Source organism: Pinus tabuliformis, chromosome 9 (assembly GCF_031772625.1).
Source record: "Pinus tabuliformis cultivar Carrire ecotype Pingquan chromosome 9, CPIR1, whole genome shotgun sequence".
In the NCBI taxonomy this organism is placed as follows: domain Eukaryota; kingdom Viridiplantae; phylum Streptophyta; class Pinopsida; order Pinales; family Pinaceae; genus Pinus; species Pinus tabuliformis.
Genome location: NC_142307.1, coordinates 237,073,397 through 237,145,485, shown reverse-complemented (window position 1 = coordinate 237,145,485; position 72,089 = coordinate 237,073,397). Strand labels below are relative to the sequence as shown.

Genomic DNA, 72,089 nt, shown 5'->3' with positions numbered 1-72,089 from the left:
TCCAGATCACAGTTATGAGCATTAAGGCCACTCTACAGCAACAGAACCGCCTAGAGGGGCAATTCAAGTGTTTAAAGCCCATTTGTTGCCAGAACAGTGTATAAAGACACCTGAGAGCAGCGTTGCAAGTTCCCAAGGCGCAGTTATGATAAATTGGCCAGCGCAGAGCTCAAAGGACACCATATTTACTCATGTTGAATGCTGCTGCCTCCAGCGCAGCTTAGATAGATATTTTGTGCATTTATTTCAGTACATATTAGGTTAGAAGCAATTATTTCATCAGATCTATCTGAGATCTGTATATTGTAGATATTTTGCCTATATAAACCACCCTCTGCACTGTTTTAAGGGTTTTTTGGTTGTATTTCTCATTCCAGACTTGCACTATAAGCTTAAGAACTTCTGTAATCAAAGATTGCTGGAATATTTGCATCTAAACTGGCTGGTTGTGCTTTCAATGGCCGAAGAGCTTGATGTGGAATTCATGTGCTTGCTCATGGTTCAATAAGTCTTTCCTCCCTCTGTTTATCAGTTTATATGTATCTGTATCATCTGTATATCATAATCTAAGTTGCAGGAAGAAGGAATAGTTCAGAGCTGCCCTCTATGCTCAATTCTTGTAACTTTTCTATGTTTTCCTCTGAATTAGTGACAAATATGTATACTTAATTGATCATTTAAGCTATTTCCTTCATTATATGAATGATGTTTAGGAATCCTTCATTGCTCCTATATAGTCTTCATCCACTTTCCCTCTCTGGCTGGATGAGAGATCCTTAATTGCCTCTCATCCCCTAACCTCCATTTCATCCTTGTTCCAGCATTTAATCATTGTGCCATGCGTAGCTATCCTGCTCCATATTCCCCTCTTCTGCCAAGGAAAACGCACCCTTCAGTTCACATTCATTGACTCCATGCCCAATGGTTTGAACTTCTTACACTTTGTATGCCAACTCTGCTTGAATAGATCAACCATCCCACCAAACTCAAACAAAACCCATGTGCATCATATCTAGCCTAAAATCATCCCTTAAACAAAGCTAAATCCTAAAGAGAGAGCCCTCTCTGACTGCAGGTAGGCTAGGACCTGCAGTCCAAAGATTGGTTTGTGGTTACCTCGGTCGTATCCCTTTGGGAGTCAAAAGGGACAACCTGAGTGATAACAGTAACTACTATGATACCTGCAGCGTCTAGTCTTCATTTTCAGCTAATGCAAGCTTCTTTTGTTGTTAATTGCTCACTTCCCACTTCTTCTTCTTTGTTCCAGGTTGTGCCTGTTATGCATTGTTCATGTGCTCTTGATGTTTAGCATTAGAGGGGCTGTCATCCCACCTCTGTGTTAGAATCTAGTTAGTATTATTGAATGTGTATGCAGGTTTCTGTTGTTTTAATGCCAGAGAGCTGTCATCGTGTCTGTGCATTAGAAAATAGATTTATAGACCTTTTAACTAGTTGCAGCCGGCCATCACAGGGTCCTGTGCATCTGCTGGTGTGGTCAATCTTCTCTATCCTCACATTTTCTTTAAACTGTGAGTAATTGGTGGTTAAAAGCCTTGTAGTTTGGGGTATTCACCCATGTCTAGGGTTAAGCATAGTAGAAGTGGTTATCTGGCTTGAATATGCAACATTTCTTTCATTCATCCACCATTTTTCCAACATTTTGTTGAATTTGTAATGTTCCCAAGCATCTCTGAGATAAAACCTAGGAGAGTTTCTTGGGGTGATAACAGGACCTAAATTGGGAAATGCTTCTAAGTATCGTCAAATCATAGGAGCACTGATGTTCTTGGTGAACTCTCGTCCGAACATATGTTTTGCAGTTAACACATTGATCCAATACATGGTTGAGCCTCATCATATACATTGGATTGCCAACAAAAATATTCTGAGATATTTTTGGGGCACATTCACTAATGGACTGAGAGACACTGTGAGAAATGTAAAGCTACATGGTTATCCTAATGGTTATTGGCCTAGCAGTGTGGTGGATCGTAAGAGCACTTTTTCATGTTGTTTTTCTTTGGGTTCTACTTCAATATCCTAGATGAGTAGGAAGCAGAAATCGATTGCCTTGAGCACCGCCGAGGCCGAATACATAGTTACTAGTATGGCCTCTTGTGAAGTTGTCTGGTTGATGAAGCTCTTCATTGAGTTGTTTGGACATGTGCTGGATACAACCGTGATTCTCTGCGACAACCAAACTGGGATTCGATTATTAGATAATCTTGTGTTTCATGATCAGGTACCACTTTATCTGGGATATGGTAAAACGAGGATAAATAAGGCTCCATCACATTGGGATTGATAAGCAGGTCGTCAATATTCTCACAAAGCCCCTGGGGAAGGTCAAATTCTTGGCCTTCCGAGAACGACTTGGAGTCGTGGAGAGACCCTTTTATGAAGGTCATGTATGAGATGGACATTGAGGTTTGGGAGCTTCGGGGGGCTTGGGGTAATTTTTAGAGCGATGAGAAACCATAGGGTGAGTGGTTCAGCCTTCCCCTAGTGGTTTGTTGTGTACAGGGTGAGCAGTTCATCCTTCCCCTATGATACCCCTTGGTGACATGTGAGCAAGACGAGTGGTTCATCCTTCTCCTACCGAGACATCCTAACCATGCAGTTTGGGACTCATGTGAAGTACCTCTCATCTGGCTAATGAGTAGGGAAATGAGGATAGGTACCATAGTATTATTGATGGATGCATTGTGTACTACCGTACTCCCTATGCTACGATGTCTTATATGGATCTGGGATCAATGGGAAATGATGTCAGATCAGTAAGAGTGGTATTAGACACTCTCTTTTGATTGGAACTGACTTTGGGTCAGTAAGAGTGGTATGTGACACTCTCTTTTGATTGGAACTGACTTCGGGTCAGTAAGAGTGGTATGAGACACTCTTTTGATTGGGACTAACTTCGGGTCAGTAGAGAATGGCATGATACAATCTCAATCACTTATTCTTCTTCATAGTTCAGCATAGCAGAGCAGAGTAGTGCATGGATGGCAGAGATAGTACAGATTGGTAGATGGATTAGCAGGTGGAGTTCTCCGTAGTTGAGAGGGAGTGTTAAAATTGGAAACTAGGGCCAAAATCCACATGGGTCATCTTATTTATGATAGCTGATATTTTTCTTGGATTACTTTCTTTGAGAGGTGTAGAATTGATCTAAATATCATCTGATTCTGACATGTACGAATGAAGTTATGTTGTGGGGAAAAGTATCCGACACAGAATGACCCTATCCCTACTCTAAGGGTGATAGTACCTCAGCAACAACAGAAAGCAAAGCTATCTAAGATTTCTTCTTTATGAAAGTACAGAGAGGAGAAAGAGATCCACCAACCGATGTCTTTCGCTAATGTTGATCCAGTCTTCTCTCCTTGCTGCTTCCTCCCAGCTCCTTGCTCTTTCACTGGCCCAGCTACACAAAGATCCTGCAAAAAGGCAAGAGAGGGAAACTACAAGAAGCATACATTCATAACTGATTCAAGGATTAGAATAAATCAAATACACAAGTACAACAATACATCATTGAAACACATGTATATAGAAGAACCTCAAATGCTTTATTAATGGAAGAAGTAAAGTTCTGAGAGTGTTACAACCATAGAGGCCCAATCCAGCAACACCTCCCAGCAGCAAGAAATCTCCTCTTCACCTCCTTCAAAGCAATCACCCAATAGCTCTAAACTCAAACCAACAGCACTTCCTTGCTTTGCACAAAATTCCAGCCTCCTTAGACCTCATGAGAGAGCTCTATATATAGGATATTTGGAGAAAGGATGAGTCAGCTTGAGACTGACATGAAGCTGACTTGTGTCCTCTCCCTCTTCAGTTATACTTCAGTTCTTGAGTCCACTTGGAGATCCTAGCTTCCACTTGGAGTTTAAGGACCTCTTACTCATCATAGGGCGAATTTGCTGAACCAAGTGTCAGTTTAGAAGCTTCCTGGGCACCTGACACCTTGCAGAATGACTGTGCCACTTGGCCAATCTCGCCCAGCGCAGGTAGCCTTCCTTACAGTTGACATTCAGCGCAGGTACAGAGTGGAGCAGTTGACATTCAGTGCAGATGCTCAATGGAGCAGTTGACATGACCCTGAAATTGCCTGTTTTTGAGTGTTTTCAGGTGGAGAACTGATCTGAAGTGTTGTGGTTTGCTGACCTTGTTCCTCTAGGGGTAAGAACAACATGTTTAGGGACTTTGGATCCCTGTAATTATGGACATTTCATGCTTCATGCTGTAAGGCACAAAAATGTCTATAACAGTTGCCCCCTAAAGTATGAGGTCATTTATCGGGTGAAATGCTTTATCCAGAGGATCCGAAGTTCATTCAACCGCTGAGAGGTGTCCTGTAATAAAATACAATACAATACATTATTTTCATTCTGTTTTCATGATCTAGCTGAGGCGGGCATTCCCATGCTCAGCTTTATAAATACATTTTGGTACATAGAACAGACGATCGTCTGATGGTAGACTGATAATTCTCTGCTGAAATTATCATCCTTTGAATAGGATGATCATCTGTTGCAATGATGTACATGACAAATGCTTTTATATTTCCTGAATATATATCGCAACCCGGATGGATGAAACTAGATCCGGCGTCTTCAATCTCGTTCGATCTTCACTCTAAGTACAAGTCGATCCATGTGAGAATTGCGCTGAAGTCGAACATGGAAAGACATCGCTTGATTACCGATCAATAATGAAAACCGTTAACAAGCGCGAGAGGAATCACCGATAATGATAATGACCCTCAAGGTACTGCAGTACAATTCACGTGGCGTGAATAAAGGACTTGGCGTCGAACGCCACGCAAAATCTTCTGGTCGAAGGTCATTGATGTATACCTGTCGCCGGAAGTGAGAAACTTGCCATTGAGGCATGCAAGCTTCAAAGTACTGAAGGGGTTGTTCCTAGATCAACTTCTTGGATAATGAGCTGAAGTCGACAAGAAGCGATCCGTCAAAGGAGGGCCTTAATGAATCCCACATCAATGACACGGAACGGAGCTAATGATTTTAGTGGAGGTGAAAACAAACTGTGACATATGATTCAGGGTGGCGATCATGGACGGATGAAGGATAATGTATGGTAGTGGATGGGACACGGTTGACACTTTCTGAATGACCTCTCTTGAACATATAACGACACTGATGCGATGGATCGGTAGCATTACCCCAAATGTGGATGGTTTGGCGAGGACCATGGTGATGAGACCGGTGAATGAAACAACCCAACCCGATGTGGTACGGAGGAAAAGTGTCATGTTCAAGAGCGACTTGCTACCATTAAAGCTTTGAGGTTCTCCCAATTTTTCCCCAGTCATTTCTGACCAGTACCTCTTTATTTTTGTCAAGCTTGAGGAGGATAACATATGCTTGTTCTATAACCTGCCCTTCGGGCAAGCCTATCGCTATGTTTTAACGAGCCTAGCGATAGGGAAACTCGTTCTCGTCTAAAGACAAGTTTGTCGCTATTTAATCATTTTAACGAGTCTAACGACAAGGAAAACTCGGTCCTTTTCATTTTTAGAGAGTCTGAAAAGGTACAGAAAGTTAACTCCAAAATTCCTTTTTCGTCATCTAATCCCTTAAGTCCGAAAAAGTATAAAACAATACGAAATGGATGAGTTTTCGGTACTTTTAACGAGCCGAACAAAACAAGCGCTCGATCTTTTTGTGCAATGATCCCTCAGGTCCAAAAAGATTAAAATCTAAAGGAGGGATAGCTCTTCCGGTCACTTTAACGAGCTGGAAGGCCAAAACTCGGCAAACTTTTCATATTTTACGAGTCAGAAAAGAGCTCAAAGAAGACTCGTCTTTTGAGGAACGAGTGATAAACAGGGATAGCAACTGATTCCAGGTACAGGTTGGAATTTTCCAATCACGGCAGTGTCACAAGGATGGCTAGGTGAAATCACTCTTCGCAGCTGTTCCTCAAAATGGGTAAACAATCATATGGGGGTGAACGATCGGCCAAATGACGGTGGAGGTGGTGGGAAAACACGACCAAGGCTTTTATGGCTGATAAAATTACGATCACAGAGGTTATTTACCGGGATAGGTTCTTTTTTTAGATAAAAATGAGCTTAAACTCTGGAGGGAACATTGCTCACTGCTTTTATTTATTTTTTAACGAGCATGAAGACCGCGTTAAAACTGCTCGGATCTTGCGTTTATTTTTTAACGAGCATGAACTTTATGCTAAAACTGCTCGATATACCAGTCATAAAATAAGAATGTCTCCTGAAAGATTCCATTTTTTATAGAGCTTGCGCCTTACCAAAGCTATGCTCCTACTCATCCTTTCTTTATGCAAGTTCGGAAACGGCTAATCCTAAAACCGGATAAATAACCGCCCTTAGCTTGCACTCCAAAAGGTTTGCATGCCCCCAGGTATAAAATAGAATTTCAAGGCTGCCCCTCCTCTCCCCTACCTCTGCTTTTCTTTGGGTGTTCCCAGCTACTTGTCATCTTGCCAATCTAATGTTAACGATACTTGTCTTCTCGTTATTTTAAGGGGTCTTACGCGGTACTTGTCTTCCCGTCGGCCCAACTTTTAACGAACAGCTATTTGTGACAAGAGAAGAACACTACTCAAAGACAAAACATTGGTGTTATTGAGGGAGGCTTGCCTCTTTCTTATTACCCAAAGACGGTTCTATTTGCTGCCGCAAATCAATCTCTTTCTTCGGCGATGTCTATCATTAGGTTACTCAAAGATGGTTACAATTTGTCGCAACAAAGGAATCTCTTTCTTTGGAGGCTGCCCCTACTTATCCTTCAAAACATTTGTTTTAACGGGTGAGGCTTGCCTTTTACCCAAAGATGGTTACAATTTGTTGCCACAAAGGAATCTCTTTCTTTGGTATTGCCTACCTATTTAGACAAAGGTGAATGACTAGAAATCGTCAAACACTTAACTTTGACAAAAGAATCTTGTTCTAGAACAACCCCTCTTCCATCCACGGACGGGGTACGGACTAGTCATATTCTTCCGCGGAAATTCTACCTTATACCCAGAGTTTCTTTTGCCCGAAGCAGACCAGGATGCATGCCCCCTGGGTTCCAGTCCCATCTTTCTGAATCACTCGCACTCATCGGGAAGGAGGACTGGGGGTGGAGACATTTCTTGAGTGAATAGACCATTCAGGGTTGGTATTTGACTATTTGTGATGCGTGATCCCGGAAATGAAAGTTGGTCTACGAGCTTGACCACCCTTCCTTCGTGTGGAAAACACATTACTCTAAAGAGTGAGGAGACTATCGCTCCCATGCAATATATATAGTCTCGTCCAAGGAGTAGGTTATAATCCAAGGGTCCTTGAACGACCATCACGTTCATTTGAACGGTCTTCCCTTTCAATGTAACAGGCACATTGGGGAGGATCCCTAATGGTCGACTGGTTCCTTTATCAAAACCCGAGAGATTCCTTATCTCAGGTAAAAGCGCCGGGGAACCCAGTGCTTTCCAAGCAACAGAGGAAAGGATACTCACAGATGCCCCTTCATCAATGATAGTGCCAGCCATAATCATTCTGTAGATCTGGACAATGATCCTGAATGGTATACTGGTTGGCAACCGGGGTCTGCCTAGTTGATTCCAATCAAAGGATACAACCAGGTTGCTTGGTGGTGGGACCGAATATACGGCCAGATATGACCCTGATGATGTTCCTTCCTGCGATAAAGGAATGGGCGCATTTCCCTGACGCTCATCAGAGTCGGTGCTGATGAAAAGAATCTGGATGGTGTCATCCTTATTCCCTTCAGTGAGGATGTCACTTGAAGATGACTCTTCGGTGACGGTGTCATTTGAAGATGAAACTCCTGAAGGTAGAACCGGGTCAACTGCCGTATCGACCCTTGGACTTTCGTCCGGTCTGGATTCAGTAGGTTCATTTTCAGTGACTGACGCTTCAGCTGACCACTTGAGCGGGCCAGCTGTATTTTCAACCAACGAAGGACTTGGCACGAGTTTTTTGTATCCAGGAGGAAGTCTTACCGGTGAAACCGGACGATCTTCCAAAACTCTCTTCGCTTCGTCTAAGAAGGGACAACGGTGGATGGCGTGATCGCCTTCACACAATCTGCAGGGGGATCTTACTCCTCCTCTTTGTCTTGATCCTTCACTTTCGCTGGTTGACGGTAAGCATTCAACCTGACTGTCAGAGGTTGATGCTCCCGAATTGTGCAAACGAGGGGACCAGTCCCTTAGTATCCGGGGAATACAGGGACAATCTCTATGGAAATGGTCTCCTCTACATATGACACATGGCGATTTAGGCCCGGTATGTGTTGTGTGTGGATTTTTGTCAGATGTCTTTTGCTTGCCCCCAGTCGCCTTAGGCTCCTTCTTCTTCTTCTCTCTCTTCTTCTTCTCCTTCTTCTCCATGGGAGCTTGGCTTTTGCCGGCTCTACCTTGTGAAGAGGAAGGATTGGAGGAAGATTTATTGGAAGTAGAAGGCTGGTGGGCAGCTCTAGACTGATCTAACTGTTGACTCGACTGATCAGGAACCATGGTGGCTTGAACTACATTGGTTGAGAAAATCCAAACTGGCAGGCCAATTGTCAGTCCTGGAAGCGACAATGTGGCCATATGGGGCGCACCAACTTCTCCCCAAGAGGAGAAAGGACTAGGATTTCCATCTTGTGGACTTCCTTGGTTGGGGCGTTCCATGTTCTCAACCTACAGATCAACGCGGGAATAAGAGGTGATTATGTTCCGTTTAAAATGAATTTTATAACGACGCTTTTAGACACAACTTGCTTTTTCACTTTTTAAGAGTCGAGAAAAAGCTAAAGATGACTCTAGTCTCCTTCGATGTTTTAACGAGCCCGAAGTGACAAATGCTCGGTTGGACTTTTTCAGTTATAGAGTTTGAAAAAGGCCAAAAGAAACTGCTCTGGAGATCTAGGCAGAGGGTGTGCCAAACCTTTCGCGAAACCACAGAATACGTTTTACGGTACGGGTGGTCGATCTTCGTGAATGCTGTGTTCACTGCATCGCGATCAGTAGGGCGGTCGACACGGCTTCCTAAGGATAAAGGCTTTGTTCCTATAGGGGTCTCCCAATATACGCGACGGTACGCGGAAGCACAAGTCTGTATTGATACTTATCGCTTCACCGTGGAGGAATCACCCAACCACTCAACGCTAAGATATCACGTTTAACGACGCCGGAACACGTCTCTAGCTTAGACCTCTATGTGTTTGCGTTATGTTTCAATGCGTTGTTATGTAAATTCAATTCATTTTAAGTTGATCTTGCTTAGCAGTTTGCCTTTAAGGATCACCACGAGATGTATATACAACTTCCTAGATGCAATCTAAGATGAGAAGCAAGCTTTTCAATCTTTCAACTTTGAAAATCTTAACTACTGAGGGAAAAGAAAGACATCATCTTTTCACACAGATCATAGAGCACACACTAATGCACTTTTCCCTAAATCAACATGCAAGCTGTCAAAATGCACATGCACAATGCAGGTATTTCTTTTCTCTTTCTTAATGTTGATGTATTACAAAAAGAAAGCTGTTGTATAACTTTGAATCTAATTTCAAGTGAAAGCAAACAAGCTTGTCCAAAATCAAAAGACACCTTAAGATTTACTTGTTTCGACACTAGAAATATATGAATTCAAACCATATGACGAAAGAAAAAGCTCAATCAGCTATGAACAGCAATCAAACTAACTCTTAAGATCACTACGACACTTATCACAGTTCTGGATCTAAGAGGTCACAGCAAGACTAGTTTGCTTTTCGTTATGGGAAACTGTAAATGAAACAAGAAATACACAAAGAACCATCACAGTTTCTTTATACAACCGAGGCGGAATAGTGGCAAGGACAGTTGGTTTCAGATAGGTACAATGACAAGCAACAGACAGCAAAAACAAGAGTGAAAACAGGGCAAAGACACAGTGGGAAACCCCAGTAGGACACTGCCACACTGGTTCAGCGCAGGCTCTGGACTGTCAGATTGACATTCAGCGCAGTTCCCGAAGGGGCTACCTGCGCTGAAATGCAGACTGCCTTTGTACAGCCTGCACTGAAGAACGAGACTTGCGTTTTCACAGTTTCTGGGTCACAATTTGCTCAAAAATTCACAGTTTTTGGCCAAATCAGAAGCTATCAGTCAAGTACACACTAAGGGATGATTAGGAGGATGAAAAGCTATCACTAAGAGCTTCAGAGTCCTTGTGGATCAGCTCTTCAAATCATAAACATGCCCAGAAACTGAGCTAGAGTAGCTGCCCTCTACTTTGCATTTGAAAGATTCAAGTGCAGTTCGATTCGGTACTCCCTTTGTTTATGAAATGAATAGCAAGAAACACAAACAACCAACAAGATACGCTCCCCAGCGGAGTCGCCAATTTGTTGTGGGGAAAAGTATCCGACACGGAATGACCCTATCCCTACTCTAAGGGTGATAGTACCTCAGCAACAACAGAAAGCAAAGCTATCTAAGATTTCTTCTTTATGAAAGTACAGAGAGGAGAAAGAGATCCACCAACTGATGTCTTTCGCTAATGTTGATCCAGTCTTCTCTCCTTGCTGCTTGCTCCCAGCTCCTTGCTCTTTCACTGGCCCAGCTACACAAAGATCTTGCAAAAAGGCAAGAGAGGGAAACTACAAGAAGCATACATTCATAACTGATTCAAGGATTAGAATAAATCAAATACACAAGTACAACAATACATCATTGAAACACATGTATATAGAAGAACCTCAAATGCTTTATTAATGGAAGAAGTAAAGTTCTGAGAGTGTTACAACCATAGAAGCCCAATCCAGCAGCAAGAAATCTCCTCTTCACCTCCTTCAAAGAAATCACCCAATAGCTCTAAACTCAAACCAACAGCACTTCCTTGCTTTGCACAAAATTCCAGCCTCCTTAGACCTCATGAGAGAGCTCTATATATAGGATATTTGGAGAAAGGATGAGTCAGCTTGAGACTGACATGAAGCTGACTTGTGTCCTCTCCCTCTTCAGTTATACTTCAGTTCTTGAGTCCACTTGGAGATCCTAGCTTCCACTTGGAGTTTAAGGACCTCTTACTCATCATAGGGCGAATTTGCTGAACCAAGTGTCAGTTTAGAAGCTTCCTGGGCACCTGACACCTTGCAGAATGACTGTGCCACTTGGCCAATCTCGCCCAGCGCAGGTAGCCTTCCTTACAGTTGACATTCAGCGCAGGTACAGAGTGGAGCAGTTGACATTCAGCGCAGATGCTCAATGGAGCAGTTGACATGACCTTAAAATTGCCTGTTTTTGAGTGTTTTCAGGTGGAGAACTGATCTGAAGTGTTGTGGTTTGCTGACCTTGTTCCTCTAGGGGTAAGAACAACATGTTTAGGGACTTTGGATCCCTGTAATTATGGACATTTCATGCTTCATGCTGTAAGGCACAAAAATGTCTATAACAAGTTATGAATTTATTTTGATTATGGACAAATTGCCAAGGTTGTCCATCAAACTCATGTAGGCTCAGAAGCCCAACAGTCACGTCTATTCATCCTCAATGCTTGCTTATAAATACATGATGCCTCATCCTAATTTGGACATCACTCATATTCACACATCTCTCTCTCCTTATTTGATTGAGTACATATTTCTGGGTAGCTTCTCTCTCCACACATGTGAAGGAAAGGACAATCATTTTTTGTTTTGGGCGTTGACCGAATTTCAGGAAGTGTTTTGACCAGCGTTGACCAGCCAGCATTAACATGTTTGATTGTGTTTTTCTGAGGGTTATTTCTGTTTGGGCAGGCTGCATTTCTGGGCATAGAAATTGAGGTTATCTATATTGCTTGACTAGCATTGATTGTGGTTAGGACTGACAGCAGGGTGACTATTTGACCAGAATTTGATTGGGTTGAATTTGATTGTTTTGAGGGTTGTTTCATCTTGTTGTTTGGAGGCCGAAGTTGACTAAAGTTGACCGAATATTTGAGGGTCAAATATTCCCTATTGACCAATGTTGAATTTTCTGGTTAGGGCTCTTTTGTTGGTGTCATAAATTATCAGAATTTGTAAATTGTAATCTCTCTCTACTGAACTATTGAAGACTAAAAGAAGATTTGATAAAGGGTTTCCCCACATTAGGGTTTGTCTCTGGATGGTGCCACATCTTGTGTCCTCTTGTCTTGGCTTGTCTTCTATTGTTTATGTTTATGTATCAATATTTTACTTACATGTTTCTGTGATTGCTAAACTGAAACTGATATTGGGCTCATAAATAAATTGAAGTAAAATTTCTCCAAAATACAAGCAAAAGAAGTTGGACTCTACAAGCATAAAAGGAATCTTTGTTAGATATAGCCTTTCGTCAAAGGTTTATAGAATCTACATCAAGGAAGGAAGGCAAATTGAAGTTAGCAGGAATGCTATATTTGATGAAAACCATGCCTACAAAAGATCCAAGGATATACCAATCGAATCTAATGAAAAAGATGTACCGCTATTTGAAGAAGAAGAGAATCATGGCAATGCAGCTACAAACCAAGAAAAAGAATAAGAAGGACCACGTGAGCCAATTCAACCTATAAGAATTCCCGAAACAAACAAGAGGCCAAATTGGTTAAAAGCTACACTTGATGATGTGGAAGGACAAGGAGCAACTAAAGGATCTTTTAGAGAAAGAAAAAGACCGAAGAGATATGCAGGATATGCAACATACATGAAAAAATTAATAGAAGCATAACCAACTACCTTTGAAGAAGTTGTTCATCAAGAAGAATGGAAGAAGGCCATGCAGGAAGAATATCAATCCATCATGAAGAATGGGGTTTGGGAAATCATTCCAAGACCAAGTGAAAAATCAATTGTCACCTCCAAATGGATTTACAAAATCAAACATGTCGTTGATGGAAGTAGACAAATACAAAGCTAGATTTGTCGCAAGAGGTTTCTCACAAAAGGAAGGAATAGACTATGAACAAACCTTTGCCCCTACTACTAGGTATACTACTATAAGATATTTGATTTCACTAGCTACTACTATGGCATGGAATATCCATCAAATGGATGTCAAAACGACTTTTCTAAATGGAACCATTGATGAAGAAGTATATATTGAAAAACAGAAGGATTTGAAATAAATAGTAGATATACACATGTTTGCAGACTTAAGAAAGCCCTATATGGCTTGAAGAAAGCTCCTAGGGCATTGTATGCAAGGATGGATTCATATCTCTTAAGAATTGGGTTCGTCAAAAGTTCTATCGATGCAAACCTCTACATCAAGGTGGTGAAGAATGAACCAGTCATTATACTACTATATGTGGATGATTTTTTTATTACAAGTGTGGAGCACAGAATGCAAGAATGAAAGAAAATGTTGGCAACAGAATTCGAAATGAAATATTTGGGACTCATGCACTATTACTTGGGCTTGGAAGTTTGGCAGAAACTCAGTGAGGTTTATCTTGGTCAAGATAGATACATAATCAAGAAGTTACAAAAGTTTGGTATGATGGATTCCAAGCCTATGACTACTCCCATGGTCACAAATCTCAAGAAGTTGAGAAGCTCCAACTCAAGTCTCGTCGATCCTACTAGCTATTGTAAGTTAGTGGGATTTTTGATGTACATGGTGAATACAAGACCTGATATATGTTTTATTGTAAAAGCATTTAGTCAATTTAGTTGGAGTCTCGTCATGACCATTAGATAGTTGCCAAGCATATCCTGAGATACCTACATGGCACAATATATCACTGCCTAAAGTATGACAGAAAGGAAGTCAAGTTAACAAGTTTTACCGATTCTGATTGGGGTGGTAGTGAGACTGATGGAAGGAGCACTACTGGTGGATGTTTTAGTTTTGGATCTGCAATGGTTTCATGGATGAGTAGAAAACAAGATCTTGTTGCGTTAAGTATTGTCGAAGAAGAATATGTTGTTGCATGTGAAGTAGGAAAGGAAGTTGTTTGGTTAAGAAAACTCTAGTCAGATTTGTTTGAAAAGCCTCTGGATCCTACAGTGATAAATTGTGATAATAAAAGTAGCATCAAGATGTCTGAAGACCCTATATTCCATGCAAGGACGAAGCATATCAACAACCAATACCACTACATTAGGAGTTTTGTACAAGATGGGGTCATAAAGCTACAATATACTCTGACAGATGAACACATAGCTAATGTGCTAACGAAATCTCTTCCGAATAAGAAGTTTGAATATTTTAGAAGCATGCTTAGATTGGTTGATGTTACAAATTTATTTGATAGGGAGAGATGAAGCATCTTATGGCAAGATGCTTGGGAGGACATTTAGTCGACCTATGCGTTGATGTCTAGATTGTGAAGTAGGGAGGGTGGCATTGGTCATGGAGCTCTGACCTTGGATACGCACTTAGATCCATGGGTTATTGGTAGAGTTTAAAATCTTGATGATACCTAGAGTGGATAAAGCTTGAGTCCACCTTAGTCCCACCCAATTAGAATACTTTGGTCAGGTATCTAATATGTAGCACTAAGTGTCCTAGAACTCTTCGTAGTTCATATCATTTTGAGATCTTCCATGTAATTTTATATGTATGTAATTATGAATACCTCCCTAGTTAAGGAGTGTTGAAAAATGTAACTAGTGTCAATATTCATAATTTTACTTATCAAAAGAAATTTTATTATTAAATAAAATGACTTATTAAAGCATGGGTTTCATGCTTGGATCAATGTTTTCTAGGTCAAAGCCTCCATTGAAGGCTTCTAGGATTTATATTGAGTCAGTAGAGTCATTGCCATTTTATTAGACCCTTCTTGGGCTTTTGTATCATGTAAAAGAATTATTTTTGAGTCAAAAATGTCATTTGTCACCTCCACACCAAGTTGTCCCTATCCTCATGAAGTCGACCTACATTAAGGCAATTCGACCCAACAAAACGGCGATATAGAGAGGCAGTTTGACCTATTTGTCTCACTCATTCAACAAGTTCGATCTTCGAGGAAGAGAAGCAGAAAAGAGAGGAAAGTAGCTAGAGAAAGACGAAAGAATCTGGGAAGACCTAATTCAAGTTTATGGGATATCTATCTCTCACGCGTGTGAAGTTTCTGGGTAGTTGCTGGGGCCAAAATTTTGAGTCTACTGTGTCAGGCCAGGCAATAACTCCACCAAATCAATTTGCATTTTATTCCTTCATGTTGGTCTTTATTATATACATGAGGGAGAACCTGTTCACTTCATCTCCCGATGACTGTTCATATTTCTTATTATTTATTTACATTAATTACATTCACCCAATCCTAATGATTAGGTGTCAACATTCCCCCCCTTAATCTGAAGGGATGTTAGTGAGTCCAAGCATCATTCTGAATCGTTCAAGCTTTTCTCTTCCAAGCGCTTTGATGAATATGTCTGCAATTTGCTCATTAGTGGAACAATGATGAAGATGGATTGTTTTGGCCTCAACATGATGTCGAATCAGATGATATTTAGTATTGATGTGCTTCGTTCGATCATGGAAATTTGGGTTCTTGGCCAACTTTATTGCAGAAGTATTGCCAATCATGAGTGGAGTTGATTGTACTTGTTTTACCTGCAAATCTTCAAGAATTTTCCTAAGCCACATAATTTCTTTTGTTGCTTCAGCTGCTGCCACGTATTCTGCTTCTATTGTGGAATCCGTTGGAACTGATTTTTTGCGTGATCTCCAGGAGACAACTCCTGATCCAAGACTCATAACATATCCTGAAGTAGATACCCCAATTTCTTTGTCTCCATCGAACTCTGAATCAGAGTATCCAATCAAGCTGAATTCGTCCACCTATGTATACTTGATTCCAAAGTCTTGAGTTACCTTCAAGTACCTTAGAACTCTTTTTCCAGCAGACCAATGTCCCTCACAAGGCTTTTGCATAAACCTAGAGAGGATTCCAACAACAAACGAAATGTATGGTCTAGTAATAGTTAGGTAGTTGAGACTTCCTACAAGTTGTCTATACTTTGTTGCATCCTCAAATTATTTTCCTTCAATAGATGTGAGCTTTAAGTTTTGTTCCATTGGAGTAGTAAGAAGATTGCATTCTTTCATGCCAAATTTTTTCAACAAATCTCCAATGTACTTTTGAGAAAGAAATATGGACTTTGGATGTTGAGTTACTTCAATACCAAGATAGTAATGAACATAGCTCAAATTAGTCATTTCAAAACTTTTCCCCAATTCCTTCTTTATGGATGCAATGTAGCATTCATTGTTCCCTGTCATCAAAAGATCATCTACATATACTACAAGATATACAACTGTTTTGCCAACTTTCTTGACAAATAAAGTTACATCATCAAGATCATAATGTTTGAAATTGAGTTTCAGAAGATGCTCAGTTATTTTTTCATACCAAGCTCATGGTGCTTGTTAGAGGCCATACAAGGACTTCAAAAGTTTGCATACTTTATGTCCTTTCACAGCAAATCCTTCGGGATGGGACATAAAAACATTATCTTTTAGATCTCCATTCAAGAAAGCAGTTTTTACATCCATTTGATGGACTTTCTAACCGTTCTGAGCTGCTAGGGCAAAGAGTGTCTGGATGGTAGCCCATTTTGTTGTGGGGGCAAAAGTCTCCTCATAATCGACTCCTTCCTTCTGTGCAAAACATTTTGCCACAAGTCTGGCTTTGTGCTTGTCAAGTGAGCCATCAGCTTTATACTTGTTCTTGTAGACCCACTTGCAACCAATTGGTTTAGTTCCTAATGGAGGATCAACCAGCTTCCAAGTGCCATTCTTTATGAGGGCATCATACTCCTTTTTCATTTCTTCTTTCCATTCATCATGAGAAGCAGCTTCTTTGAAGAAAGTTGGTTCAAAATCTGTAGACAAATTCAATTCACAATCATAAGAAACATCCATATCAACAGATGAATTAGAGGCATTTACATCACCTCCATTTTGTCGATTTGAATTTCTAGTTCCTGTCTTTCCAACCTCATCAGGATGAACACTTTCAAGTGTCTTTATCAGCGACTTTGGAGGACCTTTCTCAGATGGTCCAGGCTGCTCCGTTGATTGAGTTGGGACTGAATCAAGATTGAGTCTCCCAATTCTATCAATCACATCACTTAAAGCATCATCCGTTGTTGGAGTTTCATGCGGGGGAGAGGGTTCTTCATAAGAAGATTCCACATGCTGATCTAGTATAGGAATCTCCCCTTCAAGATGTTGAATCTGATTATCAAATTCTTGAAATGATTTTGCATTTGCGAATCTATCCAAGCGATCAAGTTGCCGCTCAACAACATTGTCAGTTTTGGATGATTCAAGAAAAATTACATCTCTAGATACAACAAACTTTTTATTGACTTCATCATAGAGACGGTATGCTTTGGAGGTGTTTGAATACCCCGGGAAGATACACTTACGAGTTCTTGCACTAAGTTTATTTCTATGTACCTTTGATATCAAGGCATAACAGGTGGAACCAAAGACCCTAAGATGCTCTACCGAAGGAATGTGCCCATACCACATTTCATATGGAGTCTTGTTTCTAATAGCATTAGATGGACATCTATTCTTTATATACACAACACATAGAACAGCATCATACCAAAACATTATTTTTATATTTTTGAAGAAGAGCATGGAGCGTACCATATTTAAGATTTTCCTATTCATTCTTTCAACTACACCATTCTGTTGGGGATTATAAGGCACAGTTGTTTGATGTTTGATCCCATGTCGGCAAAAATAGTTTTCAAATTCATTTAATGTGTATTCATTTCCATTATTAGTGCGAATAGACCCAATATGAGATTGTGAATCATTTTCAATCCATTTATGAAAGTTCTTGAATGTTTGAAAAGCATCAAATTTGTTCTTCAATAAATAAACCCAACACATTCTGGTGTAGTCATCAATAAATGTCATCATATATTTATTTCCATTTGCAGAAGGAATAGGCATTGGACTACATAAATCTGAATGAATGAGTTCAAGTTTTCTATGTGCTCTTGAATGTGAATCATGAAAAGATTGTTTGCTATGCTTTCCTAGAATGCAAGCATCACATTGCTTAAATTTCCTAGGAATTGTAGGCAAACCAGCAACACCATTTTTCTTCAACAAGCGGAGGTTGTCATAGTTCAAATGTTCAAATCTAGCATGCCATAATAAACTTGATGGAAGAGTACCTTCTTCATAATGAGAATTGTATGAGAAATGTTGTGCACGAGCAGAGGTGCCTTGCAGCTTGAGAAGCCTTTCTTCTTTTATTCCCCTCATGACAAGTGAGTGGTCAGATGCTTTTCTCACCTCAAGCTTGCCATCAAACATATGAATGGAGTGACCTTGCTGGCAGATGTGGACCAAGGACAGCAAGTTTCTCTTCATTTGTGGGAGATATAGAACATGATGCAGAAGAAAGTCTAGAAAACCAGGCAATTTAACCCTGATTGTGCCAAGCCCTGATGGCTTGATTTTTGATTGGTCTACAAAGTATACTGCTCCATCAACATTGTCAATAAATTCTTCAAAAAATCTTTTCTATGATTCATGTAGCAAGTTGCTCTTGAATCAAGCAACCAATCATTTTTCCAAGAAGCAAGTGAAGCATTAAATAAATCTTCATTTACTCCAATATTACATTGTGCCACCACATAATGAGCAGATTCAAGTGCTTTACCTTTTTGTGTCATTAGTTTTACCTTTGGTTTGATTTCTTTGCTGCTCAATTTTGTCCCAAGGTATTTTGCATGTAAAGGCATCATGTGATCCATTTATTTTGCAGCGTATGCAGTGCAAATATGCCTTTTCTCCTCGAGATTGTCTGCCCCCCTGCCTCTGAAATATCTTCCTCTTCCTCTTCGACCACCTCTTCCTCTAGAAGAATCTTGAGCAGGATTCTTTTCTTTATGAGCAAGGCACACAGCCTCTTCAGAAGATACAGGGGTTGTCTTTTTTCCAAAATCTTTCTCTCTTTCAGCGAATTTTTTCACAAGAGAGTCAAAGGTAATATCATTGAGATTTCCATTTGCTTGCAATGACTCAAGATAATTAGAGTAAGTAGGATAAAGTGCCTTGAGAAAAGCGATAAGAGGAATATCCAATTCAACCTTAGTGGATTTGATATCATGCATTATAGATTTTACTTCGGATGCAAGAGCAAGAGGATCATTATTTTGCAATTCAAGAGTGAAGAGTTTAATCATGAGTTGAACAACTTCAAGTGCAGAATGTGAGTCATAGAGTTCTTTCAGCTTTTGTAAGGCTTCGAAAGCAGTTGAAAATGGTGAAATATGGCGACTCACCTCTTCATTTACAAATGTTGCGATTAATGCATAGGCTTTGTTGTTCTTATTTTCCCAAATAGCGAGTTCTTTGTCTGAGTTAAGTTGTTCTGGCCCTTTGTCTCCGTCTCCAATGCACACTCCTTTCCACAACTCATTGAAAATGTGGATGTGTTTTATCATCCTGGACCATTCAGGATAGTTCTCCTTGCCAGTGAGAACTATTCCCACAATGGATATGATTGAATGCATTGTAAAATCTGAGTGTTATAAAAATACTTCTACTAGCAAAAATGTGCTTTTGTGGAGAAAAAAACTTATGTTGCTAAAAATTGATTCTGATATATGATATATGGAGATAGAGGTATGCAGAATAATTTATCTTCAAAGCTATCTCAACCCAAACTCACAAAAAATATCAAAGATATATGTAAACAAATTATTTTCATCTTCATGGAATCTTCACAATTATTGTCTATGTTGTTAAAGGAATCTACAGAAAACTAATGAGACTTGTATAAGCAATTCCACAAATGAGTCAGTCTACAAAAGTCAATTGGAAGTCTTCAGCATAACCTTAACTTCTCCGAAATTGCTCCTGTGCAAGATAGCGTTCAAGAAAGTCTTACACGGAATTCCATGCTTAAGAACCAACATAAATGTATAGAATCTCTCCTATTGTGATTAACAGCATAAACCCATCATTTCTTCTTCTACAACAGCGTTAACCAACAGCATGATATATCAGCAAAAGTATACTGATCAGAGTCGACTACGGCTTTTGGTACAAAAGATATTTCAGGGGTTTTCACTTCTGTAACCCACGAGATATGGGATCTATCAACAGACATGCTGCTAGTGTCGAACTCAAAGGAATTATACCTTTTTCGTTTATGTATGATTTTCATCGGTTCAAAACTCGCAGGCTGGGGTACCAGATTATTGACCTCGAAATCATCGAAATCAGAAAACTCAATGGGAGTATGCAAGCGATGCGGAACTTAACTGTGTCAGGCCGAGGTATGGAGGAGGGCCGTATCGGAGCAGTGCCACCATGTTTCCGTTGCGCCACTATGGCCTTCTTCAAGCACGGGGTTGTCCTTCACGCAGGAGTTATACACATTGTGACTATTCCAACGCATATGACAAAGTTTCACATACCAGACCCTGAGAAAATGAAAATGATACCAAAAGCATCAGCATATAAGACAACGTTTCACACACCAGACCCAGCGTTCATTTGAAAATGATACCATACACTTCAGCGTTCAGCATTCACTTGAAAAAACGCATATGACAGAGGGCACAGACTTAAAAATGCATACAATATCAGAAAAACATATATGACACTGCCTGGAGCAGGTTTCAGGCAACCAGGCAGAATATAGGCAGAAAACTGACACTCAGACACTAGGAGTTACATAAAGACTAATTTCGGGAGCTAGCTCTGATACCATGTCAGGCCAGGCAGTAACTCCACCAAATCAATTCGTATTTTATTCCTTCAGGTTGGTCTTTATTATATACATGAGGGAGAGACTGTTCACTTCATCTCCCGATGACTGTTCATATTTCTTATTATTTATTTACATTAATTACATTCACCCGATCCTGATGATTAGGTGTCAACATACTGCAGGTCCGAAATTTTGTAATTGGGGGGCCGAATTTTGGATTGTTGTTGCTACTGGGAAGCTATCACTTGGAGACTTTGACATGGATCATCTATTGGAAGGAATGGTTGGTTTGGTTACTGGAGGAGGTATTTGTCTAGGTCAAAAGAGTATTGGGTTGTCTCATCTTGCTTTGAATCTACTAGTGGAAGAGTTGGACTAGGTTTTCCCCTTAGAGGGGTTTTGCCCTAGCTACGTGCCTACATCTTTTGTCTCTTGTTCTTGGGGTCTTTATATACATTTAATTTGGTAATTTCTTGAAGAAAGATAATCTAATAAAGAAGTAAAAAAGCCAATATAACTCACAAGTAATTATAAAGAAAGAGGAATCAAATCCTAATTCCTATAAGCATTGATTTCTCAACGCTATGGATTTGATCTATAACCTTCTCACTAAATTTGTCTGATCAGAATAATGATTAAAAATATGAAGAACGTTTCACAGTGAACAAATCATGTTAATATAAACAATACACGTCAATGTTAACAAAGAATAATTTCAAAGGTCAACCAGTGGATAATGAAAAATAATTTTTTGATTTATTTTTACTCAAATGTCAAGCCTATGACTACTCCCATGGTCACAAATCTCAAGAAGTTGAGAAGCTCTGACTCTAGTCTCGTCGATCCTACTAGCTAGTGTAAGTTGGTTGGCTCTCTGATGTACTTGGTGAATACGAGAACCGTTATATGTTTTGTTGTAAAAAAAAATTAGTCAATATCAGTTGGAGCCTCATCATGACCATTGGATAGTTGCCAAGCATATCTTGAGATACCTACATGGCACAATATATCACTGCCTAAAGTATGATGGAAAGGAAGTTAAGTTAACAAGTTTTACCGATTTTTATTAGGGTGCCAGTGACACTGGTGGAAGGAGCACTATCGTGGATGTTTCAGTTTTGGATCTACAATGATTTCATGGATGAGTAGAAAACAAGATATCGTTGGGTTAAGTATTGTTGAAGCAGAATATGTTGTTGCATGTGAAGTAGAAAAGGAAGTTGTTTGGTTAAGAAAACTCTTGTCATATTTGTTTGAAAAGCCTTTGGATCCTACGGTGATAATTTGTGATAATAAAAGCAGCATCAAGATGTCTGAAGACCTTGTATTCCATGCAAGGACGAAGCTATCAACAACCAGTACCACTACATTAGGAGTTTGGTACAAGATAGGATCATAAAGCTACAATATATTCTGAAAAATGAACACATAGTTGATGTGCTAATGAAATCTCTTCTGAATAAGAAGTTTGAATATTTTAGAAGCATGCTTAGATTAGTTAATGTTACAGAGTCAGTTGACAGGGAGAGATGAAGCATCTTATGGCAAGATACTTGGGAGGACATATGGTCAGCCTATGCGTTGATGTCTACATCTCGAAGTAGGGAGGGTGGCGTTGGTCACGGAGCTTTGACCTTGGATATGCACCTAGATCCCTAGGTTGGTGGTAGAGCTTAAAATCCTAATGATACCTAGAGTGGCTAAAGCTTGAGTCCACCTTAGTCCCACCCAATTAGAATACTTTGGTCAGGTATCTAATATGTAGCACCAAGTGTGCTAGAACTCTTCGTAGTTCATATCATTTTGAGATCTTCCATGTACTTTTATATATATGTAATTAAAAATACCTCCCTAGTTAACAAGTGTTGAAGAATGTAACTAGTGTCTGTCTTCATAACTTTACTTATCATGAGAAATTTTATTATTAAAGAAAATGACTTATTAAAGCATGGGTTTCATGCTTGGATCAATGTTTTCTAGGTCAAAGCCTCCATTGAAGGCTTCTAGGATTTATATTGAGTTAGTAGAGTCATTGCCATTTTTATTAGACCCTTCTTGGGCTTTATGTAAAAATAATTATTTTTGAGTCAAAAAGGTCATTTGTCACCTCCACACCAAGTCGGCCCTGTCCCCATGAAGTCGGCCTACATTAAGGCAATTCGACCCAACAAAAAGGGATATAGAGAGGTAGTTCGACCTATTTGTCTCACTCATTCAACAAGTTTGATCTTCAAGGAAGAGACGCAGAAAGAGAGCGAAGTAGCTAGAGAAAGACGAAAGAAGCTAGGAAGACCTAATTCGAGTTTTTGGGCTATCTATCTCTCACACGTGCGAAGTTTCTAGGCAGTTGTTGGGGTCGACATTTTGAGTCTACTGCAAGTCCAAAATTTTGTAGCTAGGGGGACAAAAATCTATTCCTGGGGGGGCGAAATTCTAGATTGTTATTGCTACTAGGAAGTTGTCACTTGGGGACTTTGACAGGGATCATCTATTAGAAGGAAGGGTTGGCTTGGTGATTGGAGGAGGTCTTTGTCTAGGTCAAAAGAGCCTTGGATTGTCTCATCTTGAATTGAATCTACTAGTGGAAGAGTTGGACTGGGTTTTCCCCTTGGAGGGCTTTTGCCCTGGCTGCATGTTTACATCTTGTGTCTCTTGTTCTTGTGGTCTTCATATACATTTAATTTGGTAATTGTTTGATGAAAAATAATCTAATAAAGAAGTAAAAAAAGCCAATATAACTCACAAGTAATTATCAAGAAAGAAGAATCAAACCCTAATTCCTATAAGCATTGATTTCTCAACACTATGGATTTGATCTGAACATTCTCACTAATTTTATCTAATCAAAATAATGACTAAAATATGAAAAATGTTTCATAGTAAATAAATCATATTAATATAAACAATACCCATAAATATTGACAAAGAATACTTTCAAAGTTCAATGGATAATGGAAAATGATGTTTTGATTTATTTTTGCTCAAATCTCAATCATTGTGTACTAATTCTTAATGATTTAGGGAATGTCGTTTTGATTTATTTTTCCTCAAAGGTACAATTACAATTACTACATACGCCAAATAATCTATAATGGATTTTGGAGTACTATATGTAAACTAAAACCATAACAAGTGTTCTAATTTATTAATTTTATTGTTTTAAGTATTGGATTCAAATTATACTATTTAAACTCGAAACTTCAAATTTAAAAATCTCTAGTTAATTTTGAACAAAATTCACATGCTAACAAAAAGACATAATAATTAAATTAAGATTAATATTAAGAAAAGTAAACTTTAATATAATTTAATTTTTAAAAATTAATAAAATATATTTTAATTAATTATTAATTAATAATAAAGATAGCTAATTTTAGCTAGTATTATTTATCAATGGAGTTGTCTTTAGTGCGACTTTTTGGACTTTCCAATGCTAGAATCAAGCGAAAAAAATTGAGATGAAATCTTGATTTGTGTTATTTAAACTGGTTTTTTGACCGCATATATGGATTCAGCACCATGAAAAACCCCTAAGGCACTTCGATTCTGTAGGAGTTGCTCATCAAGCTTGTGATTTCAATAAATTCCTACCCGGATTTTAGAGAAATTAAAGTGGAAAAACCCACCTAAAAAGCTTCCAAAAAGTTGCACTAAAGACAACTCGTTTCTCAATATAAGTTGATTTATCATACTTAATTTTTTTAAATATAAACTTTTATTTTTACAATTTTTGAATTGTGAATCTTTTTTATGGTTAAGAAATATGATTTTTTAGCCAATTAAATTTAGTTTTTATAGGAGCTATCACTAAAACTACTTCTAATTCACATGTTTATGGTATAGAGTCTAATGCAAATTCTTGGGTAGGTTGAATACCAATTAGTGATGTCCATGGTAAAGTTCCCATAAATGGAATCAGAAATCAAGATGTATAACCTCCTAGTCCACTTAATGATCTTTGTGACCATAATTTTGATTTTCATCACTAATAGACAGAGTTCATTATCTATCTAGTATACCCATATCCAATATGAGCAATAAAAGTATACCAATTTGTTGCTAGCATCATCATTAGAAGATCCAATATGATCAATAAAAGTATACCACATCGCTACTAGCATCACCAATAACAACATGAGAAGATAGGGTTGATTGTATAGTGGTTTAACTAGTAGGAAAAGCACATGTAACAATGTTCTTGATTGTGATCCAATTCTTTATGGAATTCCTACTAAAGCATAATAAACTAAAGATAAATACCTATAAGCAAAGGCAAGCACAAGGGAAAAGGTAAGATTCTAGATCCAAATAGAGAGATTATGACTTTGTTAATTCAAATGAACAACCAATCTAAGTGACAACATTAGTAGCAAAACAAGCAAGCATACAATGGTATGCATGGCAATGGCAATGAAGGTCATAAACATCAATTTTTACAATTGTTTCCTCTCTTCCTGTCTTATCATGTGATGGTTTGCTTTAGCTAGTGCAGTGTGCCGTCAAATCTTTATGTCTTGTTGTAGCAGTTGCAACACCCTCCAAAATTTTGGCCTGCATCCAATTTCGGAGCCTTCCTTGGGTTTTTCCTTGATGTTTGCAAGCACTCAGGCTCATCCCATGAGCTCATTGAATCTTTGCACCCTCCTCGCTTGACCATTCACCGAACATCTTTTAGCATGTTGGTCACAAAGTCATGCTTGTAGTCGTGTTCTAGTTATGTTCACGACTGTCTTCGTGTGTATAAGTTGTATTCACTATGTAAGCATCTGTCGCTCACACACTTAGTCATTTTGTTGAAACTTTATCGATCGGACCACCCCCAAACAGCAAGACCTCCGTTGAGCTGCACTGCGCAATCTCAACCCTTAGTGATCATGTACTACTGCCCAGAATTGCATAGAGCTTGAGGCTTCCTCCCAGGTTCTCTGCACTACGCAATCCTGGAGTCGACCCGACTAACTGTCACCCAGAACAGCGCAAAATTTGCTCAGCAAGCCATCTCAATTTGTGATGCCTGCAAGCAAATCTATCAAGCTTCCCACTGGTCAACTGGAGAGTTTGACCAAGCAGTGACCCCAGACTTCACTCCTCCAAAAAATTGCTTAGAAGCTGCTAGCATGCCCGCCTCCGTTGACTGAAGAAATTTCGCAGACATGAAGGACAAGCACTCGTTGTCTATCACTGCATTGTCCTCGAAATTTGCACAGTTCTGTCAGCCAACCTACTTCTCCTAAAAATTGCGCAATTTTCATGAGTTGTCTGACACCCCGCTCAGCCCAAAAACTGCGCAGATATGTCTTGCAGGCCAGCCTCCCAACTCTGCACAGTTTTGGCCAGCAAGCGCCCGCAGCTCGCTGCCAGCCTCCCCAGAGAATCCGCGCAGTTTTCACTGCTTGTGTCCTCCTTGTTGCCTGCATTGCTTCCCTGGAAAAATTGAGCAGATCTGCGCTTCAACCGAGCCAGAGCCCATAGACAGTCATTGTTGATCCAGACTGCCCATCTCAGCCTCCCAATGACCTCTACGCAATTTTCCTTGACAATGCTTGGAGCCCGCATCCCAACCTAAAATGTTCTCTGCACAGTTTCAAAGCCTTGTCCTCTCTCCCGATCACTTGCACCTGAAAACGAAATATAATGCATCATGGTAGACTAGGAGATTTTTGAATTTGATGTCGTCTCATCATGAGTGATTGCATATACAGGTACATGGATGAGACATGGCGCAACAACGAACGGGATGAACAAGGAGCGCATGCTAGAAGACTTGTTCGTGAACAGATGAACACATGGAGCATGCCAAGTACAAGCGAAGGAGAAGACTCTGCACACCTTGCCATGCGGAGGTGAAGCTATGATACACTAAAAGCACATGTATCACTCAACAGCACTGCAGCTCGACATGGACACCACCACTAGCATGAACATACCAGCTCTGTCGTGTCAAGTCATGTCATGAGTCATCTCGGCCACATCACTATTGTGGGCCATACTGTTGTAATCAATGTAATGTAACGTGGAAGTCTAAGAGACTCACATGTAAAGTTGAAGAGTCATGTAAGTCAAACAATCATGAGGGAAGTCAAACAGTCACAAGGGTCGGTTTCACCCTTGGGTATATATACCCCTCATTTGTACATGCAAAACACTTTTCGCTTTGGCTCCTCTCATATAGCCTTGAGAGTCTATAGTCTTTTCTTTGAGGAGCAAGCAGTGGCTCGAACGCCCTGCTATCGAGGTTAGTGATGTAATGGTCTACCGATGTGTCTTGTTACTTTTGCTTAATTCAAAAGCCTGATAATAGGCTAGCACGTTTTCACACATGGATTGTATTCGTTTGTAAGACTATTCTTTGGACACTCGTAATGCATGTTGTTTCAATCTGTATTAAGACAATTGAACTATTTCAATTGTTCTAATACATACAATTTTGAAAATGTGTTGTATAAGTTGTTAACGTTGTCTCGCCCATGTGGACTATTCCCCGAGACACTCGACAAAACCATTCTCATAAACTTTTTATAACGACCATTGCACTCATGCGGACTATTCCACTAAGTGTTGTACATGTTATCTGTTCACTGTGTGTTTGTAACTGTCGCATCCATGTGGACTACTCTACTGGAAGCTACACATGTCCTGTTGTGTTGTGTGTCTCTAACAGATTTGGGACTATTCCCTTTCGACTTGAGACTCACTCCCACCCTCTCCCTCTGTGCTGAAAGAAGCTTAACACAAGTAACACTAAGCACTCACCAAGCACATGAACCTCGTTGTTCGAAGACAAAGTAAACCACTTTCATGTGCTGACAAGCAAGAGCTAAGGGAAACCTTTAAGATAATGACAACCAGACCATCATACTAGACGAGACTCCTACACCAAACAGTGTGAAGTCTAGTTGGGACTTCATACCGGGAGATCCCCCAAATGTTGGCAAGTCCAACACCATCAACATGTCTATTGTTTTTTACTTTCATTTAGCTATATTTATACTAAGCGACAAGTACTAGCTACTATGTAGCTCACTTTCCACCAGTTGTACTTTTGTTATGGTATACTGGTGCTTGGTTATTACTTCGACTCATTCTGGAGAACTAACCTTTTCATGTCATAAATTGGATGCTCATAGATTATCATTTGATAGTGGATGGTTTTGTTAATATATTAACTATTTAATATCAAAACAAAGGGTAAAGGAGTAATTACAACACCGTCAGAAAAGGTGTGATTATCAATTGTCTTGCAAGGTGTAAATATAGGGTATAAAATTAATAAATTAGAAAAAAGCCTGCAAATGACAAGTGACTAACTTCTGTAGTACTCAAGTCATGTATAAGCCTACTCCTCGGTTAGGCTCTATGTGGACAGTATATGTTTAAAACCTCAAGTCAAACCGAATATCTTGATTTGTCGTCTCCTACAAGCCAAAGCAAAACTTCTTGCAGTGCAAGCCAAATCAAAACTTCTTGCAAGGTTTCTTTAACCAAAAAAACATGTGATGGCATATCATTCAACAACTTCTCTGTTTTGTAGCAAATCCACCACCGGATTTTCGTCGACATTCTGAGTACTTTAGCACATTGAAACGACAAAAAACTAGTACTATCAAGTTGATTTTGACAAACAATTTGGAATCATTACCTATAATGGAGTATTAATAGTATGGCTAAGAACACTCTACAAAGATGAAATTATAATAATCTATCGAACATCAATAGGGTTGGCTATTGTCTCCCATTCAACACGCATCATAAGAAAATGTTAATGTATTATGGTATCAGAATTTCGAAATGAACCTATGTCATGTATGACTTGAACAAATTGCTTCAAATCTGCAACATGGCTAGTTACATTGCTTTGAGTATAGGATGACATCATGATAGGCATATACCGAAGGTGGTATGGCTTAGCACAGAGAATGTAGATAATTACCTCAAGTAGAGCTTGGCCCCTAGGCCAAAAACATCAAACGTGTCCACAACCTCTCCATGGTCATAACATCTACAGAGCCCAAATTCTTCTTTACCAAACACAAAAATATATATTGTAATTCATCTTAGCTCATAAAGAACTCATTTTTGAAAGCTCGAATCACACTTTTAATAAACAAAATGAATTTGTAGCATCATAACCTAGAACCATATATTATTAGTATTTGTGAGCATTTTGCAAACAAACTATGCTAGGTAGATATCTGCTTTACCAATCTGAACATATACAATGTTCTTTTGGTGCTTCCTATTGTGTAGAGATGTTATTGTCTAATATCTAATACTTACTTTTTATGTAAAGTTCATAGCTTTACTAATAATGGTCAACGTCACGTGTATTTTTTTACTAAGCAGCATGCACAAGCTACTATGTAACACTTATTAACTATTGAAATGTGTATTGATGATTCATTTTCCAATTATTGTTTCTCTTTTGGTTGATACTTTATGGCAATTTGAATTGGTAATTTAATGTAAGAAGTGACTTAACATTGTTTTTCTTTAAATTAATTTACAAGGCATTTGAAACAATAACTTATAATATGGAGTATTTTAAGACTGCATCCATTTACCACTCATCCAAAATCTCATAAGGGTTTTTTTCATTAATTTTACAAAACATCAATTTTTTTCTTACATATAAATTATATAATACAGTGCCTAAGTTTTGTTTTGTTTCTTTCCTCTGGTATAAAGTTCTGTATTATTTTTAACAATATCTTAATACATATCAGTTTCTTTTTCTTTCCCTCATGTATAATAACCAGCCTAGATCTATCTAAAATCTCATGGGATCTGCCTCTCCTTTGAATATTTGGATGGAGAGTGGCTCAGACATCAATCCTAATAGCAGATGATAACCCCAAGGGACTCAACTAGTTTTGAACTTGCAACATATGGCATCCCATCAGCAACATGCCTTGGGTAGATGATTTGGCAAATTGAGCCAATCCTTACGCTAAATGAAGTTGGCAGAGTTATATTAACAATTTCCAAAAAACTGCTTTGCTTCCTTCTGGTTTCTAGTTTCACATATATATTTTTTTTGCATTTAGCATATCTAGAAGATTCTTGGGCACTCCCACATTGTCCCTGAGAATTGCACTAGATGTACTATCTTAATCCCACTGACCTACCTTTGCAGTTGTTTGTTGGACATAAATAAAATTAGCTCATCTTATATATACTTTTTTTTGTCAGGGTAGAAAGGGAAAATACAGTGATTTTTTGGGAGTAGTCTAGCTAGGCGGAAGAATGGCCCGGTTTCCGTCACCGTCCGGAAAATAGTCCGGCTCCAGCCGCCAGCCATCCCTCGCCCTCCGCCACCCTCCTTCTCCGCCACCCTGGCACCTCTGACATTCCCTGACAGAAAATCCGATCGGAGCTGGAAATCCTGACCGGAATTGCGGAGTCCATCACCGTCTTGCCGCCGATAGTTAATGCACATTCCCAATTCGAATTCGGAAATAACCGCGGGCCCCTGGCCAATTCGACCCGGCACTCCCCTGTAGCTCACCTGGTCACAGAACAAGGCGGAAAACTCACTCCCCCGGTCGACTCGCCTCTGCGGCTCACCACGCGACAAACAGGCAGGTTTATTCATCGAACCCAATCCTATAGTGATATGGTAGTCTAGTTGTTTTTTTTTTTGGTAGTGGAAGCAAATGATACTTATCTGGTCGAGCAGTGGTGTGGCGACCAAAGGAATTGCAAATCTGGGCTTAAATACAGGCAAAGTGAAGGCGCGATTGAAGTTGACTACATTAAAGTAGACCCATGGTGAAAGAATTTATGTTCTTGCTCTATGCTTGAATCTCCTTGTCTATCAAATGTATTCTCATCTGCGTAACTACTGCTTAAAGTGTGCCTGGTAGACTACTCCCATGGAAAGAAGTGAAAAGCGTAGTCTATCGTAGCATAAAATTCATTAATGAAGATTTCAAGCAAAACTCAAACTTCATTTATGAAGATTTCAAGGAAAACCCAAACTTGAAACCTGCAACTTCAATGGAACCACCTGTAATTGACAAATCGTTTGCTTCGGTTCGTTTGATGGAACCAGCCAGGGAAACCTTCCGCCATGCGGGGCTGGTGGAGTTCTTTTCATTTCTAATGATCTTTCTTACTCTCGAAATCAGAATTCAGAATGGGTAGAGGAACAAACATCTTTGCAGAACTACAAGTTATTCTCAATCTTCTGAAGCGGGCTTCAGTAAATGGCATAGGCAGACTCCAAGTATTTGAGGACTTTAAACTTGTTGCATGGTTGAAAGGGAATTACAGGTTGCAGAACTCATCACTGAGGCCTTTGCTTGAACGGACTGTCCTCACTACACGTTAATTCTTAGATGCAACCACATTAGGAGGTCAATGCTGAAGCAGACTCTCTCTAAACAGGTTTTTGCTGGTTCCATTGGCTCTCTGCTAGTAGAGGAAGACACGGGGGTCAATGCCTCTGATGATCTCTAGTGTTACTTTTTCCACTGGCTACTCTGTTTTTTCAGGATATGATTGTTATCATTTTTTATGATAATGTGGAAGATTTGAAGTCGACACTCGTTACCATCAAGACAGGGTCTATTTATGCATTTATTTCAGAACTATTTGGAGGTTTTTGTAAAGGATTCAAAATCTGTTCTAGGTTTTAAGGGCACAGCCCCTTATTTGAATATGTAAGTTGCCATTTGATCATTTGAATATGTATGTTGCCATTTGATCATATGGTAGTCTATGAAGGACAAGTTTTGCTATCCTTTACTAGTAGTCTTTTGTTCTTTATATGAGTAGTCAATGGCCTTTTGGGGGTGGCAACTACTATATCCTCTTGAAATAAAGTTATGATTTTACCTTCCAAGAAAATCAAAGGTCTGACAAACTTTTAACTTGGTTGACTCAAATGTGTAAATAAGCAATTATATGATTGTATGATTACCAAAGCCTGCTAGTAAATCTTGCTTCTTTTGCTCAAGGATATGGTTATATTATTGATAAACCAAAACCGAAAGAATTAGGCTATTTATCAGAGATTAGAATGGTTTATGGTGACTGAGCAGATGCCTATTCCAGAGTCCAGACAGAAGAAGGGTAGAACAAAAGAAATGCTATGCCAGGTTCTTCTATTCAGCAGGAATATGTAAATATAATAGGAAATGAACATGATATCATGGCATGTTTTGTAAAGAAACTTTAGGTGTACATTCCAAAATCCATAAGGAAAAAATACATAGTATTGAGCAAATAGCATAAAATGATTTCACTGAGTCCTTTGAACATACAGCAAACCTATGGGAAATCTGTTTTAAAATATCATAGGTATGCTAGATCTGTTCTATAAATACCGTAGCTCTCAAATTTTCTTTTTTATCCATCTAAGCTTGTTCATACAAGGTAATGATAAAATGGTAATCGTTATGATAACCTTGTGTGTAATGGAATTACTTAATATTTATGACGATGATGATTGTTAATATCTACTAAAGACCAGCTTCGGCCTATCCTGGTAAAGAATTTCCTAGTTTGCTTTAGAACTTTATTTCTATACTCTGAAAAATAGGCCTCATCTTTCTTTTTTTCTCTAATAAACCTCATGTGATGCTGAGAAATCTCATGAGATGTTTGAGATACAAAGGAAACCCTAAATTAATTTACAATGAAGACAGGAATTTGTGAAACCATTACATTACCCTGCTCCTCCAGCTAACAATGATCTGGGGGCCTTCCAGGTTTTGATCCATTATAATCAACATACAAGCTCCATACACTAAGCAGAAGCAGAATCTACATTTAAATTGCAGAGTAAATACTGAATCTCATTTACAAGAATTTAAGTTTGGAGATTGTAAACACTAAACATCAGAATAGCAAGTAACATTTAGATTGTTTTATATTATGTTGATGCTAACATGTAAAGAACCCACATGTAGACAGAATTACCATAACCCAAGGCATAACATCACATTTTCGTCTTTCGGTTTAGCACAGTAGCTAAGACTACATTAGACTAGATCGTGCATCAGCAGAGGTAGTTAGCCTTCAAGATAGTAATCAGAAAAGGTATGGCTAGAGTATTCAGCGTGAAGAAAGAGAAACAAATATGGGATAAAACAAGAAATCACCCCAGGCCACATACAAGAAGAATGAAGCATGATGTTTTCAGGGGCTTTGAGAGTGCATTGAAGAAATTCATATGAATAATCCGCATATTACTTAAATTCAATGGCTTTCTCAGTTGTCTTTATACATAGAAACTAAACCTATAATTCTTTGGTAAATCTGTTTGTAATATCATAGCTCTGCTAAATCTGTTTTGAAATATCAGAGCCCAGCAATTCAAGATCTGTTTGGAAAAGATCTGTCCAGCAATTCAAGCCCTAGGGGAAAAACAAGATAACTAAGATGTTTCAAGATAACTATGATGTGTCAAAAAGATAACTAATAGTGCTAGATTATACTGTTAGAGACAACTTTTATGTTGATGTTGGAGATATGGATGTGTTCCTTGGTATGCACGTTGTTATTCTTTAGGTACTCTACTGTAGAATTCCCTCTATAAATTTCCCAAATTGGTCACTGGAGTTTTATGTGATTTTTTAAGGTGAAGCCTTTTGACAAGAGTTTGTTGCGGGACTGCGTAGATGTTAAAAATTTTGTTTGTAGCTTGAACAATAGCATATAATGATGCAACTATATAAGAAGACTTCAGGCCAGATATTAAGATAGCAGATTGCATTCAGAGATGATTTGAGCTGCTGATATATATTGCAGATATTAAGATAGTATATCACAATAGGAACAATAGTGGAACCTGGTTTGTACACGGAGAATTGCCCTCAGTACAACTTCAGCAAAGGTGATGAATAACCCCTTATTTCTGATCTTTGCACTCTGTTACAGCCTTCCAAACACTACAGGAGCACACTCAGCCTTTGATACGAACACATAGCAGATGGGACAACATTCAGCCTTAACCAGCAAAGAATACTAGCCTTACAGGCCTAGCACTTGAGCACATCAACATTTGAGCAACCATCTCAGAGATACTTCGCTCAGCCACTCCACAGACACGCACAAGTAAACTCTACCCTCAGCCACTTCACATTACATAGCACACGTTGTTTTCTCCGAAATCTGGTACTGCCTTAGAATCACTACTTTGTTCACTGCTTGGAGATTATGGTAAAAAACTTTCCATTCTTCTTTACAACACAATATCTTCTTTATGTTCATGTTTATATAATCAGTCTCATTTTCAAAATATTTACATCCCTTCCTATCTGTTCTAAATCCCTCAGTTTATTGGATAAGAAGTTATAGTATTTCTTTGCCTTTAAAGCATGACATTAGATATCTGGTGTCAATTTCTACAATGAACTTACCTCACAGATTGAGAAATCAATCCCGAAGTATGCCTCAATTTTGTCAGTCTCACACATCTGAGTTGCTGGATTGCATTACCATTGCTTTATTTCAAACCCAATCATCACTTATATTTCAAATTATACTTGTTCCACTAATTGTCAGTGGAACTACATTCATTGATCTCAAATTACCCGAGAAGAATAGTGGGGGCTCTACTCCCCTGGCAGATTCAAGTTGGCTGGCCACACCGTTTTCCTACAGTCTAATTTGCAAGTAGGTAAACAGGTACTGCTCCATAGGCTAGGCAGTCAATGCTTTCCTTGCCTGGAGATAGACTGCGTTCTTGCCAGGATAATAGATAGCTGGTTGGATAGAGAGACCGGACCTTCCTAGAGAGACTAACTGGTTAACTGGTCAATCAGCTAATGAGCTATCCGAACTTTGAAGACAAACCTTGCTTATAGGAAATTTAGAAGAGGCAAAAAAGGATAGGTTGATGATGCTTTATAGAAGAAAAAAAATGAAAATACAATAAGGATCCCATGTTACTTATCTGTTTTACAAGAGCATCCTAGAGAGTTTATCCTTTCCTATATCAGGAGTACAAATCTGCACCATGAATATGTGGGTTTATATCCTAGGGGTTTTGAAGTTCAAAACAAAAAAAGTCACAAACGGAGCCCTGCAGTTAACTGTGCATTATTTGGTCATGAAAATCCAAGTGGTAAAGACGAAAATGTGATGTTAACTGTGAAATAATGCAGTTAACTGTGCATTATTTTGAACATGCCCTCTTCATGATTTGTTGATATTCATTGAACGATGTTCTATCTTTTTATGCTTGTGATAAAGTGTTAACTGTACTATTGCCCAAATCAATGTCGGTTGTTATCTTTTAGTTGTGAGTTCGGTGAAAGTGTTTATTTTGATCTTGTGTGCTTGTGTATATATGTGTGTTGATGTTCCTGATCACATATAGTTTATGGTCTGCTAGGATAATGATGTTGATTAATTTTCAAAATTTTAATGTGGATGCTCTTTTTTTTTAGGTTGTTCTACAGTTCTGCTTCCAACCAGGATTGTCCATGCATTGAACCTCAATGTGGAAGACATAAATTCTCAGCCAAGCACACAATGTGGTATTTTTCCAAGCATGCAATTCTCATCCAAGCACACAATGTGGTCTTTTGCCAAGCACACAATGTTTATCTATATGAATATTTTTTGTTGTAAAACAGATCATGGAAGTGATGGCCATGGTTGAAGGCTTGTATTTTATCTAGTCCATGGTTTTCCAACTTCCAGTTGTACAGCAAGTGATAAAACTGTGATAGATTAATTTACCCTTTGTATAAGCAATCATTACATGAAATGATGCTCTGGAAGCACAAGGGAAGTATTATTCAATACTGTGGCAGTTTCCATGGTTTTGAGGGAACAGTTCTAGCATTTTGTAATAAATTGAATATAATGAAATCCATTGCAGTGAATTTTTTGTTAGCAATCTGTTATTTTTCTAAACTTTTGATGTTCAGCTCCACTCCATTTGGTAATCAATAAAATACAAGTTTAGGAGTTCTTTGATGGAACCTCAGAAAAAGGCACTATTGTGAGTAATTTGCATCTGTCTGGAAATCAAATTGTTGAAACGATTGCAGGATTGGGAGCTAGAACAACTATGAATAATTCATGACATTAAGGTTTCTGCTCAAATGTGCTCTGAACAACAATGTTTCTCAGCTGCAAGTGTTTAGGGATTCTAGATTGTTAATCAGTTGGATGAATGGCAGAGGACAGCTGCACAAGATTTCTTTAAGACTTTGGGTGATCATTTAAAATAAGTTGCAAATTCATTTCAGCCTGTTACTAACACCGATGTCTTTAGAGACCAAAATATGACAGCAGCCGCATCATCAAAGAGGGACTACAAGTAGTTGCAAGGAAAATTATAATCAAAGAGAACAGGATATAGTGTTATATGCTTCCTCATTTTGTCATTGCTGTAAACTTTCGGTGGCTTGCTTTGTTTGCTAATAATGTTCAATTTGTTTTAAATGGAGGCAACAAATATTTTGGGTAAAATATGAGAAAATGTGATTTGCAGAACTACAACTTTTCATTTAGCTGGAGAGCCTATTTAGGGGTTAGTAGGTATTTCGTGTTTGTTGTTGAATTTTTGTAATCTTTTTTCTAGCAATTTTGTGATTGATATAGTTTACTCAAATTAGTAATTGTTTTATGCATTCTTTTAATATTTCTTAAGATTTGGGTGGTATGGATTTTCACATTTATTATTTTGTTACTTTGGTCAGTGCCTATGATATTATTTAGAATAATTGACGGGTGAAGAATTTTTAATTTGGCCAAAATGGAGGCCAATATCTATTTTAAGTGGGCTTTTGACCATTGTTGCTAGGTTCTCTGAGTCATCTTCTCAAGTGCTATGTTGATCTCCTTTCCATGGTAGATCCATGTTTATATTAAAAGAATAGTAATATCTTAATGGCACAGTGTCTCAAACCAATGTTGTATTTCATTGTTAACAAGTAATATCTGGTAACCCGTGGATGTGTTAATCAAAGTTCCTTCATAGCTTTAAAGGTTTGGATCACCATTTATATGTATCTAATATCTTTCTACTTTCAAGTAAATAATTGGATGGTTGGTTTGTACATTGGACATATAAAAAATCTTTAAACAATGGGGTAATATAATGGCCACTTATACATAAAATACAAGATATTTACGCTGACCCTATTTCATTTTAATATTTGATTGATTGCAATGTCATCATAAAAAAAGGCACTCATCAATTATTAGTCCATCCAAAAAGGTAACAAAATTCTGCAGAGGCATTCCATATATGGCTTTTTCAATAACATACAGTTATAAATAAACAATAACATACCGAACAGAAACTAGCCAGGAGTTCCTTTCAAACAAATATATACAAAGCGAAAGCTTGGCATTTTATCTTACATGCTATAGTCTCATCTCCTCTCAATTGAAATCATCCCTTTCAAACAAATATATACAAAGCGAAAGCTTGGCATTTTATCTTACATGCTATAGTCTCATCTCCTCTCCATTGAAATCATCCCAAGTGCTTGAACTCAAGCAGGCTTCTGTTGACCATAGATACTTGGGACAAAATTGTGCCACGATGGTCTAAAGCCATTAAGAGAAATCTGAACTAGCTCATTATCCTCAATTGTGTCTCCGACTGCTACAATTTGATCTCTTAGTTTTGCTATCTTCATGATATAGCTTGTCATTATATTTGTCTTGCTCATTCAGTTAATGCTGAGCTTGTTCTTTAAGAACATATTTTTGGATACATTCACACTTTGTTATAAGGTTCCCAAGTCATCATACATCTCTTTTGCAGTGTTCTTCCTGATGATATGAGGGATAAAGTGATATTCACTAATTCCAACAGGATTCGCTTTGCTACCACTGCCTTCCTGTTGTGTTCTACCAAATCTTGGGATCTGTAGGTGGCTGTGCCACCTACTCAACAAGTTACCACAAATCTGCGATTTTTAAAATAAACAGTTAACTCAACATTCATGTTACAAATGACTTTCTTGCATATCGGGAGTCTCCATTGTTACAACATCAAACAAGCTACACTTTACAATCATTAGATCAACAAGGGCTTCTCACCCCACAACTTGTCTTAGGTCCATGTGCCAATCATTGGCACAATTCACTAACATCACTAAAGTTTGGAACACTGGCTAACACATACTATAGAAAATATATAACTAAAACTCACATTTCTGTCCTAAATCACAGTGCTGTTAATAAGCAGGAATACAAATTACAACATACACAAGTTACCACAAATATGCGATTTTTAAAATAAACAGTTAACTCAACATTCATGGTACAAATGACTTTCTTGCATATCGGGAGTCTCCATTGTTACAACATCAAACAAGCTACACTTTACAATCATTAGATCAACAAGGGCTTCTCACCCCACAACTTGTCTTAGGTCCATGTGCCAATCATTGGCACAATTCACTAACATCACTAAAGTTTGGAACACTGGCTAACACATACTATAGAAAATATATAACTAAAACTCACATTTCTGTCCTAAATCACAGTGCTCTTAATAAGCAGGAATACAAATTACAACATACTAAATCATTGTTAAAAGCAAAACAGAAGCTCAATAGATGAACTGTCAAAACTTGTTATTTCTTTCTCATTAATTCTGAACTGGAATTTGTTGTAGGAAAAAGACAACAGGGTAATTCATTGCTTGTTGCTGTACTAAATGAATGAGCCTATACCCTTGCTTTCTACTTTATAGACGAAGAAGAGTAAGCCCAATGAATCTGGACACATGTACAACAACGCATCCATTGGAGATGATCTGAAGCATTCAAACATGGATCCTCTTAGAGATCTGTACCCTTATCTGTATGTATGCACCTCACTAAACTTACACTTAATCTACATTTAGAAGACTGCTTAATAAAATGAAATTAACACATGCTACTGTGTGTGCCCTTGGGTTATAGTAATTCTGTCTACATGTGGGTTCTTTACATGCTAGCATCAACATAATATAGAACTATCTAAATGTTACTTGCTATTCTGATGTTTAGTATTTACAATCTCCAAACTTAAATTCTTGTAAATGAGATTCAGTATTTACTCTGCAATTTAAATGTAGATTCTGTTTCTGCTTAGTGTATGGAGCTTATATGTTGATTATAATGGATCAAAACCTGGAAGGCCCCCAGATCATTGTTAGCTGGAGGAGCAGGGTAATGTAATGGTTTCACAAATTCCTGTCTTCATTGTAAATTAATTTAGGGTTTCCTTTGTATCTCAAACATCTCATGAGATTTCTCAGCATCACATGAGGTTTATTAGAGAAAAAAAGAAAGATGAGGCCTATTTTTCAGAGTATAGAAATAAAGTTCTAAAGCAAACTACTCCTAGCTAGACTACTCCGATTTTTTGTCCAAAGAAATTTTCCTTTCTTCATTTGTCGAGGTCAAAAGGAAAAAAATAGTGTGTAGGAGCTGGAAAATAATATATTATCCTTCAAAGACTATTGAAAGGTTTGAAACCTAAACGAATACCTGACAACAATATATAAATGTAATTAAGTTTACTCAAGTAAATGTTGTTGTGGTTATTCAGTTTTACAAACTAAAATATACTTAACAAAACTATTGTAACGGAGTCTAATTCATATATGTTCCCACAGATGAGGAGGTTGTATTGTAAGCCTGAATGCAATTACTCTGCTGAAGAATAAAACTTAATTGTCTTGCCCCTGGATATTTCCTTGACATGTTGTCAGGGTTTTACCACATAAATCCTGTGTATTAATCTATATAATTTTGTGTGCGACTTTATTGTGAATAATCTAATTTGCAGACTCTGAACAACATACCTGAGCTATTCACAACTCCTGGGGTTATGAGGTGAAATAGTTTATATCTTTTATAATTACGTGACCTCCTTGCCCCACAACATACAGCATTTAACAATCAATAAATTGTCTTTCTCCCACAAATTGAACTGATTTACTTCCTCTGTAGCAGGTGACTGAACAACACGTCTAGAAATGGTCCTTGTCAAGGTCATTATCACCGATAGAGATATTTTGACAAAGGAAATTTGACACTGCATGCAATCTACAATCACAAACAAATAAGAGATGGATTAAAAATAAACTTCCTATTTCCCACAGCCAAAGTGATGATCAAAGATTTTAGTCCATATTTCCAATACAGCATAACAACACTAAACATTGATAAATCATAAACAAAAAGAGGCATACCTTCATTGCAAGTTCCTGATCGATGTTGCAACGATATCTAGCAGCGCCTTCTAGGGGACAGCTTGTTCCTTTATACAAAAGATTGATATTACAAAGAGTTGAGAGCTGCATAAGAGCATCAGCCATAGGCCCCAAACCATTTTCATCAGCTGCAGATATATTGTCAGATTGTAGATTTTCCAATTCTTCATCTGCCACTGCTGTGATGCATTGGAAGATTGCAAGCAGCCTCTCCAGAGGGAAACTCCCTGGACCTTTAAGGAACTTTTCTTGCTCCTCATGTTCCTTTCTCTCTGTGGATTTTACACTCCTATTCACAAACCAACAAAAGAGAGTATACAATAATTACTCCCAAAGTGATGCTTGGGATTGCATAATTATATGGAGGAAACGTTAACTTCTTGCTGCCATGAAATGGGAAAGAGGGCATAGTATTCAGATGAGCTGGAACTTCTAGATAAAAGAAATCAGATCCTTCCTTATGTGAAATCAACTAAATTTATTTTTAAGAATCAGATGAAAAGAAAAACAAAAAAGGAGAAAAGCAAAGGATCAAAGGAACTAAAGTTCTTACTTTTTCCTTCGCTTACGATTATCTAATCCCCCAGACGAATCAAACAACGTGGCATCAAGAGTCGCAGGGTTCCTTGATGCAATGAAGGCAGAGATGAGCAAGTACTTGCCACAAACAGAAAGATGAAAATCTAGATCTTCATGTATTTCATCAAAACCTTGTCTTCTTGTCATGATTTTCCTTCTAACCTTGTCTCCAGAAGTAGGGACATTGAATATTTGGTTCAAGGCCGGTGCAATGTGTGGCTCAAGATAAGAAAACAGCCTCCGCTTTCCGTTTTCATCGGGAACCACAGCTTCTTTGCTAATTGGTTCACAGTATTTTTGAAACAAAGGTTCCAATGCTGTAGAGAGTTCTGTAACTCGCCTGCAAGCTCTACTGAAGGGCTTCAAAATAGCACTGTTCAATATCAGAAACAAAAAGAAAACAAGTTTAAATCAAGCAGCCACATATTTCATTGAAACTTTTAAAAACTTCGAAAGCCCCTTAACTTGAACAGCAAAGAGAACCGTGGCAAGGTTTGGACACCTGAGATCAGAGAAGCCCAACTTTCTTGCTGCTGGGTGGATCTTCCCATACAAAATAAGCAAGTGTATAGTGTGCAGAAGTGACAGAACTTTCAGCAAACCAAACTAATAACCTCATTGACAGGAGCCAATCAACAAGATTTACACATTGCGACATACTCCTATAGACGCAGAGAAATAGTAGACACATGAACCCAAATTTGCCTCGTGTTTTTCTAATAAGATTTGAGCATTATTGTTTCATTAACAGAAATCTATAACCATATTTGAAGAAAAAGGTAGGCACAGGTACTTACTTGAGAAATGAGGCATACAGCTCAGTATTAGGCTGCCCTTTGATAAGGATTTGATACAACTCATCATCAGTATAGTCCCGAAAGTAGACTGTCAATGGCTCCAGAGCACCAGTATGGGAATAGAAGGAATCTGGAGTGATATTGCTGATAAAAATCAAACCCAAATTGGGCATTCTTGTCAAATCAGATAGCTTGAACAATGCCGAGATGAGGTTGAAACCATTGTTCCACTCATGCAGAAGTTCAATATTGTCAAATATCAAGTACACCACCTCTGGAAAATCCAATCTCCTGACTTCTTTACTAAAAGAATCATTGTCCCTCTTCCCTTTGTCTTTCTGCGAAGGATCATCGCAACCAGAATCCTGAAGCCCCTTTCCTGTATTTTTTTTGGAGGAACCCTTAAGCCCCTTTTCTGGACTTTTTTGGGTATTCTTGCGAGGGGAGCCGTTAAACCCTGATTCCTGAAAGCCTTTCTCTGGACTTATTTGGGTATCCTCGTGGGGAGATCCCTTAAACACTGATTCCTTCAGCCCTTTATCTGGGATTTTTTGGGAATCCCTGGGAGGAGAGCCCGTAAACCCTGGTTCCCCATCTTTCCGAGATTCTATAGACCCACCTACCAATTTCTTTTCGTATTTTTTCTCAATGGCCTGAATACAGGCTTCTTTCAAATACACAACAAAATCTGCAATTTTCTCGCAGCGCCTCGCACTGCTATAGTTATTAGCTTTCGTTCTTCTGTGGGATATCAGCTGGTTCAGAATGGATTCAAACAGCAGACGAGGGCTAAAACAAGATCTACAGCTCGCATAGGCAAAAGGGCGGTTCAAACGCTTAAATATATCTAAAACTACACTGGTTTTGCCAGTGGAAGGGCCCCCATAAACAAGCAATGGGGTCATAAAATCCCTTGGACCCCCAACGAGCGATATGAGCTCTTTAATCTGTGTTTGTCGCCCGGGAAATCCATCGCAGAGGCATTTCAAAAGCTCTTCTCTGTTCATTATTTTTTGGGGTTCGTCGCGAATTTCAACGGATTCCAATGGAGAGGAATAAGAATTTAATATGGTATCGTTTACTTGCGTGACTGATGAAGAGGGATTTCCTGCATTGTTGGCTGCTGTGCGCCTGGTGATCCGCCTTGATGGGGTTGAAGCATCTGTGTTGGGTTGTTGCAGTGAATTGAGACGGGGTTTTGTGGGGGTTTTAGGATTAGAATGGTGGTCTAAACTTGGATCCATTTCGCTGCAAAGATGACAATGCCTATTTATTAAATGATTGCAAATAATGTCTACAGCTTGAGCTGATATTTTCTGTGTGCTGGTGTTGTCTGTGTACATGTACAATCCGTATAGGCTGGTTGTGTATTAGTTGATAATGAAAAAAGGATCCAGCGAATTGTTTGGGCCCTTCAATCAGTGCCTTGGTTTTCTGGAATGAATCTTATAGCCCCATGTCTGACCGGATTCTGCTGCCCCATCATCAGCTGCTTCTCTGCCTGGTCCTGTAGAGTCTTCGAGCTCTGTCTGGTCCTGGTAAACCCTTTCCTTCTTACCTGTGCATCCTCAATACGTTACACCTACTTTGATTTCTGCAAAATGCATGTAACTTTACGCCTACAGACTTAATCAATCGCACCGACAGACTTTGGTCGCTAAGATCCAGAGTCGAGACAAAAATAGATGCCTCATATCAGAGAACTAAGGTTTTCTCTCCCATCCCGGCCGCTTCAGAGTTACACTGATATGGTCAAAGAAACCCAAAAATGGCGGGAAAAGGCTCAGACGCCATTAAAATAAGCATTTCATAACGGACTCGAATAACTTATGGACGCTCGCCTTTTTTTTATAACGAACTATTTTGATTTTCAATTTTAAAATTTAGGAGTTTTATGCCATTTAAAGGGATCAAATTGAAGGGTTATATTTTAATTTAAAGGTTTTATTTGGTTAAATATTTATTTTATATGAAAATTAAAATTATTTTAATATTTCATGTATATCCTACGCGTCATATTTTCTATGGCATGGGCTATTTGTTCGATGAAACCAAAAATATTCTTGCAAAAAAAATTAAAAATTTCAAGATAAAAATGTTTAAATTGAGTTTTTAACGGTTGAAATAGAAACTTAAAATTGTAAAATTTAACCATTATAATTTGTATTTACAAAAATTCCTCCTTAATTTTATCAAAATCTTACCGTATCACATGATTAAAAAAATATATCTTATAACTTTCTAAGTGTGTATTTTCCAGAAATGAAATTTCAAAAAATAATTATTCTCAAATTTTAAGGAGAAGAAATTGTTACTGGTAAAAGATTAAATATTGATCAATCCTTCGAAAACATATTTTTAAGAGTTTGTTGCCAAACTGAAATATTTGAAATAGATGTTAGCCCTACACCATCTACAAAGTGGGTGGGAAAGGAAAAACAGATTTTTGCCTCTTATAATTAGGATGCTAAGCTTCATCCCATGTGAGCTTTAAGAATGGTTTTGCGAGAAACCTCCTTTTAAGAATGGTTTTGCAAGAAACCTCCTTTAAAAACTAGGATGCTAAGCTTCATCCGTAGGAGGTCCAAGAATGTATTTTTTGGATTTCAAATTTGTGAGCATAGGAAGAATGTTTTTTTGGATTACAAATATCTAAGCATGGGATTTGTTTAGAGATGAGTTTTTATATGAATATAATTATAAGAATTATTATTTTGGAATTGTTATATGTAGTGTGAGTTTTTCTACGGCCAGTGTGAGTAATTCTTTTGTGGCCAAGGGTTTTTTCTGCGGCAACCATGGGTAATCTTTTTCTGCGGCCATCTTCTGCAGCCAAGGGTTTCTGCTGCGACCCACTGATCGTGGGCAATGGAACCGTCAGTAGGACTTGAAACAGCGGCGATCTGTAAGTTCAGATTTTGCGTGTTATAGACATCTCTCGTAGATAACTGCTTATTGGATCTGTAACAAAGAGCCTTGTTTATGGGATCTGTATGATTCGACATACAATTATCTTCATTTTTTCTCTTAATTCCAATTAATTTTGGACATTTTGTATGATGTTGTTGGGTCTAATCTTCTACAGGAAAGTAAAATATTACAGATCTGAGACACAGATCTCAACGGCCTGTGTGGCTCCCTTTTGTAAAATTCTTTAGAAACATTTTTATACTCAGCAAGAGAGCATTCTCCAGATGGCTTCCAGCTTCGCGAAAATTGTTGCTAGCTCATATCCATTCGCCTCTAGGGGGCAAGCTCCTACCCATATCGTTAGTGAAGCCCCAACGCCCATTGTCCAGGTGGACCAGGCCTCACTCGATAAGGCTTTGAAGTTTGTTGAAAGTGCCCTAATCTGCGAATTAAATGGTTTTTGGCCATGGCTGACAGCTCTCCACAGTTGGATCTCGGAGGTATGGAAGCCTATCATTTCTGATGCAATTAATATCTACCCCTGTGTTATGGGTTTCTTTATAATAGATTTTGAAAACCCTGAAAGCAGACGATGTATTCTAGATTCTAGCCCTTGGCTTTGGGAAAACTCAGGCCTATTCATGAAGCTATGGAACCCATCATTCAATCCCTCAACAACAGTCATAACCTCAGCACTAGTTTGGGTGAGATTGTCAAACCTACCCTTGCATCTCTAGAATTCCTCCCCACTAAAAGCCATTGGAAATGCAATTGGGAAATTTTACTACATGTGCCCAGAAACAGAGGAATATGTCAGAACCACCTATGCACGCATCTGTGTGGAAATGGACTTCAACGCCAGATTCCAAGCTGAAATACACCTAACAAGTGAAGACTATGTGTGGAACCAGAAACTCGATTATGAAAGTGTCCTTTTCAGATGTCGATCCTGCTTTGAGACAGACCATCTAGCCAAAAATTGCCCAAAAGCCTCCCAGAAAAATTCTGCTGGAAAAAATCACCACGGATCTACATGGTGGGAAGGAGCACAGAAAGAACACTACACTGTCATCAAAGAAGAATACTCTTGAGAAAATTCTGAATCACAAGAAATCGGGCAAGGAAGAAACAACTCTCAAGACAAGCAGGGGGAAAGCCCCGCCCAACAACAAAAAAGTGAACTCGACAACACCTCAAGCATCAACAGTTATGAGGATTTGAATACCACACAAAATAAATTTTCATTTAATAGCAAAGCAGATCTCCTAGACCAAACTTCTTCTCTGACTATCTTCAAAAGGACAAACACAATAAATCACCAAGCTAAGATACCAATGTCCCAAGAACCAAAAGAGTTGAAGGAGATGCAAGATAAAGGAAGTTGGAAGACTGGAGAGAAAAAAAAGAAAGCTGCAGCACCAATCTTGCCAAGAAAGATGAGGAGCCAGGCAATTAAAAACTAAGAAAATTATAGGTTTGATAGACCAATTTGTTCTCAGTGGACGTTAACCACCACCACCATCTTCATCAATTAATATGAAATTTGGAAAATTGATTAATTTAACATTTAATTGGTTTCACATATTTATTTATATCATATATTAAATCTATTTTTGAATTTTAAGTTAATCTCTATTATTATATTTTAGATGAAGGGTTTTGGAAACAATGTGAAAATTTTATTTATATATTACTATTATCAATAAAAAATCTACTCCAATTTAATATGAAAAAGACATTGTAATGTTATGAAGGGTTTTGGAAACATTGTGAAAATTTTATTTATATTATTATCAATAAAAAATATACTCCAATTTAATATGAAAAAGATAGACATTGTAACGTTATGTAATGTAAAGTAATGTTACTTTGTGTAATGTAATGTTATGTACATTCTTATGGATAATTAAAATTGTAAAAATAAAATTAATAATTATAATTATATAACATAACATTACAACATATTTTCTAGTTTTACTGGAGAGCGCCTCTGGACACAATTATTAATATGGGTTCAATAATTAAAATTAAAATTAAAATTGGAAAGGCCCTTAAAATTAATACTTCTACATTATGTATTGTAATCATATATCACTTTTGAATTTATATGATTTTTTATTAATTCGCTTTTGAATTGTGATTTTTTATTAATTCGTACTGGGTAGTTTAAATAAACTTGACTTGTTCAAGTTGATGAGGCATAGAGCGGTGGCAGGGTGTTCTATTAAGGCACTCCATGGCATTAAGAAAAACTATTCCAAGCTTCGCAAAAATCCAGCAATGCTAAGCGCTAGTGTGGCTTAGGTTGGGTGTCATCCTCGGGTGATTTTGACAGCTTAGATGCCCTTAGGTCACAACTACTTAAGGCACAAGTTAGGCATTCCAGACATCTTAGGACTCACATAACCTAACAACAATAAAAACATGACTCGACTTGGTCAAGTTATCAGTTTTGGAGCTCCTGGTTTATGAGAACTCATGATATTGACCCATGGTATTCATGTGGAATATAGCATATTTAAAGGGGGGAGACTCTGGGTAAATGTGGCCTTTGGTGCTATTGAAGAATCAAAATTTGTAACTATTGTTTTGTGTTTTGATGGGTAACCTTTTGAAAATCACTACAATAATTTTTCCCATGTCATATATTTAAATATGAAAACTATATCATTTTAACTTTACATTTCAATTATAGAAATTAAGCCAACCTAGATCCATTTTAATTCTATATCTAATCTTTCTTCAAGTTTTGCACTCAAAAAAGATGTTTGCACCCCTATTTGATCCCTCTTAGCGCTATTTGATCCCTCTAGGTAGATGTTAATTTTCTCTCTTTCTTTCTTTCTTCTTTTTTTTTTTTTTTTTTTTAGACTAACCTAAGTACTCACGGGGATTTGAACCGGTGACCTATCACAAGGAGTGCCTTAACAGCGCACCCATTCACCATCAATCCAAAGCCTCGTAGGCTCTAGGTAGATGTTATTAATATGAAGGTATATTAAAAAATTTATTGCACAATGTTGTAGATCACATAGAAGCATGAAGTAAGAAAAATAAACCCCCACATGATAAAAAGCACACATACTTAAAACTAAAATCTTGTTGCCTAATTGGAAGGTGAAGTGGCCACGTAAGTGTTGACATATAGCCCCTTTGATGAATCAGAGCCAGTTGTGTAGCAATTAGAGAGTTGTCAATTTTCATAAAATTCATAGAATGTGAAATTCCAAGAGACCAATAAGAAATTGTAATTTTATTTTTGGAAGAAACATTTGAGAGGTGGTTTGGTTTAGATATTGTGGATGAAAAGATCATGACCAAGTTCCATTGATTTTGTTGGAAGGAGGGAATGTGTGAAATGATTGTTCTATGATTAAATTTTTCTTTAGTCTATGCCTCCTACTAACTTAATGATTGATCGCTTGGTGTCAGCATAATTGTTTCTTATTCTTTCTCAGCATTCTCATCCCTTTGTGCAAATACCAATTAGATATCTCAGTGGTGTACTCCAAACTCCAAATTGCTCCTATCAAATGTTTTACTAAAAAATGCTTATTACCAAGTTGGATACACTTAAAGCATGTGCATCTTGAAATTGTTTTCATGACATAAATATTTCTATAGATTGAAAGTTAATCTCACATTGGTTGAGAGATGTAAACCACAACAATGTATAAACTTCAATATATTATTCTACTTATGGCAATGAAAATAACAAGAAGAGACCGATGTCTTTGACTGGCATAATAGTTATTTGAAAAAAAATCTCTTATTATCGATATTACATAGTATCCATTTCACATACCTTCCTAACAAATTATCCTTACTAAACTACAAACTTTTAAAATCTATGCAATGATAGATTACTAGTGACTTCTAAAATCTATGCAATGATAAATTACTAGTGCTTACAATAAAATTATCAATTCTTGTTATGATGACATTTTATGGTTTCTTGTCATGAGGACATTTGGTTTTGAATTATGTAAACTTGTGTTGCTTTTCAATTTTTCTATTAAGAAAACGTGGAAGGTAAGGATTAAACTTTTGCTCATTAAATAATTAAATAGTAAATTGTGGCCATTAATTTATAGTTAAATATTAATATGTTTTAAAAAATGATATTTGTTTTTGAATTGTGTTAATTTTTATCATTAATTAATTTGAAAATTAAGAATGAAATAATTATTGGTAGTTGAATGAAAAATTGCGATTGTTGAAAAAAAGACACATTATAGTATGACAACAATTTTGAGCATATCTAGAAGAAGAAAACAATACATTTGAGGAGGAGCTCGAAACCCTAGCTATGGAGGAGACTTTTAGCAGGAAATGAGATGGTGACAGGTGAAGTCGGAACCTGGTACGACACACACATGGCGTGGCAGGGGAACGTTGTCACGATAGGGAAGGCAGCTGGAGGGAGATCTGACTGCGAACTGTTGTCTTGGGATCGATGCGAAACGGGGCTTTAGGGTGACTGAAGGATGGAGGATGGGGTTTATTGTTTTACGTTTCATTTTCAATGTGTTGCCGACTTTAACAACCTGCATGTGCCCGCTGGAGGAGATCGGGTTTCCGGCTTTTGTGGGTTCCAAAAAATTGATAGCAATGGAAAGGGAAATGGTCAAACAATGGGATGTCGTCTATTTGAACCCCGAGCCAGAGGACATATTGTTGGTTTGGGGGCTGGAGATCACAGAACAAAATATTGAGCGGTATATTCGCCCAGCTCAACTGTTAGGAGGGAAGGGAGGTGCTTCGGGAGTGGGATGGAAACAAGGGAAATAGTTAGGGTTTCTAGATGAGAGTTTAGGTCTGACTAACTTAGAAAACTAGGCAGGGAAAGAACTAGAAAGGAGGCAGAGGACTTTAATACCTATAATGGACAGTGCGGCCGGAAATGCAGAGGTTTTACAAGTAAGTAATCATTTTCCTAACCCGCTTAAAGATTTCTATTCGGGGGGTTTAGAATATATTTTCATTAGTTGTGGCTTCAAGGGCAAAGAAGGCCTGAAATCATTCCTTGTGGAAGATTTGGGAGTGGTGGAGACTGGTAAAGGGTTGTGATTGGACAATATCTCTGCATGCAAGAGTCCTCTATGTGTCAAAAGAAGAGAAACCATCAATCTCGATTCGAGCCCAGGTTTTCTATTCCTAGCTTAATCGGACAAGGGAACAATTTGAATGATCGTTGGAAGACGCAGGAAGCAAGGAGGGGAGAAAATTGTGATTTAGGGGCATGTGGAGATTCTCTCTTTATTGAAGATCGGGAGGGAGTTACTGAAGCAGAGGGGTTTTAAGGAGGAAGAAAGCCTCTATATTTGATAGGGGAGTTATCACAAGCCGAAGGAGGAGGTTTAGACAACCCCAAAAACTATGGGAGGGAGGGCCATTGTGAGATGCTCTAGGAAGTTTCCATTAATGTGGAAGAGACCGCACTGGGGGGTGGGGAAGGGGAGCGACATTGGTAGACAAGGGAAAAACGGAAGAAAAATAAGTTAATTAGGAACATTGAGGAAGTTGCAAATATGGTTTTAGGAGTTGATCTCCAGATTGACGAAGCCATGGAGGTATCGGAGCTAACATTGGTTGGCAGGGAAAAAGGGAAGAATTATACTGCAAACTACATCCAGGAATGGACAGCTAATAACTGGTAGGATGCGCCAGACATTTTTTTTTTGGTTTCAACCCTTACCAGGGGCTAGTTCATGATCAAATTTACTAAGAAAGAAGCTCTAGATTGGGTGTTGGGAAGGAATTGGAGTTTTGGGAGACACCCGATTTTATTAAAAAAATGGAATGCACTTTTTGACACTCAGAGAGAGAAGGTGTATGAAATTTTGGTGTGGGTAAGATTGTCTGGGCTTCCTCCCCATCAATGGGTTGACTCTGATTTTAGGACAATCAGGAACCATTTAGGATGCTTTATGAAAGATGATATGTCCTTTGTGCACACTGGAGAAAGAGGGATGGCCAGAATCCTGGTAAGCCTAGATCCACGGGAAGGATTGGCAGAGGAAATCAACCTTAAATATAGGGAACTCTCTTACACACAAATGATTGACTATGAACAAATTCCTTTTCATTGCCATAGATGTCATAAGTATGGACATCTGGCAAGGGTATGTCCCATGGGGTTCAGACGAAGAAGGAGGTAGAGGAAGGAAGGGGGAGTGGAAGAAACTCAAGGGGATGAGAATGTGAACAAGGAAGTCTCAGCCACAGGGGGGGATAGATGGAAGTAAATGAGATACAGGAGGATGCAGTGGAAAGAATGGAAGTTCAGGAGGAGGAGAATACAATCAAAATTCAAGAGCAACAGGAGGAATCAGCTAGATCAGAGACAAAGGAGGGAGATGGAAGGGGCCCAACTCTTCAGCCAAAGGGTACGTCTCTGGAACCTATCCCCTCTCTCAATTCATCATTGTTATCTTTTCTCAATTCATTGTCCAAGCCTGGTCCATCCAAGCTTATGAATTCAAATAACTTACATGTTAACAATGTAAACGAACAATTGGACAATATCATTACCTCAATTCCCGAATTAAATCTGAACCGAAGCCCAGGGTCGTGTGTAGAGGTAGAAGGTATGACCGTTGCCTACTCTGTGAAACCTCACTACGACCTCAGACCTCATGAAAAGAAATTACTTCCTTGGGAGGTGATGGGGGGTTTGGGGATTCATCTTATTCTGATTGGTCCTAGTAAAACTAGAGGCAGAAAGACAAACATATCAAAGGCTCAACAGAGAGCCAGGATTGATATTGTTGATGGCAAACAACTATCGATCTCAGGGGTGCTTAGAGAAGCGCAAAACCCTTCCATTGTTCCTAAATGATCATCTTGTCCTTCAATTGTAGAGGATTAGCCAATACCCCTAAAAATCTAGTGCTGAAGGCTCTAATTAATTCTTACAACCCTGATGTGTTTCTGCTGCAAGAGACATTGGGATCTGGGGAGGAGATTAGTAAAGCATTACTGAAAATGTTGCATGAATGGACTTTCCAGGCATTGGATGCCAAAGGCAGATCCGAGGGATTGGAAACCGGAGCGAAAGAGGGAAGGTTGAAGGTCCTTTCCTTGTGGGGAGTTGACCAGGCTCTAAGAGTAGAGGTTTACTCTTTGGAGATGTGCACAAACCCTACCAGGATAGGGCGTCATACTGAAACAATTTGTTCTCCATGTCTTTAATGGAGAATCTAAATTTGGTGATTGGGGGGATTTGAATTTTTCCATGGATCTCTTAGAAACATGGGGTCCCTTAGCATTGGCTGACCCATTATCAGATTTTTTTTAAAACAAGATTAGTGATAGGAAGTTGATGGACATAAATTTGATCAAGCCCATACCTACATGGAGGAATAGGAGAACAGGGGAAGCCAGGGTGGCTAAGAGGCTGGACCATTTTCTCATGAGAAAAGAAGTGGTGGCCAAGATATCGGTATTTAGACACTGGGTAGGAGAAGGAGGAGACTCAGACCACCTACCAATACTGCTTGAAATGAAAGGACCAAATAAAAATCTGGCAACCCCTTTCAAATTCAATCCATCCTGGCTCAAGGAGGACTCTTATAACAAATTGTTTAAAACTACTTGGAGGTCAGTGGCATCAAATGAGGAAGGGGGGAAAGCTTTCTGTTTCATGGAAAATTTGAAACGTTTAAAGAAGGAAACTATTGAATGGGCCAGAGCGAAGAAATTTAAAGAAGAATAAGACCTAAAGCAAATAGGAGTGGAACTAGATCAACTAGAAAGCTCAGAAGAAGATGGATATGAGATTGAAGGCAAGAGGGACAGGATCAAACTGTTGGAGTCAAATCATAGAAATATTTTAGCAATTAGAGAATAACAATGGCGAATAAAAAGTCGGGCAATATGGTTGGCTGTCGGTGATGAGAATTCAATTTTTTTTCAAAATTATGCAAAAGGTAGGAAAAACTCAAATACTATATGGTCTTTAAAATCGGAGGATGGAATGCAGGCCAAATATTTTGAGGAATTGTCCCTACTAGGGAGGAATCACTTCAAAAAACTCTTCAAATCCCCCCCAGAAGTGTCAATTGCTGAGGTGGTCAGGACAACTCAAAACTTCCTAAGGTATCTAGAGGAAGAGGAGAATGAAACAATCATGGGGGAAGTAACTAAAGGGGAAGTTGAAGGAATATTAAGGTCAATACAAAAGGATAAGAGTCCAGGCCCGGATGGCTGGATAGTGGAGTTCTTTCAACACTTTTTTGAGTCCTTGGGGAATGAACTGACTGAGGTAGTCGAAGAATCTAGGGTAAAAGGGTCGATCTATGAACCTTTCAATTCCACTTTCATAGCCCTAATTCCAAAAAAGGAGAACCCATCGTCTTTTGAGGATTTCAGGCCAATATCATTATGTAATTGCATCTACAAAATAATTGCAAAAGTAATTGCAGTTAGATTGAAACCGATCCTTTCAAGGAACATTTCAAAAGAACAATTCAGGTTCCTAGATGGCAGATAGATTCATGAAGCAGTAGGTGTGGCTCAGGAGACCATCCACAGTATAAAAAAAGAATCGGAGAAAAGGTGTTATAGTGAAAATAGACCTATCTAAAGCATACGATCATATCATTTGGTTGTACATCCGAATGTTGTTGACCCACTTGGGATTCAACAATGGGTTTACAAATTGGGTTATGGGATGTTTGACTAATATTAGTTTTTCTATTCTGATCAATGGGGTAGCCACACCTTTTTTCCAGAGTCAAAGAGGACTGCGGCAAGGATTCCCTCTTTCTCCCCTTCTCTTCCTTTTAGCAGCAGAAGGACTCAGTCAAATGATCCTTGAAGCAAGGAGAAGAGGTGATATAAAGGGAGTAGAAGTGGTAGTCAATCTACATATAACCCATTTGTTGTTTGTGGACGATATTCTCCTCTTCAGTAGTGGTAGCAGGAACGAAACTAAGGCCTTAAAATCTATTCTAGAGTTGTTTCTTAAAGCTATGGGTATGTGCATCAACAAAGAAAAATCATCTCTTATTCTGGAAGGTTTCACAAGGATGGAGACTAGGAATATAGTAGAGGAACTTCCCATTAAGGAAAAGAATATGGTTGGCAGCATCAAATACCTTGGGTTCCATTTAAAGCCTGATACATATAGGAAACAGGACTGGTATTGGCTGGTGGCTAAAATTTAAAATAGAATAAAACACTGGAGTTATAAATGGTTATCTAGAGCTGGAAGATTAGTCTTAATCAAATCTGTAGTAATGGCAATCCCTATCTATTGGGCGGCACTTACTTGGGTGCCGAAGGGAATCATGGAAAGAGTGAGGAAAGTATGCAACAGATTTATGTGGGCTGGTTCAAAAGAGGAATCAATACTCCCCTGGGTGGCATGGGACAAGGTGGCTAGGCCGAAGGAGTGGGGAGGGTGGGGTATCAAAGACCTCACAGCCTTCAAACCATCCTTGGCAACAAAGTTGGGATGGAGGCTATTAATGAAGGAAAATATGTGGACAATGGTAGTAAAAAGAAATTATATTGACCCTACCCCTCTAGAGGAATGGATTAGAAAGCCGAATAAGAAAAATCCACAAGCGTCAGTGGTTTGGAAGGCAACACTGGACTCAATCAAAATTATTGAGCAAGGACTCTCCTGGCAGGTGGGAAATGGAGAGCAAGTAAGAGTAGGGAAGGATCCATGGGTGGGTTGCAATGAGGGTTTCTCCCTATCCCCGGGCATCATCAACCAATTGGAAATAAGAGGAATTCATCATTTGAGTCAGATTGAGAAAGTCGGACAATCGACGATTTGGTGCCAAGCTTGGTTAACTGAAGGAGATCTAAACCTTGATCACCAATGGGCAAAGGAGTGGCAACACTTCACCATGGAACTATTAAGATCGAATGTCCGCCTAAGAGACATACCATACATGTTGCAGTGGGTGCATGCTCCTATAGGGAATTATTCACCAAAATATGGATACAACTACCTCATGTCTAAGAAGGGATGGGAAATTCCGGAGTGGTGGGTAAAACATATCTGGAAACTTAAATGTCCAACAAAAGCAAGAATGTTCTTCTAGTGCATTCTTCGAAATAAAGTTCCAACATGGGATAATCTCCAGAAGAGATCAAAGATGGGACCGGGTTGGTGTTCCTTGTGCAGAAAAGACGAAGAATCAATACAACACTTATTCCTTAAGTGTCCCTTCAACAGAGCAGTGTGGCTGGAAACGGGGAGACTGATAAAGAAAGTTCAGAGATGGGATGGTGGAGACATTAGGGAGGTATGGGAAAATTGGTGGAAGGACACATAGGAGGAAACCCTGCGAAATTTACCTCTAATAATAGCATGGGGTATCTGGTTGGCCCGGAATAGAAGCATTTTCAAGGACCAGACTCCTTCTTTTGAGCACATTGTTATTGAATGAACTTCCATTTATGAGAGCATCCTTGTGCCAGTCCAGAAATCAACTACTAGGGGGATTAGGGAGGAACATATAAGGGTAAACATCCCCTGGGCTTATTTCGACGGGGCATTTGATCAAAGGAATATGTGTGGGGCAGGAATGGTGATTCATTTGAATGCACATAGAAGCCTAAAGGCCTCGGTGGGGCTTGGTGAGGGAACAAATAATTATGTTGAACTTCAAACATTAAAACTACTTCTCTGCTGGCTCACACACCTGGGAATAACTTCGGTTCAGATCTTTGGTGACTCTCTGAATGTCATCAAATGGTTCAATGGAGAGAGCAGATGTCAAAACTATATTTTATCTCCTTTGTTAGAAGAAGCTACAAATCTCAAATAGTTTTTTAATTCTATTACTGTCTGCCACATTTATAGGGAACAAAACAATGTAGCAGACCTCCTTTCTAAGGAGGGTGTGCAACAGGATTTGGACCGTTGGTGCATAGAAGAAACAAAAAATGAAGAGATTTGTGTGTCGGATCATCCTCCTTTTGAGATCTAAAGCAATTACAGAACAAATGCTACAACAGTTTTTCTTTTTTTGCTTTTTGCGAGGCTCACAAACTTTTGTTTTTTTGTTAAAATGGTGGATACTAAGACTTCTACAAATGCATATTTTTTTGTTCAAAGTCAAAAAACGTTGGAAATACTTTTTTGAATGCTGCTAATATTTTTCCTGTTTGGGTTGTTTTCCTCAATAGAGGAGGCCCAGGAATTGGTTTCAGTGACCATTTTTGCACAAATTGAGATGGGAAAGTATTTTTTTATGCTAACAAACTCAAATTAGTACTCTATAGTTAGATGATAAATATACAGTCTTCATAATGCTTAAGTGCATATACTATGTAACTTTTCATTGTCTTAATAGAAAAATCGATTTTTTCTTTGAAAAAAGAAAAGAAAAATTGTGATTGTTTATCAAAAGACTTAATTTTGAATAATGTGAATACTTCTTACCTCCCAATTTGAAATTTAAAATCAAAATATAACAGAAGTAAAAAATAAAATACTCAATTTTTTCTATTATAAATAAATAATATTAAAAATAATATTACACAGGACCTTGTTTAAATTTAATGATACTATAAATGCTAAAATTTATATAATATAATGAAAGTAATGTAAAAAACTATTTATTCTATAAGAATAAATTAATTTTGAATTTAAATGATGAAAAAATATAAAATATAGTTATTATGGATATTATAATTCTAAGTATTAAATTTATTTATTTTATATTTTTCTTAATCCTTATAATTTTTAAGTATATTTATTATTTTATATTAAATTTTAATATAAACCTAATAAATAATAATAATAAATATTTTCCCTATAACTTTTATTTATTATAAAAATTTATAAGTTAATGTCATTTTTATGCATTACGGGAATGCTTAAATGTTTACTTTCACATTAACCCTCACAAATTTTCCACACATACCATTCAAATTCAGTATAAAAAAACTAACATAATAATAAAAAGAAGAAAAAAGAGAAGTAAAACTAAAGGAGAAAAATATGTATATAAATGAGTGGTTATTCCAAGTAGGCCACCAGGAAACCAAGTCTTAAATATTTTTGGTTACAGATAAAGGGCCATGTTGTTTATCTAAATGTCAAGCGAGTGGGTATATATTATATTTACATTGTTAGAAGCGCTCATTTACAATTTTTGTTACTTAATTGAATGCAAAATGGTATGATTGTTTTTATTTTGATATTATAATATTTATAAAAATAATATTTATTGATTTTTTATTTTTACATTTTATTTAATTAATTTATTGGATGTATTTTGTTTATTTTTTTAATCTAAGTTTTTTGGTTCAGTAAAATTTCATTTTTATGGTTATTGTTAATTGAGCTACCTCAAATAGATTATTATTAATTTAATTTTTAAAAACTAATTTATATCTATATTTTTTCAAATTCTAAATATAATATAATTACATTTTAACATTAAAGGTATTATCTATGGTTATAATTGAATAGGAGCAAGTGATAGCTATTTGTTTCATTCTTTTACCATGAAAGTAATGAAATGAAATTTGTATGATTTGTTTTGCAAAATCAACTTAATATGGCATAAACTTTATTCAAAGTTTTGTGAGGAAAATGATATAGTAGTAAATGTTGGACAAAGTTTAATACCAAAATACAAAGAAAATAATTGGAAAAGTTACATTGTGGTGGACAATTTGTCCTTTTACAAAACGTGACTTGTTACTTATAGTTTTTTTTAATAGTTACACCACAGGTAAATTCCATGGGTGGATAGACACCATGGGTGATTGAATACCATGGGTGGATCTCACTTACAATACCATTGGTGAATGAATATCATGTGTGGATGCCACTTACAATACCATGGTAAATTCCATGGGTGGATAAATACCTTGGGTGGATGAATACCATGGGTAAATTCCATGGGTGGATAAATACCTTGGGTGGATGCCACTTACAATACCATGGATATATTCCACAAGTGGATAAATACCATGGGTCGATGAATACCATGGGTGGATGCCAATTTTCATTTAGATCATTTCTCCCTCCTTAAGAAGCAATGGTCCCCATTGCGTGAAGTTCCCTCCTAAGAAGCCTTATAACAGTGATGAACAAAGATCCGATGATAGAGATACCTTGTAATGCTTGTGACCAACTAATGCTTGTGACCAACTGTGATACTAACAGTGTGCGGCCTAGCAAATGGAATTCAATGAAGTGTGGGTTTGTGGATGACCCATAACCATGACAAACGAATATATGAAGATAGAAATACTCCCTAATGTTCGTGACCACCTATGATACTAACAATGTATGTCCTAGAAAATGGATTTGATGACAAGGATTTTGTACGGTTGACCCATAATCGTGATGCTGACTCTTGATGAAGTAGCAGGTGTCTACATAGTTTGGGGTGGGAGGGCACGTCTCCAAAGAACCCAAGTTGGATGTTGTTATGCTGAAACTTATGAATGTGAAGCAGGTGCCTACTAAAGCGGGGTGGAAGGGCACGTCTCCAAAGGAAACCCGCTCCGAATGTTGCTCCAAATATAAAAACTAATTTAAAATGGGTATAAGTCAGTCAATATAGCTCATAATCTTAACCATAACTTGTTTTTGGAAATAGAATGACCATTCTACATCTTCCCATATGATTGAAATCCCTATTTGGACACTCAGGAAACTCAGATTCACGCTGCAATTGTCCCGTCGTCACAAAAGTTTTGAAAAAATAATTGATTTTAAATCAGTGATATCTCCCTCATCCGAACTCCAGTTTGACCTTTTTTTTTTCAAAATTGAGTGATTTTTCAAGAGGAGCTCAGATCTGCAATCATTTTTCTGAAATTATGCACAAAAACTGCAAAAAATGATAGGAGATCCGTTGTCCACAAATTGTCATCATAAAAATTTCTACAACACAGTTGATTTTAAATTAGCCATATCTCCCTCATCTAGACTCCTATTCGACTAATTTTTTTTTTTTTAATTTGGGTATCGCAAGGAATCTAGATTGATTATTTTATTTTTTTGTAAATTTTGCACCAAAAGTTTCAAATCTGATCTACAAAATCACTGCCCAAAAAAATTCTGCAAAAAAAATGAAGAAAAAAAATGTATTCCCACTTTACCCAAGAAAGTGCTATGTGGAGGCCGTAACATAACACGTGCATGAAGTTTGTTGAAGATTGTTGCAAAACTTTGAAACTTAAATATGTGTCAAACCCTCATTCTGATGGAGTCATAACCTAAATCTAATACCATTGATCCAGATCTTGGGGGGAGGCCCCCAAAATCTAAAAAATGGAAATGGATCTTGGGGGAGAGGCCCCAAGATTTGAAAGGCAAAAAAAAAAAATGGAATACGAGAAAAAAAGAAGAAAAAGGAGAACGCACAGGAAACAAAACCACAAATAAGTTTTTTATTAAAATAGAGAATACTTGTAAAAGCTACATTGTGGTGGACAATTGACATTTAGCAAAATGTGACTTGTTACTTATATTTATTTTTAGTTATAATACCACAAGTAAATTCTATGGGTGGGTAGATACCATGGGTGAATGAATATCATGGGTGGATCTCACTTACAATACCATGGATGAATGAATATCATGGGTGGATGTCACTTACAATTCCATGGGTGGATGCCACTTACAATACCATGGGTATATTGCATGAGTGGATAAATACCATGGGTGGATGTCAATTTCCATTCAGATAAACCCAACTCAAAAGTGAAGTCATAATCCATAATATGAAGATCATTGACATCATCTATCATTTTTGTAAACAAACCAGTCAATTGCTTTGTCTTGCTCAAAGTAGCAGGAGGGTTATTTCGAAATAAGTCTAAGTAGCCAAACAACTCCTCTCTAGTTGAATGAAGTTCTTTAACATTTTCACCAGTCATAACAGTTGTGCTAGCATCTGCATCAAGTTTTGGTGCCTTTGTACTTGTCTCAGGAGGGGCATTGAGTGAATCAAGTGTGGCATCATGATCCAATAATGGGTTTTCATTCACTGGGGAAGAGTACAACCAATCTACTTTTATGGCATGCTTGTAAATGTTTCCACAAATAGACCATGCGTAATCACAAGTTATAAAATGTGTACGATGTTAAGTGATAAGATATTGCTTATCAGGTTTAGTTTGACTCCTCACTCAATAAGCATGAGATATGCTCTCATGAGGGTTCCAATCACTATCTGGAATTCTTCTAGCTTTTTCCATTGATGATTCAAGTTGCTTCTCTTTTTTGTAATTGTTCAAATATCCTTCTTTTTTCAAGATTTCATTGAATCAATAACACGATTCAACATTTGTGAGGAGAATATAGAATAGCCAATCCATCCTATGAGCACATTTATTTCTTTGATCATATAGAAATTGTGTCTTTAGGTAACTAATCCGAATTGGATCCACGAAGAATAATCAAAGCACCATAACTGTATCAAATCAGGACAAAACTTCGAATTCAAGAGCACAGAGCGATCAAGAAGACATCTGAACAGTGGCAGTTGGTAGCCAGCGAGGAACGACGAGGACCTCGGTCAAAGCGTGTTGACCGAGGGCCATGGAGATGGTGCAGGAGGCGAAAATGGCACCTAGGAAGCCCGGATCGGGAAAAGGAGACTGTTTCTGATGCGTGAACCCTCGAAAAGGAACTCCCCGAAGCGCTCAATCACATGGAAGCCAGGAAAACCATGGACCCACACTCCAAAACCGACGGTATATCGGGGGCACCCTTAGGCGGTAAGCAGATTTGGAGAAAAACGAGCAATTCCATTCAGCGCCCGACGCGTGGCAGGCAGAGGAGAGAGAAAACCACCGCTCATCGTACACTAACGATCGAGCAAGTCAATCGCGCGAAATGAGCGAATGACATTGGATCTGGAGGCTCCAGATCTAATGGCTGAGAATGCGCCTGATGAAAGAACCAGATTTGACAGGGGATTAAGCCGCGATCTATAAGGATTTGAGGTCCGATTTGACCGCTGAGATGGCAGATGATTCATTCCACGATGTAACCGAAAAGCCAAACTGACGAGGAAGAGCTGGCGCAGTTCGCGAGAGGACAAGTAGCCACTCCCTCTGAGCTGATGACCATGAGGCAAAGACAGGGAATTCCAAGTGAACAACAGCAGACGATCTGATAGAGGTAGAAGGGGAATCGAACAATCATGAGATTGACTGGATTTAAATCCATGAACAAAGAACAAAAAGGACGAGAGAGGATGCTGAGAGGAAGAACCAGAGAAAAGAAGACGAAGACAGAGAAAAGAAAAGGCAGTGAAGCAAGAAGTAGAAAGACAAAGAGCCGAGCTGACCTACAGCACAAGGCAACATCGAGCAATCCCTAAGAGGATCTGTCGGGAACTGAGCACCACATTGGGCTCCTCCCATTAAAGACTAGAGAGTTCAAGAGCTGGTAAGGAAAAGAGTCTGTGCACTCTAGTGGCTTGGGGAATCCAAGGACCACCCTGCTAAGCAATTTTGTTTCAAGAGACTCAGATTGAGCTCCTCATTGTAATTCTTTGCTTTAAAGACACAATAAAATAAGGCCACCACTGAAAGTTGGACCGGAGACGTAGCCTTGGAGAATAGGGTGAACTCCTTATTAATTGTTGTGTTCTTGTATTTTCTTACTGGGTTTCTCTACTGTTTTCCATATTTCTAGTGTCAGTGTACTTTGCAATCTGATCGATCCGTTGCCTAAAATAACATAGACACACACCAGCACATGAGTCTGTAATACCTTCATTCAATAATAAATTAACTGAGGTCACTCAAGAGAGATTATCAGATCAAGTGGTATCAGAGCTCTAGGTTATTAAGGTAAAACAAGCTTGTGTTGGTTTAGCTGTGAATGCTCACTAGATCAAAGCTCAAATTAGGAGAAGGAGAGTTGGTCGAAACTAATCCTGAAATTGGGAGAGTCTATCCTCGGAAGACAATGTCAGAGGAAGGTCCTATGGGTCCAGACCCTCAATTCATAGAAAGTTTCCTAGCCATAAAGTCCATGGTAGAAGAAATGTATAGGGACTTTAGAAAACATAAGGATGAAGATTCATCAAGCTCTAAACAAGACAAAGGAGAAGATGAATCACATTTCCATGACCACTCAAAAGGAAAAGGGAAAGAGGAAAGCTTTCTCACACCTCCTAATAGCCCTGTACATAATAAGAAAGCATCTTTGATCAAGCTAGACATTAAATTTTATTTTCCTATATATGATGGAGAGTTAAATGCAGAAAAGTTGGACAATTGGATTAGACAAATTGATGTGTATTGCAGAGTGCAGAATATCGACTCAGACAAGAGCAAGATTCAGCTGGCAAGCCTACGCCTTGGAGGCACTGCCTTGGTTTGGTGGGAAGGCAGAACCCAAGCTGACATGAAAAGACATGGTAAGACTATCTCTGTCTGGAGTGAATTTGTGTTTGCAATAAAAAAGCAGTTCTATCCATTGGCCTACATGCAACAAGCCATGATGAGTTGGCAAACTCTTCGACAGTTGAAAGGGAAAAGTGTGCAAGGGTACACTCAAGAATTTAGAAAGAGAGCATTGATTCTAGGAATCTCATTAGACTCACTAGAGACTCTGTTGAAGTACATTGGTGGTCTACACAGCTACATGAGGCACACCATCCTCATGTTTAATCCCACTAGTATAGATGAAGTATCTGTACAAGCTACTCATCTAGAAGCTAGAGGAAAGAATGGAAATCCAGAAGTTGGGGGACCATCCCAACCCACTGTAAGCAAGAGCAAGGAGAAAAGAAAGCAGAAGTGGAAAGCAAGGAAGGCTAACATTGCACAGAAGAGCAAAGCTTCATGCACTCAATGTAAAAAGGATGGGCATGATGATGAACATTGTTGGATTCTGCATCCAAAGTTGAGACCTAAGAAGTTCAAGGGCAAGAAGAAGAATACTGTTGCAGCTATTCAGAAAGATTTGGGGTCATACTTGGGAGATGAAACAACCATTGCAGCCATAGGTATAAAAGGTAAGATTTCTGAAGCACCTACTAGTAATTCTGCACAATCTGTTATTGATGAAGAAAATGAGAGAAAAAGGCCTGAGCTTTTCCATATTCGAGTTATTTCCAAACATCAAAATATTGATACTTTGTTTGATATTGGCTCACAAGTAAATTTAATTTCTGAAGCAATTGTAAAGAAATTGGGATTAGAAACTACACCTCACAAGAAACCATACCCATTAGGATGGTTGAATGATAAGGCACAACTACAAGTGACTAGACAGTGCAAACTCAAGTTTTCTTTTGGGTCAGCATTTGTAGATGAGGTTGAGTTAGACATAATTCCTTTCGATATATGTGGAATTGTTTTAGGAAGTTCTTACTTGTATGATAGAAAAGCTATTTTCTATAGAGCTGAGAATAAGTATCTACTTGTCAAAGATGGAATCAAATACTTTGTAAGAGCTCACAAGCTCAAGAATAATTATACTCTCATAAACTTAGGGCAGATGAAAAGAATGATAAATTCATGCAAACAATTCTTACTGACGGTTGTAAAGGAAAGGAAACCTGATAAAACCAATGTATTTGAGGGCTGCAATGCTAAACAGCAAGCTGATTTAGAAAAGGTTGTTTCAGAGTATGATATCTTGTTTCAAGAACCTAAAGGCCTGCCACCCAAAAAGGAAATAGTACATGATATTATTTTGCAGCAAGATGCTCCTTTGCCTAACATTGGAATGTACAGGTTGTCTGCTTTAGAGAATGCTGAAATCAAGAAGCAGGTGCAAGAGTTGCTCGAGAAGGGGTTCATCAGGCCTAGCACATCACCATGTGGGTCACCAATCATTTTGGTGAGAAAGAAGGATGGCTCGTGGAGAATGTGCATTGATTACCGAGCACTCAATAAGATAACAATAAAAATTCATTATCCCCTTCCTCGCATAGATGATCTTTTAGATCAATTGAAAGAGGTTGTTTATTTCACCACACTAGACTTGCACAATGGATACCATCAGGTCAGAGTTGCAGAACAAGATGCATGGAAGACTGCTTTCGAAACAAAGTAGGGATGTATGAGTGGCTGATTATGCCTTTTGGCTTAACTAATGATCGTGCTACTTTCATGAGATTAATGAATGATGTACTCAGACCTTTTCTTGATGATTTTGTTATTGTGTATCTGGATGACATTCTGATTTTTAGTAAAACGTGGGAAGAACACTTAAAGCATGTTAAGAAGAAACTAGATGTTTCGAAAAGAGAAACACTTCATGTTAAACTCTCAAAACGTGAATTTCGAAAAACATCTGTAAATTACTTGGGTTGGGGTGGTGAATTGAAAATAGATCCCTCTAAGGTGGCAATTATTGTAAACTGGCCTAAACCCAAGTCTGCTACAGAAGTGAGAAGCTTCTTAGGGGCAGCGCAATATTGGAGGAAGTTCATTTCTAACTTTTCCTCAATTGCAGCTCCCTTACATGCTTTAACAGGATTGAACAAGGTGTTTCAGTGGGGAGGCAAACATCAGAAAGCCTTCGACACCTTGAAAGAAAAGATTAGTACAACACTGTACTAGCATTGCTTGATCTGCAAAGACCATTTGAGATCCAAACAGATGCCAGTGACTATTACATGGGAGCAGTGTTGACACAGCATGGTAAACCCATATGTTATCATTCTGAGAATTTTAATCCTATAGTAGTTAGCTATCCTACATATGATAAAGAATTGTATGCATTAGTTCAGAGTGTGAAAAAGTGGAAACATTACTTAATGGGCAAAGAGACAGTGATACATACTGATCATTAACCACTTCAATATCTACACTCCCAAACTAAGTTGCAACAATCAAGACATAATAGATGGATAGGTTTTCTACAACAATTTCATCTAGTCATCAGATATAAAAAGGGCATACACAATAAAGTTGCAGACGTGTTATCTAGACCCATTATAAATGCATCTACTATACTAAAGCATAATTCTGTGCTACATGAAAGCTACATTGAACAATACGCTCAAGATATAGACTTTAAAGATGTATATGCAACTTTGAGTCAAGGTAAATGGGTGGAAGAATTGGATTATCATGTAAAGGACTGACTCTTATACCATTGTGGGAAGTTATGCATTCCACAAACTGAGAGAGTAAAGATAATTAGAGAAGCACACACTTCTCTGATATCAGGTCACTTTGGGGTAAGTAAAACAGTTGCACAACTGCAAAGATTTTGTTATTGGCCAAAAATGAATGAGACAATTTCTAGATATGTAAGAGGGTGTACTATGTGTGCTAAAAGCAAGCCCAACAATAGAAAACTAGGCTTATACACTCCATTACCAGTTCCTTCTCACCCTTGGGAAAGTGTTTCCATGGATTTTGTTGGAGGACTGCCTAAATCTAGGAAAGGTCATGATTATCTATATGTTGTTGTGGATAGGTTCAACAAAATGTGTATTTTGATACCTTGTAATAAGCATATTACAACTAAACAAATTGAAAAACTATTCTTTGAACATGTATGGGTTCATTTTGGATTACCCACTTCCATTGTATCTAATCGAGACACCCGATTTGCGGGGAAGTTTTGGTCAAGTCTGTGGGAACTGATGGACACCAAACTGTAGAAAAGCACAGCTTTTCATCCACAAACTGATGGCCAGACTGAAGTAGTTAACAGGACAGTGATCCAGTTACTCAGAGGATATTGTAGCAAACATCCTAAGCTTTGGGATGAACATTTGTGCTATGTGCAGCTTGCTTACAACAAAGCAAAACATTCTTCTACACAGATATCTCCTTTTGCGACCTGCTTTTGTTTCACCCCAAGGTCTCCTTTGGATTTTGTCTTTGGTAAAGATACCACAGTTGATGGACACAGTGATGTGGATAGGGCAACTAGGTTCATTGAACAAATCCAGGAAATCCACTAGGTAGTACAGGAACATCTGGAAAAGAGCCAAGCCAAATACAAGGCTAGGCATGACAAGCATCGGATGGAGCATAGTTTCCAAGTTGGTGACCAAGTCTGGCTGTATATCAGCAAGGACAGGATGCAAGGTGAAGGTAAAAAGCTAAATCCTATCAGGTATTGACCTTTCAAAATACTTGAGAAGATTGGTGAGAATGATTTTCACCTTGATCTACAAGCTTACATGCACATCTACTCAGTCGTAAATGTAGATTACTTGAGATTGTTTGAACCCTCACTAATTGAGGGTCCTGAAGAGCATAGTCAATTGCGTTCTATTGATGACCTGCTACCTGAATATCTTAATGAATTGCAGGAAGACATGGTTTTGGACAGGAAGGTGAGGATGACGCGTAGAGGAGATGTTGAGTACCTCAAATTAGGGCTCAAGGGTTCAAATCCGAGTAGTGCAAAGTGGATCGAGATTGGACAAGTGAGACAACAGTACCCTCACTTAGTCGATGCTTGAAAACCAACTTTTGGTGGTCCAAAAGCTTTTTCAGTGGGAAGGCCATGATCCGAATTAGATCCATGAAGAATAATCAAAGCACCATGACTGTATCAAATCAGGACAAAAATTCGAATTCAAGAGCACAGAGCGATCAGGAAGACCTCTGAACAGTGGTAGTTGGCAGCCAGTGAGGAACGATGAGGACCTCGGTCAAAGCGCGCTGACCAAGGCCCATGGAGACTATTCAGGAGGCAAAACTGGCAGCTGGGAAGCCCGAATCGGGAAAAGGAGGTTGTTTCTGATGTGCAACCCCTCGAAAAGGAAAGCCTCGAAGCACTCGGTCGCATGGAAGCCAGGAAAACCATGGGGAAAGCACTAAAGGCTAAAGGCAAGACCCGCGCTCCAAAACCGGTGATATATCAGGGGCACCCTTGGGCGGTAAGCAAATTTGGAGAAAAACGAGTGATTCCATTCAGCGCCCAACGCGTGGTAAGCAGAGGAGAGAGAAAACTGCCGCTCATCGCACGCTAACAATCGAGCAAGTCAACTGCGTGAAATGAGCGAATGACGTTGGATCTGGAGGCTCCAGATCTAACGGCTAAGAACGCGCCCAATGAAAGAATTGGATTGGATAGGGGATTAAGCTGCGATCTGTAAGGATTTGAGGTCTGATTTAACCGCTGAGATGGCGGATGATTCATTCCATGATGTAACCGAAAAACCGAACCGACGAGGAAGAGCTAGCGCAGTTCGCGAGAGGACAAGTGGCCACTCCCTGTGAGCCGTTGACCATGACGCAGAGACAGGGAATTCCAAGTGAACAACAACAGACGATCCGATATAGGTAGAAGGGGAATCGAACAATCATGAGAACGACTGGCTTTAAAGCCATGAACAGAGAAATGAAAGGATGAGAGAGGACGCCGAGAGGAAGAACCAGAGAAAAGAAGACGAAGACAGAGAAAAGAAAAGACAGTGAAGCAAGAAGCAGAAAGACAGAGAGTCGAGCTGACCTGCAGCACAAGGCAGCATCGAGCAATCCCTGAGAGGATCTGTTGGGAACTGAGCACCACATTGGGCTCCTCCCATTAAAGACCAAAGAGGTCAAGAGCTGGTAAGGAAAAGAGTCTGTGCACTCTAGTGGCTTGGGGAATCCAAGAACCACCCTGCCAAGCAATTCTGTTTCAGGAGACTCAGATTGAGCTCCTCATTGTAATTCTCTGCTTTAAAGACACAATAAAAGAAGGCCGCCACTGAAAGCTGGACCAGAGACGTAGCCCTGGAGAATAGGGTGAAATCCTTATTAATTGTTGTGTTCTTGTATTTGCTTGTTTTTCTTTGTTGTTTCCATATTTCCAGTGTTTGTGTACTTTGCAATCTGATCAATTCATTGCCTAAAATAACATAGACACACACCAGCACATGAGTCTGTAATACCTTCATTCATTAATAAATTAACTGAGGTCACTCAAGAGTGATTATTAGATCAGTAACTGTGGTATGACTCCATGACATTATTTGTCTCTTGATTTGCATGAGGAAAATCTCGAAAACCTTTTACCCACATCACTAAATCTAAAAACGCAATTAGTAAAGATATATTGTCTTTATGAAAAAAATATAAACATAAGAAAGTGTATATGAACTTACGAATCTTATCACCAACAACCCAATTCTTATGGAAATATTATAAGAACTTCTCCTCAATTGCAAATTTAGTGAAAAATTCATTGACTACATCAACCACTTCATCACTGGAACAATTTTTCATTATAGAACCTAGCTCAATAGACATCGCATTTGCTATTTCTAGATAGTACCAATCGATTCACGTTTTTTAGCCATGCCCTATGTACATGCCAAACACACAAGATCACTTCGCACCTAGTGGTTCTCATGTTGTAATTCATTCATTTAAAGTGAGAAATATTCATAATTAATACAAGTTGTAATGCCAAATAAGAAGATTGAGTTGCCTCAAAACAACAATTTCATTCAATGCATCATCAACCATAAAGGCATTGACCTTCCAATCAAGACAATGCTAATAACACTTATGCATGAGGTGCTCCAACCATAGTGCTATATCTTGTGATGTGTTACATGATGCCACAACCTATGCCACTGGAACCCCACTTTGATTCTCATAAAAAACCATAAGTGTGTACAATTGGTACTATCGTATTAAAAAATATATGAAGTTAAGCTTAGGTCATTAATTATATTTAATTATTACAATTGAAATGATTTTACTAAATCAATCATTGGGAACTAGCCAACCATCAAGCGAACCCTGCTATGCGTCTGAGCGATCCCGCAAGCGCGCCTCGTGATCCCGCTTGCGCCTCAACATGGAACCTCCGGATCCGCCTGGTGGGGATCCGGATCTGCAAAGGGCTTTCTCCAATCTGGTCAAATCCCTACCTCCGCAGCGACCTAGACCAACTGCAACAAAATTTGTGAAGAAGCTGGATGTTTTGCAGGAAGTCCAACTGCCACCTGCCACGCCACGAATGGCAGCTCTCTCTCTATCAGAGAAAGGATTAATTGGACAGTTCACAGGGCTTTGGCCGTCGCCCAGAACAGTCCAAATGTGGGTCGAAAGGAACTGGTCAGATAAGACTCAAGGAAAAATTGCTATCAGATTCTGTGGCAGAGGATATTTTACCTTTCACTTTGAGACCAAGGAAGACAAAGATCTAATATTCAGAAACGGGCCCTATTTTATGGACTCCAGGGGCCTTTACCTCAACAAATGGACACCGGATTTTGATCCAGAACTTGATATTCCGAATGCGGTTCCAGTATGGGTAAGGTTACCCCATCTTCCTCTTCACTGTTGGGGGGACGAATCAGTTAAAGCCATAGGAAATGCAGTGGGAAAATACATAGATCGCAGCGAGCCCAAAGACAACATGCAGGCATGTGCTCGAATATGTGTTGAAGTCGACCTAGGTCGAGGATTGCCGGAGGCGATCAAGCTGAAGGTGGATGATTGGAGTCACATTCAACAGCTGGACTACGAGCAAATTCCATTTAAGTGCAAGGTATGTCACGAGTATGACCACTTTGCAAATAGATGTCCAAAAAATGTGAATGTTGATAATGATGAACAAGAAGGGCAATGGGAACCTGTTAAAAAGAAAAAATCATCTCCTCCCACCAAACCAACCGTGGATTCTGATGCCCTCGGAACCTCAAATCAACAGCCACCTGCCTCCCCTTCTCGGACCCCAGATCCTCCTCTCCCTCCCTCTACCAATCCCTTCTCAATCCTTTCCGAAGTCGAATCAGGGCCTGACATACCCTCCATTGAGCCCCGCCCATGCACTCGACCCCTCCCACTATGCAGCCCCCCCTCCAGCAGCTGACCCCTTACTTGTAGGCCCCCCCTGAACCTCCAGTTTCGAGAATTACCAGAAGCTATTCAAAGGATCATGGAGGGCCCAGTGATATTCCAAAAAAGCACGGACCTGGAAGAAAATCAGCTAAACAACAAAGGGATGAAAGTGCTCAAAAAGACATAGCAATGGGCACACAAACGCCAATAGAATCTTTTATAATGGGGCATCCGGAAAAAGAAAACAATGGCAAAGGACATGAGAGGCGGGTACCTCTCCACACAGTAAGTATATCATGATGAAAATACTATCTTGGAATAGCAGGGGATTAGGGCAGCCCTCCAAGCTAGTTGCCCTCAGGGACCTGATCCACGGTGAGAAACCTGAAATCATCCTAATTCAAGAGACAAAGCAAGAGCAGTGTGAAATGAACAAAGTCATTAGCCAGCAAATTTTTTTTGTGGAATCATAAGTGAGGGAAGAGGAGCCTCAGGCGGTATAGCAACGCTTTGGGACAGTAACAAATGGATGTGCAGCTCTTCAAATATCCATCAACATTGGATTCGAACTGCTCTGGACAACAGAAATGGAGGCCAATCAGTGATAGTGTACAATGTGTATGTCCCAAACCAATGTAGAGAAAAAGAGATATGCTGGGACACTTTGAAAGCAAATATAGATCTGGACCAGAATGCTAATTTTATAGTAGCAGGGGAACTCAATCTAGTACTGCATGCAAATGAAAAAAGAGGTGGTATCTTTACCACTGATCCCTACAGAAGTCGGTTAGAGACTATAATTCAGGACCATGATTTGATCGATGTCAGGCCTAAAAATCGTAAGTATACCTGGAGTAATAGAAGACTTGGAGCCAGCAACATCATGGAACGACTGGATAGATTCCTTATCAGTATAACTTTCCTTTCCTCGTTTTCTTCAGGCTACTCAAATATTCTTAACGGGTCGGCCTCGGACCACTATCCAATAACTTTGTCTCTTCAAAGTCACTGCCCGTTAGGGCCCATCCCATTCAAATACAGTTCAATATGGAATCGGATACCGGCCGCAAAAGAAGTGGTGCAGACAACATGGCGCCAACACGTAGAAGGATCTCCAAGTTACATCTGGGAGACAAAGCTAAAACAAGTAATGCAGGCCTTAAAGAGTTGGGCAAAAATCAGTTATCAAGAGCCCGAGCTAAACAAACAAAAAATCAAACAAGAGCTAGAGGAAATACAACAGAGTATTGAAAGACAAGGGCTAACTCAGCAGAACAAAGAGCAGGAGGGCAGAGTTTACTCACAATTGAGCCAAATCCTTAGAGATGAAGAGGTAAAATGGAGGCTGAAATCAAGACAACTTTGGTTGCAAGAAGGGGACAAAAACACAGCTTATTTTCATAAGCAAGCCACTGTGAGAAAACTCAGAAACACAGTGAGCACAATAACAGACAACGAGGGGAACAAATATAGTACTCAGGATTCAATAAAAGAAGCAGCCTCCAGGCACTTCTGTCAATTGCTGACTGAAGACAAAGATCCAGAAGACTACTCAGACATGCTCAAGCACTTACCAAAAGGGGTCACCTCAGAAATGAACAACAAGCTTATGAAAGAAGTGGAAGATGAGAAAGTAAAAGCAGCTATTTGGAATTTACAACCGGATAAGGCCCCAGGACCGGATGGATTCCCTATATGCTTTTATAGGGAATACTGGTCTCTGATCAAAAAAGACCTCTTAAAGATGATTCGATGGGTGTTGAGAAAAGGTAAAATGAGGGGATTCACCAATTCCACTTACCTAGCTTTAATACCAAAAGAAAACCGCCCTTCAACATTCTCGAGATTCAGGCCAATCTCCCTATGTAACTCAGCCTACAAAATCATTTCAAAAATCTTGGCAACCAGGCTAAAACCCCTCCTCTCCACCTTGATCTCTGAAAATCAAGGGGGCTTCCTCCCCAATAGACACATCACTGATTCTATCCTTCTTGTTCAAGAGGCTATCCACTCCAGTATAACCAGAAAGGAAAAAGGCTTTGTTCTAAAGTTGGACCTTGCCAATGCATTTGATAGGGTAAGGCACTCTTATCTGTATGCTGTTCTCCAAAAAATTGGTTTTGACCCTTCCGTCATTACTATGATTATAGCATGTATAAACGGACCTTGGATCTCCCCCCTAATAAATGGGAGGCCTTGTGCAGCCTTCCAGTCATCCCGAGGCCTTAGACAAGGCTGTCCTTTGTCTCCCTATTTGTTCCTTCTCATGGCTGAATCATTCAGTCAAGCCTTGGACTATAACAGGAGAGTAGGCTTAATCACTGGCATTAAGATTGAGCATGGAGTAAAGAATATCGATCACTCACAATTTGCGGACGACACACTGCTGATGGGAGGAGCATCAACAACAATCGCAAGGAGATTTAAAAATATCTTGGATCAATTCATGGACTACTCAGGAGGGAAAGTCAATCAAGTTAAAAGTTGCATCTATGGTTGGAACACTTCAACCACACTATCCACAATATAGCAGGTATATTTGGAGTTACTTGCAACATAGGCTGGAATCACTTCTCCTACTTGGGAATGCCAGTGAGCGTTGGCCCACTGAAAGCAGACACTTGGAATGGGATATTGGACAAAATAAAGAGGAAGGTGCAGCAATGGGGCACGATGTGGCTGAACCCAGCAGGAAGGCTAATTCTTCTAAAAACAGGTATTGCTTCTCTCCCTATTTATCGCTTCTCTCTATATCATGCTCCAGCTATCTTCCATCAGAAAATGGAAAAACTCCTCAGGCACTTTCTTTGGCAAGGGGGGAAAATGGATAAAAGCAAATTCAATCTTGTCAGTTGGAAAAGCATAATCCAAATTCAGGAGAAGGGCGGATTGGGCATCAGATCCCCAAAGCTTCTCAATCTGGCCCTAGGAGCAAAAATTGTTTGGAAACTGATCACAGGGCCTTCAGTGTGGTGGAAAAGGGTTTTGGAGGCTAAATATCTAAACTGCACAAGGCAGCAACTGTTGGATTCCAATATCCCTAATAGGGATTGCACAAAGATCTGGCATCTTTGCAAAAAGGCAATCCCTTTCATGAACCAAAACATATCCAAAGTCCCAGGTGGAGGAAATAGTATCAACTTCTCCTTAGACAAAATCCTCGGGCAGCAACCTATTAGAGAAAAAGTCGAGGCAATGCCAATCATAAGCTGGCTCAATG

General features: G+C 38.7%; 1 protein-coding gene across 3 annotated transcripts; it reads right to left on the bottom strand.

Moving 5' to 3' along the window:
• Positions 1-36,990: 36,990 nt before the first annotated feature.
• LOC149148061 (origin of replication complex subunit 5-like) lies at positions 36,991-43,052 on the bottom strand. Of its 3 annotated transcripts, none has more exons than XR_016262605.1 (5): positions 41,252-43,052; positions 40,429-40,827; positions 39,855-40,164; positions 39,465-39,708; positions 36,991-37,575 (listed from the first exon to the last, which is right to left on the bottom strand). XR_016262605.1 is itself a non-coding variant. In XM_089439830.1 (4 exons), exons 1-4 carry the CDS (start codon positions 42,592-42,594, stop codon positions 39,661-39,663), a joined length of 2,100 nt encoding a protein of 699 aa, XP_089295956.1. In that variant the 5' UTR covers positions 42,595-43,052; the 3' UTR covers positions 39,267-39,660. The 3 variants fall into 3 exon arrangements, 1 of the variants encoding a protein (XP_089295956.1); XR_016262606.1 differs by lacking the exon at positions 36,991-37,575 and adding an exon at positions 38,193-38,429; XM_089439830.1 differs by lacking the exon at positions 36,991-37,575 and having other exon boundaries at positions 39,267-39,708.
• Positions 43,053-72,089: the final 29,037 nt, after the last annotated feature.

Bases quoted from the DNA above. Each gene is read 5' to 3' on its own strand.
- LOC149148061 (XM_089439830.1), bottom strand. From the start codon at position 42,594: ATGTACACAGACAACACCAGCACACAGAAAATATCAGCTCAAGCTGTA. The intron at 40,828-41,251 runs GTAAGTACCTGT...GATATTGAACAG, and splicing joins CTGTATGCCTCATTTCTCAA to TGCTATTTTGAAGCCCTTCA. The intron at 39,709-39,854 runs GTATGCCTCTTT...TTGTGATTGTAG, and splicing joins ATCAGGAACTTGCAATGAAG to ATTGCATGCAGTGTCAAATT.